This window comes from Leptodactylus fuscus, chromosome 11 (assembly GCF_031893055.1).
Source record: "Leptodactylus fuscus isolate aLepFus1 chromosome 11, aLepFus1.hap2, whole genome shotgun sequence".
In the NCBI taxonomy this organism is placed as follows: Eukaryota; Metazoa; Chordata; class Amphibia; order Anura; family Leptodactylidae; genus Leptodactylus; species Leptodactylus fuscus.
The window spans coordinates 22,757,923-22,830,011 of record NC_134275.1 but is presented as its reverse complement, the minus strand read 5'-3'; the positions used below and the strand labels follow the sequence as shown (position 1 = coordinate 22,830,011).

At 43.1% G+C, this 72,089-nt stretch overlaps 1 protein-coding gene across 1 annotated transcript; it reads left to right on the top strand.

The window, feature by feature from the left end:
- The first annotated feature begins 14,596 nt into the window (after positions 1–14,596).
- LOC142184484 (moesin) lies at positions 14,597–71,521 on the top strand. Its single transcript, XM_075259372.1, has 13 exons — positions 14,597–14,786; positions 47,757–47,840; positions 56,030–56,125; positions 57,931–58,205; positions 62,644–62,727; positions 63,268–63,414; positions 64,420–64,516; positions 65,570–65,733; positions 65,822–65,952; positions 67,133–67,293; positions 68,333–68,425; positions 69,397–69,630; positions 70,081–71,521. The coding sequence occupies exons 1-13, from the start codon at positions 14,775–14,777 to the stop codon at positions 70,243–70,245; spliced, it is 1,743 nt and encodes a 580-aa protein (XP_075115473.1). The 5' UTR covers positions 14,597–14,774; the 3' UTR covers positions 70,246–71,521.
- The last annotated feature ends 568 nt before the right edge of the window (positions 71,522–72,089 follow it).

Sequence of the window (72,089 nt, the reverse complement as noted above, 5' to 3'; positions counted from 1 at the left end):
CCCACAGAAATGGCACAGACGTGGCTCCTGTACAGGCAGAATGCAAAAAACTAGTAAGGAAAAGGTGAGCCACTATTTCAACCATTTCCCTGAGAATAAAATCTGAAAACACGGCTATACAAAAGCTAGCCACACAAACTGCAGAGTGAATATGGGATCTAGCACCTCATTGTTGATCTCCTCTAAGAAAGTATTTTTCAATCTAAGTAGTTTAGACTTAGTGTAAGATCAAGCAGTTAAAATGAAAAACTCACCAGGGGTTGGACCATTCTCATATTCTATTAAGTTTTCCTGTATAGAGGTCATTCCTTTCTCTGTAAGAAGCAACTATATACAGCCTCTACAATAAGTGTTTGTAAGCAGATAATCCTAAAACATATACTCATTATCCTCTCTATGTAAAGTTAAACTTGTTAAGTTTAGTATTTTATAGCATAGTAATAATATATCCTCATGGAGTGTTGATAGTATATTGTATTTTCATGATGAAGTTGCATGTACTTTATTATACCTATCACGTACAGACCATTCTAGCACGTGACACAGGTGCCTTTCTCGGGCTCAACTCACTCCACTCACTCAATCTTGTACTCATCCTTCAGTCAGACTGCAAATTAACTTGCTCCCCAAAACAGTCCACGCACCTCAAATACACACTGCCACCACCACTGATTTGACGGCTCAGCAGAAGCCGCACTAAAATATATAGGCGTCTCTACAACAGTCAGACCCAAGCACACCTCAAAACAGCTAATGGGTTCATAGCGCACACACAAAATAACCTTAAATTTAGAAATTTAATATCTACAGTACAAAGTTCAGTGCTATATATCCTATTAATATTATAAATGTGAAAGTTTGTGGGTTTGTGTGTTTGGATGTTTGCATGTTCGGATGTTTGTTCCTCAATCACGGAAAAACCGCTCCACCGATTTGGCTGAAATTTTCCACAAACATAGTCATTACACTCGATTAAACAATAGGCTACTTTTCGTCACAATAGCGCACATACGTTTGTGCCAGGACCCCCACAAAACCCAAACTCACACCACCATCTCTGCAAACTCACACACTTTGGACCATAGCAAGCCACAAAATTCATATTGCCCTCTACAGCCTCGCCCCTAACCCCAATCAAATATACATATACTTTACCACTTTGCCCCTCACCTTAACAATTCTCCAGGAGGCGCTCTATAACGCTCCGGAGCAGCCATGTTTGCCGACCCCCACCACTCTGACAATCCGCGACACCGCCCACCCATGTCAATACCCCTAGGCGGTCTAATAAATGCAAAAAAAAAAGTTTAAAAAAAGTAAAAAAAAATATTAAAAAAATAAATAAAAAGGATTAAAAATTCAAATCACCCCCCTTTCCCTAGAACACATACACTCACCGGCCACTTTATTAGGTACACCATGCTAGTAACGGGTTGGACCCCCTTTTGCCTTCAGAACTGCCTCAATTCTTCGTGGCATAGATTCAACAAGGTGCTGGAAGCATTCCTCAGAGATTTTGGTCCATATTGACATGATGGCATCACACAGTTGCCGCAGATTTGTCGGCTGCACATCCATGATGCGAATCTCCCGTTCCACCACATCCCAAAGATGCTCTATTGGATTGAGATCTGGTGACTGTGGAGGCCATTGGAGTACAGTGAACTCATTGTCATGTTCAAGAAACCAGTCTGAGATGATTCCAGCTTTATGACATGGCGCATTATCCTGCTGAAAGTAGCCATCAGATGTTGGGTACATTGTGGTCATAAAGGGATGGACATGGTCAGCAACAATACTCAGGTAGGCTTTGGCGTTGCAACGATGCTCAATTGGTACCAAGGGGCCCAAAGAGTGCCAAGAAAATATTCCCCACACCATGACACCACCACCACCAGCCTGAACCGTTGATACAAGGCAGGATGGATCCATGCTTTCATGTTGTTGACGCCAAATTCTGACCCTACCATCCGAATGTCGCAGCAGAAATCGAGACTCATCAGACCAGGCAACGTTTTTCCAATCTTCAATTGTCCAATTTCGATGAGCTTGTGCAAATTGTAGCCTCAGTTTCCTGTTCTTAGCTGAAAGGAGTGGCACCCGGTGTGGTCTTCTGCTGCTGTAGCCCATCTGCCTCAAAGTTCGATGTACTGTGCGTTCAGAGATGCTCTTCTGGCTACCTTGGTTGTAACGGGTGGCTATTTGAGTCACTGTTGCCTTTCTATCAGCTCAAACCAGTCTGGCCATTCTCCTCTGACCTCTGGCATCAACAACGCATTTCCACCCACAGAACTGCCGCTCACTGGATGTTTTTTCTTTTTCGGACCATTCTCTGTAAACCCTAGAGATGGTTGTGCGTGAAAATCCCAGTAGATCAGCAGTTTCTGAAATACTCAGACCAGCCCTTCTGGCACCAACAACCATGCCACGTTCAAAGGCACTCAAATCACGTTTCTTCCCCATACTGATGCTCGGTTTGAACTGCAGGAGATTGTCTTGACCATGTCTACATGCCTAAATGCACTGAGTTGCCGCCATGTGATTGGCTGATTAGAAATTAAGTGTTAACGAGCAGTTGGACAGGTGTACCTAATAAAGTGGCCGGTGAGTGTATAAACGTAGTTAAAAACTGAAACACATACATGTTAGGTATCCGCGCGTCCTAAATCGCCCGCTCTACAAAGTTATACAAATATTTTTCCTGTTCGGTAAACGCCGTAGCAGGAAAAATGGTCAAAAGTCCCAAACCGCCATTTTTTCACTGTTTTGATTCTGCTAAAAATTTGAATAAAAAGTGATCAAAGCAATAACATTTCCCGAAAATGGTAGAACTACAAAGTACACCCGTTCCCGCAAAAAAAGACGCCCTATACATCCCCGTACACGCATGTATAAAAAAGTTACGGCTGTCGGAATATGGCGACTTATCAAAAAATAATTTTTTAACACAGTTTAGAATTTTTTTTAAGGGGTCAAAATATAAATAAAACCATATAGATTTGGTATCCCCGGAATCGTAACGAAGCACAGAATACAGGGGACATGTCATTTTGGTTGCACAGTGAATGCCGTAAAACCAAAGCCCGTAAGAAAGTCGCAGAAATGCATTTTTTCTTCAAATTCACCCCATTCTGAATTTTTTCCCTGCTTCCCAGTACATTATATAGAATAAATAATGGAGGAATCATGAAGAAAAATTTGTCCCAGGAAAAATTAAGACCTCATATGGCTCTGGGAGCGGAGAAATAAAAAAGTTATGGGGTTTAGAAGGAGGGGAGTCAAAAATGAAAATCAAAAAATGCCATCGGCGGGAAAGGGTTAACTTCAAATACCTCTGTCCCAAAGTCACTATGTAAAGTTTCTCAGAACACCGTATATATAGCAGCTCAAATACAAAGTAACTTCAACACAAAAGTCTCACGTATTCTCTGAATTATAGAAAAAACAAGATACAAAGTTACATTTCATATCCCATACCTTATACACAGTACGAAAACCTTACCCGCGCCTGTATATACCCACTTCTACAATCACCGCAGACGAAGTCGCGGGTACCAGCTACTTCTATATATATATATAGAAAGATAACAAGTCATACAAAATGCAAACAGCCTTAAAATAATGGTCAAAAAATAGAATAATACTTGGTCTTTGGTTCCAGGAAGCTTGGAGGATCTTCTGATGAAATTGGACACACCCAGCCATGTTAGTTGATCTCCATAGATGTGTGTTGTTCTACAGTATCATAGTCTCTTATGGGTTGTGTTTAGCAATTCCTGCCAGGGTGCCCTCCCTCTTCCTACTCCCTGAGGTGAGAATCAAGAACTTATCGTGATCTGGGAAATAGGAAGTTCTTTCTTTGCTTTGTAGAGCTGTGTCTCTGCTGGGTTCTGGGTCACCATGCCTCTTTCCTCTCCTTGCTTGATCACGACGTCATAAAGAAATAAAAGACATCTATTTGTGCCAGTCCTATTCCTGTCCTATTTTGCGGCCCATACTTCCATGGAACTGCGGAAGCACTGCCCGTGCACAGGTGGCATATGGGGGACATCCCCGTGTCCCCCTGAGTGCAGCCCGTGTTTTTAATTCATGGCAGGCCGGATGCAGCATGGTCGTCTGCAACTGGCCGTACACCTTGATTCGGCTTTAGAAAACACTTAGGGGGCATTCACACGGAGTAACGCCGGGCGTGTATCACAGCCGTACACGCCGGCGTTACGGCAGACTGCCGAACACTTCCCATTCACTTCAATGGGAGCGCTCGTAACAGCAGCGTTTACGAGCACTCCCATTGAAGTGAATGGGAAGTGTTCGGCAGTCTGCTGTATCGCCGGTGTGTACGGCTGTGATACACGCCCGGCGTTACTCCGTGTGAATGCCCCCTTAAAGTGTAACAAAATGTTCAATTTTCTTACAAGTTTTGTACACATTTTGTCTCATTTCTGTTAAATCCTATATCTCTTTATTTCTTTCCCATGTTTCTGAATTGACATGTGTCCCCAGCTTCATACTGGGTATGGACTGGGTATGAAAAAAAATTAAAAAAATTTAAAAAAAGAGGGGAGGAGAGGTTCACTTCAAATTGTTATATCTCAGGTGTAATAAATTGTAGGAACTTGTTTTTTTTGTGTCATATGAAAGTGAATTTTCTACCTGTTTTATTTCCAGATATATCACTCATTGAAAGCACAGTAGGGATTGAGATATTTAGCTGAGAAATTGAAAAAAAAAATAAAGAATCAGAGAGTACAGAGAAACACCTTTAAGCCAGGGCCCCCCGGGCCAGAAACGTCTCGGGAAAAATCATGTTGTTTTACAGTAATTGCAAAAACGGGATTTCTGAGCTCTTATCAGTCAGTTTAATTGAATTTGGCTGATAAGGGCTGAGATAGGGAGTCTGTTACCTCTGTATGTAATGCAAACTAACTTAAATCCAGCTCTGCTACATCAGCTTCACACTGTGGTAATTCATTTACAACCAATCCCGTGCAAGTGAAACCCCACCCACCAATGTGCCGAGAAAAGCAGGAAGTGAAGAGAGCACAACAGCCTGCAGGTTAGTGAACAAGCGTCATGGGAATACCCCTTTAAGAAAAAGTCCACAGAGGAAAACTCTGTGAACTTTCTCTTAAAAGCGCTGCGGAAAGAACCGCAATGGGTTCACACAGCGGTTCTTCCCGCAGCGCTTTAGTGTTGCGGATACGGTCCGTGGAGCCTTAGCCTAAAGTGGTTTTTAGATGACCACTGTTCAGATATACTGACCAACCATCTAAAAAATAGCATTATAAGACCTATGTATGTACAGTTATGAATAGTTTTATTAGAGTAGGATACGTGCGATTTGTATTAACAGTGGTAAAAGTGACTCACACAGGCGCTTTTACAAGAAAAGGCATATTTTAGGTAAAGTTGCTTCATTCCAACAAACTTTGGGAGTAGCTTTTCATATTCTGCAGTGCCAGGATGAATCAATAAATTCTTTTTTCAGGCATGTCTGGAGTTGTGTGAACTAAGAAAGCACAGGCATAATATATACTGAAACCAACTGAGCTGCTTCACGAAGACAGTGAGTGCCTATGGCAAAACCTAGTCTTACGAGCTAAAATGTGCCTTCCCTATACTTTCACTGTATGAAGAGACAACAGCCCCATAATAAAGGGGTTGTCCAGGCAAAAATGGAAACCCATCTAATGTTTAAATCAGCCGGGGCAGTGACAAAAATTAAAAAAAAAAAACAATTCATACTCACCTTTCCACAGAGCTCCGGTGCCTCTCAGCACGGTCCGGTGGTGGAAGTCCTAGCCACACGTGACCACTGAGGTCATTCAGCAAGACAACAGGGCTAACTACTTACTACTGAGGGTTTTATGTCTAAAAACACGTAAAATAATTAAAAAGTAGCTGGAGATGAAAAACACATTTATTTTTTCCTGCTACATTTACTAACATAGTTTGTAAGACAGAAAAAAGACATACGGTATGTTCATCCTGTCCGGTTTACTATCCTGCAAGATTAATCCAGAAGAAGGTATATACTCTATCAGGTAGGATATAATTATATAGCATTAGATAAAAGAGAACAGGCCGACTATAATTATAGTTGAAAATCCCAACTGGCCTCTTTAGAGACTGGAACTAGTATCAGGTTTTCCTTCTAACTAGAGTTGATTCAAATACTAGATTTGAATAGTTTGGAATACCTCTGCTCCCATAGGAATGCATTGTAGCTGCCGCACACTAAGGGGTTAAGCGCTGGCCGGGGGCTGCTAACACTCATTCCTATGGAGCAAGGTATTCGAATCAACTCTACTTCTCGCCCGTCTTTCCTGCTAAACTGATTTTCACTTTGAGATCATTGCTGTATCTGTCTCGAGACGGATTGTAGGTTCCATACATTAGATCACACTTGTCTATAGAGGCTTATAGTAGAGAATATAGAGGTGTACAGGTGACTACTGAGCAGGAGCTTAAAGGGGTTGTCCAGTATATATACTGGGGGAATTGAAAAAAACAAACCCACAAAACATACACCTTTTCCCGGTGTCTTGCTGCGTCGGTGTTTTCTTCCGGCGGACATCCCCGTCGCATGTGACCATTGAGACAAATCAGCAGCCTCAGCGAAGGACACTAGTGACGTCCCATGTCCTTTCCTTTCCTAATCATTGGCCTAAGGAAAGGGACACAGGAAGACACAGTGCTGAGGGAACCAGATCATGCTGGGAGACACTGAAGCATCTGACGCTCGGTTCACATCTGCGCATGCCTTTCCATACGTGCTGCAAGCAGCGCTTTTCTCTCCACATTTTTCACCCCTTTTTGAGCGGAAACCGAACGAAAACCATGTGAAGTCCATTATAGTCTATGGGGTCCATGGGTTTCCTAAGGTAACCACTTTTTTATGCGGATTAGGATTCTGTTTGTGGCTAACCAAGTGGACCCCCGAACAGAAACCCATGCTCAGCCTTAGTTTAACAGATTTTTTTTTTTTTCCCCAGACCAACTGACCTCAGTGACTCTGTACAAATCCACCTGATAGTTGCCGTATTTTATCTCAGATCACAGACAGCACAGGGACGAGGAAATCAGTCTGAGAGGAAAACCTATAATATGCAGAATATTAGTAAAATACTGTCCAGAAATAGTGTTATCTTCATGTACACATGGTAGCTTAAAGGGGCTCTATCATTGGGAAAAGTCATTTTTAACTAAGCACATACATACATACCCTTTAGAAATGCTATTTCACACCTACCTTTTGTATGTAAATTGTCTCAGTGGTTTTTGAATGAGCCTGTTTTTATTCATATGCTAATTATCTTCCAGCCAGCAAAGGAAGTTCCCAGCAGCACTCGCCTCTGCTATTCTCTCCTATCTGTGTGTGTAAACAGGAAGCAGGAAGTCATCATCAGCAGCAGCCTGTGCTGTACATATATAGGATAGAATAGCAGAGGGTGCACGATGAGACTTCTGGGGTGCACCAAGAGGCTAATTAGCATATGAATAAGAACGGGCTCATTCAAAAACCACTGAGGCGATTTACATACAAAAGATATGTGTGGCATATACTTTCTGAAGGCTAAGGAAAATGTTTGTTCTCGTACCGGGTTAGCCAGTGGGTAGGAAATATTAAAAAAAAACAAAAAAAACTTGATAGTCTTCAGTAGTTGATAGCTTTTTAATGACTAAGTAAATTTACTTGAGAAAGAAGCCTAGAGTTCCAAAACGTTGTAATCTGTCATCATTATGAGTTAGCCATTAAAAAGGTATCAACTACTGAAGACTATCAAGTTTTTTTTTTGTTTTTTTTTTAGATTTCTAAAGACTATGCAAGCATGTGATTAGTTAAAAATGACTTTTCCCAATGATAGAGCCCCTTAAAAGAACAGGTACAGTTAATTTTAAAATAGGCAGCTAATGGCTGACGGCACAAACAGCATATGCTTTCATGTAGAGAAAACCCCACAAAAAAAATGATATATAGTAAAAAGAATTTCACTTAGTGGATCACAAATACGACCTAATGATTATTTTCCCAGTGTGTAGAGACTGGGACACTGGAATGAGAGCAGGAGCCGCAGATTTGTTGCCAAATTTAAACAATTGTGTAACACTTTCCTAACATTAAGGAACTTCAACTCCACCCCCAACATCTTTCTTCTCTTGTTCACTCTCACTGCCAGGATGTCCACAGACAGAGTAAGATACAGGGTCAGGATCTGCCTTCTTATCCTCTCTCTTCTCCAGCATCAAATCAGGCAACATTACTATCATTTCTTCTAATCCTTTGTACACAAAGATCCCCTTCATCTGGTTCATCAACTGCAAAGCAGAATGGAGTCACACTAGTAATGCTGCCTTGGGTGCTGTTATAAGATGAAAATGAGACGGATGACCTGCTTGGCACTAAGATCAGACCTGCTGACACATTTAGAGAAGTATTAAAGGAAAATTCAAACAAAGCCTATTGTAGAGCAGTATGTATAAAGAATGAATCAGAGATGAAGAGTTTGGTCACTCACCTGGCTGGATCAAGAGACACCACAACAAGCATCACCAACTCCAACTCTTTGCATCCTTCAATAGGTATTGCTCGATTGTAATTTTTTCTCTAGCCCTGCCATTCCTGGCCAATCAGGCTGTTAGTTTCAGCACCCAATATGCTGTCTGGTGTACGATCTCCGACCCTCTGCTGGATCTCAGGACCACCTAACAGTAGAGAGCCTATATGGCATACTGGGTGCTGAGTTTATCTTAAAGACTTAGGGCTTATTCACATATTCGTCTTTAATCTTCACGATCCCATTCATTTTTAACTGGCACTGCAGACATTCATTTTTTCCATGTTACATAGGTCGAATGAAAAAGAGGTATGACAGAGACAAGTCTATGGAGCAGTGAAAATCATGGACAGCACATAGATGACATGCGTGTACTGCCTATGTTACACGGACCCAAATACTTTGAAAAGGATAAAAAACAGGTCGATGCATTTTTGAATAAAAATGGATCAACATGGACATTAGACATATACAAAAGTGAAAGGATTCTATGCAGTCTGTGATCAACATGGAAAATACATGTGAATAAGTTCTTAGGCTTTCCTTCCACGATGGCATCACGTGTGTGATGGCAGAACTTAGGCTACGTCTTTCGGGTCTGCTAAAATAGCAGTTACCCACGGACACCATAGATTGTATTGGGTATAGCTGATAGCCTAGCCCAAAACATATGCAATCATATGGCTGTACTCTCATTTGCATTGAAACTGCCACAATAGCCCAAAAAATAAATAAAAATAAATAGCAATTAAAGCAAACAATAAAAAACTATGTCATACCACAAGTTGTAGCCCAGGCCTCAGCAACATAACACCATGTACCACCTACATGAAAATGACTATTACGCACATACACACCACTAGGTTTGCAGCAGAATGCTCCCCGATGACACCCAGGTGCATTCTGTTATGCATTCACATCTATGGGGCTTCAGATTAATTCTGTTCGGATCAGAACAAAATGAATCTGACGCCCCCATATAGTCAATGGGCAGTAAGTTTAACCTTTTCGCTGCCAAGGGTCTCCGGAAATTTTGCACCTCCAGTAGCCAGAGCAATTTTCACAGTTTTGAGATGGACAAATCAAACCTAAATTGCAACATTAAAAAAGCATCCAACCCCCCCATACCTATATATTTTCTTAAAGTAGACACCTGCAGCATTGTCAGAATGCCACTTGGTACTGTATACGAACAGGCACCTTCATGCAATTTTGATTTAAAGTGAATGTTTTATGAAAAAATGCAAAAAATGTATATTAGTTGTTAAAAGCGGAAACCAAACAAAAAATTAAATGCACCAAACCTCCTAAAAATAAGAGTTCAACATGTGCAGAGTTCATACATATCACTATGGCCTGCACCCACATGCATGTGTCTTCAGAAAATCGCTAGAACTGGAAGGAACAAAAATCTGCTTTGAAGCTGGAAATGTTAAAAAAGTATCATCCTATAAAATGTAGGGATTACACACCATGAAAAGTAAGTGAACCCCTAAACCCTATATATTTTTTGAAAGTAGACAACCTGAAGATTACAAATGTCTTAATGGGTCATCGATAGCCACATCCACCTTCATGCAACTTTGCGACCAACACAAATAATTTTTGGAAAAAATACGCTAAAACACATATTTGCACCTAAAACTCATGTTCAATCTCACATTCATATACAAAATACTTTTAAAATAATAGCTTATGGTGTATACAATGTGTAAATATACTATATCTACCGCAAACATCAACTACAACAAGAGCTCGGACTCCCAAAAACACGAATACAGAAGACAAGCAGGATTTTGCTGTTGTTCACTAATATGTTAAAAAGCTATACTGCACCTACCAAACTGTGACTGTGATACCAAAATCTAACTTTTTTCAGAGTACACAGCATACCGTATATAAAAACACAATTTAATAGTTTATATATACAACCACCTTCATTCAACTTTGCCGCAAACAGAGATTGCTAGCAAAAATTGCGCAAAAATTCAAATTTGCCACTAAAGTGCGGCTCAAGAAATCCCTTTCTACAAACATAATGTACTGTCCATAAAACTGCAATATGTGCGGAGTTCATACATACCACACATGGATATATTTACAGGGGCGGGTGTTAAAGAATCGCCAAAATCTCAGAAATGCGCCATCCCATTTTGTGCATGCAAATTAAATAGGACTTTACATAAAAATGTTATTTTCCATCCCCCTATAAAAAATTTAGCTATCTATACGTTCATCCCTAGTGATAATCGTTATTACTATTATTTTAGTGTGTAACAGACATCACTAGAGACGTATTTTACTGTAGAAAGCTCAGGTATAGACAGGACAGGGATTGGGTGAAATGTAAACTTTATTTGCGACTTTATGTATATGTTGTGTGTTTGGTGCGACTTTTTTTTGGGGGGGCTGTGACCTGGACAATGGTAAACATCTGGGTCACAGCGCTAATAAACTTCCTGGTTATGTTCAGGAGGTATAACATAAGAATACCCCACTAGAAAAGCTCAGGGGGGAATTACATTATAACTGTATGTGGACAATCAGAGACAAATGTATAGTATACGCTCTGATTGGCAGGAGAAGGGTTAATAGGGACAATAGAGTCCCTGCCACCCCCCTCCTGCTGTCACATACAAGTTATGCAGAGAGTCTGATCGTTTCTCTGTCTCTCTCTCTCTGCTGAACTGCTCCGTGTCCCTCTCCCTTTCCTGTTATAGATCGCAAATTGCTTGCTTAGACAGGAGGGGGGGACACTTTGGAGCTCTATATCTTTGGACTGCATCAACATATCTTGATGCTTTCAATTGCATTTTAAAGAGGAGAATATCATCTTTAAAATGATATCAAGAACTCGATGATTGGATATACAGTTTTGGAGCAATTAACTGTTGAAACGCTGTCGGGAATTGAGATCTGCAGTTGGATCTCAATGCCAAATAGTGTTTTCAACAGTGAATCGTTCCAAGACTGTAAGTAAAATCATCAAGTCCCTGGTATCATTTTAAAGATGAGAGTCTCTTCTTTAAAATGCATTTTAAAGCATCAAGATATGTAGATGCAGTCCAGAGATATGGGCATTAGTAGGGAGGACGTTGTAACTACGTCCTCCGCTACTGAAGTGCCACCTTGGGAGCACGTATAGCATACGTGCCTGGCAGCAAAAGGGTTAAAGGGGTTGATCAGGCAAATATGGACAACTCTTTTAAAGTTTAAATAAGCTAAGGGCAGTAAGAAAATAAAATAAATGCATACTTGCCTGTCCCCGTTGCTCCGATGTCGTCCTGCGCCTCCTAGTTCGTTTGCTCTCTCAGGTCTCTTCTGGTGTTGTGCTGAAGCTTCTGATTGGCCTTGGCGGTCATGTGACCAGCTTCAGCGCAACGCTGGAAGAGAACCGGGAGAGCAGACAAACTGGGAGACCGGGGACGACACCGGAGCAATGGGGACAGGTCAGTATGAATTTCTTTCCACTGCCCCCAGCAGATTTAAACTTTAAAAGTTTTGCCTGGACAATCCCTTTAAGATCAGGCCCCACATTGCAAGAAAGCTGTTTTTTTGTTACAATTTTTTTTTTCCTTAAAGGGGCTCTATCAGCAAAATTATGCTGATAGAGCCCCACGTATGCGTGAATAGCCTTTAAAAAGGCTATTCAGGCACCGCTAATCTTATTTTAAACCCCCGCTCGTTTTAAAATAAAACTATAAAAACATACCTTATATACTCGAGTATAAGCCGACCCGAATATAAGCCGAGACCCCTAATTTTACCACAAAAAAACTGGGAAAACTTATTGACTCGAGTATAAGCCGAGGGGGGGGGGGGGGGGTTGCAGATAAAAAGTCTGGTCATGTGCATTGCAGCTTAGCAACTCCATGGGGATCATAGTAATAGCAGTTATCCCCATCATGTCCCTCACATTAACCCCGTGTGCGTCACATAAGAGTTACTGATATGTGGTACATATGGAGGTAATAATTAGGAATCTTCATAATTAAAATGCTTCATTAGTACCCTCATGTGTCTCACATATTAGTAACCCTTATATGGGGCACACAGGGGTTAATATGAGGGACATGATGGGGTTAACTGTTATTAATGTGAGGCACATGGAGTTACTGAAACTAAATTAATAACCCCAAATGCCTGACATTAATAGCCAGAGTAACTAAAGGAAAGTCCCTGTGTGTCACGTTACTGTAGCTTCCTCTCCTCCATACAACAGACATCTTCCATAAGACACAATGAATCCCGGCCACTCATCTGCAGGGGATGCTAAATCCTAGTGAGCTAAAGGACCTCTGATGACATCATGACCATGTGATCGGACTCTGGTGTGGGCGGAGCTACTAAGATTTAGACTCAACCTTATCTGCAGATGTTACATACCAGTGGCTACAGGACCTTTGATGACATCACAGTCATGTGACCTCATGACAAGCGAATCACAGAGCAGTAGCACTAGAGGACCTCCCCCTTCCAGTTTTCTGTGCTCTGTGGACCTTGACTCGTGTATAAGCCGAGAGCTTTTTCAGCATGAAAAATGTGCTGAAAAAGTCGGCTTATACTCGAGTATATACGTAAATGTAAATGATACCTGAACGTATGCACTGGACGTCATCTTCGGTCCCTCCTTCCTCTTCCAGCGACGACCTCCTCTTCTGGATCTTCTGTTTTTGCAGCGAGTTGTGTTCAAATCCTGCACATATGCAGTAGCACTCCCTCCGGAGCGCTACTGCACACGCGCCGCCGCCATTTTTGTTGTAGTTCTAAGTATAATTAGAACTACACGAGCATGTGCTGAACGCTCGCGAACGTCTTCATATCCGTAAGAAAAGAAAATGAAGGTGGAGAAGAGCCAGAACAGGAGGACATTGCTGGAAGAAAGAAGAGGAAGGAGGGACCGAAGGTGACGTCGGATTGTGCACGACCACCCAGCATGCACGTTCAGGTATGATTTACATATATGTTCTTATAGTTTTATTTTAAAACGGGCGGGGGGTTTAAAATTTTAAAGCCTTTTTAAAGGCTATTCATGGAATGGCTACAAAAGGAATGGCAAATCTATAGGAAGATCTTAGGGTATGTTCACACGAGGAAACCTTTTCCGTCATGTGAACTCTCCGCAACTGGATACAGATGCAGTGCATTGGCATCCCATTCCTGATGAGGCCCGAATGAATGAGCCTAATCGGGAGTGAGTCTTGTGCCGCAGCTGTCTCAGCTGCGGAATCAGCGGGAAGAAGGGGGATGTCGCTTCTTTTTCCCGCTAGCGGAAAAAAAAGTAAGCGGCTCCCGTTCAAATGAATGGAAGCCTTTTTTGCAGGTGGATTTTGAGGTGGTTTCTGCCTCAAAATCCACCTGCAAAAAAACTCCATGCGAACTAGCCCTTATGCTTCTCCCATCGAATCAATCCTGGCTTTGACTGAAAAAAAACCCTCATTTTTGGTAACACTTTGCGCTGTTACAAGAAGGAAGAGCGGGAACAATATGGAGACGTTTTCTTTTTTTCTTTTACATTTTTCCAGAAAAAAAAAGAAAACAGATGCAAAAACAGAAACAACATACAACCAAAGGCCTATATAACAATTATCTGAATAATGTGAGTGAAAAAAATGTTAAAAGATGCTCAAAAAAATGTGACAATAATTCTGAAGGTAAAATGTCCCAGTCATGAAGTGGTTCAGGCTTCTTCATTGCCACTTCTGTGAGGAGCCAGTGACACTTCTTATGTGAGGACATGTTGGCTTCTCTCTATGCCTTGCACCATGTCTGAGGTGTCTTCAGAGTTTAGCACCAGTGACTGGTGTGTGAGGAGATGCTGGCAGTGTCGGCCAGTGTGAGGCGGCCTGTTACTGTCAGGAGCCCGCCATTATGACTGACTGCCCAGTGACATTAGCATTGTGTCTTTGTCTCCTCAGAGCTGCCCGGACGTCCCCCGGTAACGCGTTAGTATTCCACAAGGTTGCCCGCCTTTAGTGAGGGGCGGGGCCTGAGTAGACAGGGGGCGGGGTCAGAGCGCCCATGCTATGTGTCATGTCTTCATTTCCCTGGGTGTGGTTACACTAGAGACCTTACCGTTCCGTTAGCAGGAGAATCACATTGTTACCGCGGCATCCCGGCTCCCGGACCCCGCCATACCCTCCTCCTCCTCCCGCTGTATGGAGAGAAGCTGAAAGCTACAAGGGAAGAGTGCACAGAAGCCAACAAGCCGCCACCATGCCAAAAACTGTGAGTGCTGCCTCTGAGCCCAAAAGTTTACCCCCCCCCCATCCTACTGCTTGTGCTCAAACTCCAAGGAGGCTGCTAGAATGGAGAACTGTATACCCCTGTACTAGTGGGGTGTATATAGATGTATACCCCTGTACTAGTGGGGTGTATATAGATGTATACCCCTGTACTAGTGGGGTGTATATAGATGTATACCCCTGTACTAGTGGGGTGTATATAGATGTATACCCCTGTACTAGTGGGGTGTATATAGATGTATACCCCTGTACTAGTGGGGTGTATATAGATGTATACCCCTGTACTAGTGGGGTGTATATAGATGTATATCTCACTGTACTAGAGGGGTGTATATAGATGTATATCTCACTGTACTAGTGGGGTGTATATAGCATGTATATCTCACTGTACTAGTGGGGTGTATATAGCATGTATATCCCATCTCACTGTACTAGTGGGGTGTATATAGATGTATACCCCTGTACTAGTGGGGTGTATATAGCATGTATACCCCTGTACTAGTGGGGTGTATATAGCATGTATATCTCACTGTACTAGTGGGGTGTATATAGCATGTATATCTCACTGTACTAGTGGGGTGTATATAGCATGTATATCCCATCTCACTGTACTAGTGGGGTGTATATAGATGTATACCCCTGTACTAGTGGGGTGTATATAGATGTATATCTCACTGTACTAGAGGGGTGTATATAGATGTATACCCCTGTACTAGTGGGGTGTATATAGATGTATACCCCTGTACTAGTGGGGTGTATATAGATGTATATCTCACTGTACTAGAGGGGTGTATATAGATGTATATCTCACTGTACTAGTGGGGTGTATATAGCATGTATATCTCACTGTACTAGTGGGGTGTATATAGCATGTATATCCCATCTCACTGTACTAGTGGGGTGTATATAGATGTATACCCCTGTACTAGTGGGGTGTATATAGCATGTATACCCCTGTACTAGTGGGGTGTATATAGCATGTATATCTCACTGTACTAGTGGGGTGTATATAGCATGTATATCTCACTGTACTAGTGGGGTGTATATAGCATGTATATCTCACTGTACTAGTGGGGTGTATATAGCATGTATATCTCACTGTACTAGTGGGGTGTATATAGCATGTATATCTCACTGTACTAGTGGGGTGTATATAGCATGTATATCTCACTGTACTAGTGGGGTGTATATAGCATGTATATCTCACTGTACTAGTGGGGTGTATATAGCATATGCCATCTCACTACTAGTGGGGTGTATATAGCATGTATATGCCATCTCACTACTAGTGGGGTGTATATAGCATGTATATGTGCCATCTCACTGTACTGGTGGGGTGTATATAGCATGTATATCTCACTGTACTGGTGGGGTGTATATAGCATGTATATCTCACTGTACTGGTGGGGTGTATATAGCATGTATATCTCACTGTACTGGTGGGGTGTATATAGCATGTATATGTGCCATCTCACTGTACTGGTGGGGTGGTATATAGCATGTATATCTCACTGTACTGGTGGGGTGTATATAGCATGTATATCTCACTGTACTGGTGGGGTGTATATAGCATGTATATCTCACTGTACTGGTGGGGTGTATATAGCATGTATATGTGCCATCTCACTGTACTGGTGGGGTGGTATATAGCATGTATATCTCACTGTACTGGTGGGGTGATAGTATTGTTGGGCTGGCATATAGCATGTGTATGTGCCATCTGATGGTACTATTGAGGTGATATATAGCTTGTGCTATCTCAGTGTACTATATGGGTGGTATATAGCATATGTGTATGTGCTATCTCAGTGTACTGTACGGGTGGTATATAGCATATGTGTATGTGCTATCTCACTGTATTATATGGGTGGTATATAGCCGGTAGCTTGTGCTATCTCACTGTACTATATGGGTGTTATATATCTATATCTGCCCTATACAAATAATTCCATGTATATTGTGGATCACATAAGTATAGATGTATACAGCCCCTGGCTCAGTTATGTATCATCTAGCCCTCTATATGATGTCTGTGCATCCTACAGGCAGGTAAGTGTCCCGTACATGTGAGATCTATAGTTAGTGGAGTTGCTTGGCAGTTCTTGCAACTCCCATAGAAGTAAATGGGGCATGCTGGTACTTGTAGTTTTTGGTAGTTCCCTAGTCCTCCGTATATGAGCAGACTCTTACTCCGTATCCATCTGTATCTCTCTGCTCCTATAACTTGTGACATGGACACATTGTAACGTGAAGTGACCGGTTTCTTTCTGTTCAGTTCTTTGGTCTTGACTGATGGAGCTGAAGTTACATCAAAGAAATAAGATGTCTGCCCTGCCCCAGAACTGATCGCTGTGATATAGAGGCTGTAACCCTTGTGTAGTATTTCCGTTACAGTGTGTTCTGGGTGTGTGGTTTAGTAGCTTTGGCTGCAGTAATAGTAGAGTTATGTCATGTGGTTATTATACATGGCGGAGCGTTCTCTTATATTCGGGGGCAGGTGTCGCTAGCTGACGGTGCCATGGTGTGTGCTACAGGTTCCTTTCTATGCCACGAGTTAGGTCGGGTGTGGTGGGCACGGGCTGGGCCTTATTTTTGTAATGCGTTTCTGCGCCTTTTAGTATATGTTACCCCTTGAGCCATCCAAAAGATGTGTTGGTGTTCTTCTTTATTTAGGAGGGCACTTGGGTAAAGGCAGCCTTTCTTATACCCTTTCTTGGCTCCTGTATAGACATATAGGTGACATATTCTTTACTTGCTGCTGATCTATAGGTTACAACTCAATGTCAGGCTGTTGCTGGCTTTCCAAGGCTGTTACTTGGACACCTCACCAAACTTGGATCACAACAGCATAGTTCACATTGATGAATTTTGGGGTGTTATCAGTCGGGCTCGTTGGGGATGGTGGGAGTCAGGAGCGCACAAGATCACACGTTTGGGGTTTCTTCTATATGAAAGTCCGTTTTCATGTGGTTTATAGGGTGTGGTGGTGGTCTATATTCAGCTTGAGATTCTTCCCCTCTTTTCAAGAAGTTGAAGCAACTTCCCTAGGGTGTGTGTCTCGGGGTGTCTCCTTGCAGGAAGTGACCACGGTTAACCATTTGCTGTCCGTTAATGATCACCATTCTTCTTGTCCGAGCCTCCCACTTCATTCCAGTCCACGACTGAGATCATGAAAAGGTCAATAATTTAATTCGTTTTGCTTTTCACCAGATTCTCGGACTGTTATAACATTTTACGTTGTATTTACAGAAGGATGATTCGGTTTGCTCTTTCTTCTTGATAGTTCTTGGCCTTATTCAAGTGACAAAGATGGCATTTGTACACCCACCGATGTTCATGGACGTTCACTGAATAGATCCTTTCAGTAAGAACATCGACTGTTTCCGTGAAGTGAGAAATCCCACTCTTAACACAGAATTGCACTAAATCTGTGCTGTCAGTAGTTAGCCGCGAGGACCCGGACTAAGGGGATAGTCACACCAGGCAGATTTGTTGCAGAAACTTGCAAAAATCTATTCTATGCGTCTGAATGTGGTCATTTCTGCAACATGTATGTTACATGTTAAACTATTGGTACAGTCTGAGGGCAGGTTACATAGGAATACATATTGTGCATATATTGCTAGTTTTTCCAGTCCATATTAATGCAAACTCTCCAAAATAATGCAAACCTCAGCAACTTTTTTAGGTGTCATAATATGAGAGGTAAACTGTGTACTGGAGGGGGGGGGGACTTTTTGGACTGCTTTTTGCAGTAATATTTTATGGCTCATAGAAAACATCAATGTGACTACGATAATCTGCAATATTTTGTCCAAACCGTGTTGTGTACCAAAAAAAAATCACTAATGGGGATGATCTTATTGCATTCATTTGCCATAAAGTCGTGCTGAAATTTTGCTGCCATGTTGCAAAAACAGCATATGTTTTCTGCAGTTGTGGTAACTGCAGCAAAAACTCAGACCGCTTCAGGTAAATGTAGTTTTATATCTAGTAATACATTTTATTTATATAGCGCCAACATATTCCGCAGCGTTGTACAATTTGTAGGGTCCCAGTACAGACAAAGATATATTATGAAAGAAATGGTCAATTCTCATAGTGGGACTGAGGGCCCTGCTCACAAGAGCTTGCAATCTATGAGGTAGCGGGGGCGGCATTGGAGGTACAATATAGTAGATGGGAAATGGGGCACTCACATTGGAGGTAGCAGGGGCAACACCTGGCAGAAAGCTGCCTGCACGGAGCCTGTAAGGCCTGGCCCACATCTGTGTTCGGTATTCTGTTCGGGGAGTCTGCATTAAAAAGTGGTGAGCAATGAAAGCGCACGGACCCCATAGACTATAATGGGGTCCGTGTATTTTTCGCACGGTGTCTGCACGAATCATGCAGAGAGAAAAGTAGTGCTCCTCATGATTATTCTGGACATCGCATGGAAAACTCATGGACCACATTATAGCCTATGGGGTCCATGCGCTTTCATTGCTCACCACTTTTTAATGTGATCGGTATTCCGTTTAGGAAGGTCCCCAAGCGGAACACCGAATGCAGATGTGAACCAGGCCTAAGGCAGTGCCTGTTATGTGACATAACCTCCGATTTCTATAATGTTTTTCTAATTCATTGGAAGTGGAACTGTGAGAAGAGAACTCCTTTACACCTCTGTATACAGCACAGGCCTATAGCATTGTATACAGCCATAATACGGTTTATGAGGTTACTATCTTCTCATATCTATGTTCTCACTCCTGACATCCTGGACTCTGTTTTCTCAGGGTAGTAATGATAACTTTCTTACCTAGAGTTTTACTATTAACCGCTTCCCAGTCTGCAGTCAGCTTCACGCTGTACGGTCATGTACAAACTTGACAGGCTTAAAGCTTAATAGAACACTAGCCAAAAATGCTTACATTCAAGCTGAAACTTGGTTTGGCCTTTGCTCTAAGTGCAGTCACCCACAGCCTGGAGACTTACCCAAGACTGAGCAGAGACTCCTACCTAGGATAAAGTTCCATAGCAGACACTGGTAATGTTACAGAATTTTACAGGGTGTATAAGGGTGTGAATGTTCAATGCAATCCAACCCTAAAACTTACTCTCTTTCAAGTGGCAAATGTGCTTCTGTGTGACCATCACTTCCTGCTATAGAAAGAATTGTCTACCCAAATACATGCGGAACGGAAGGAAGTGTCAGAGTGTGCGGTGGGGGAAGTGACATGATCCTTCTGCTTCAGCACTTGAGGAGTTGAGAACTAAAACTTGAGAAACGAAAAAAAAAATGAGACATGCATCCTGTTTATGGTTCACTTACTGCAGGCAGCAATCGGATAAAACCTAAAGTTGGCCATTCATATTACTTGATTGTCGGCCAAACCTAGTGGTCTGGACCCTCTAATGTATATGGGGGAGGAACGCTACCCCAACAAAAGACTTTGGATTCATCTGCCCAGTTCCTTTGTTCTTTGGAAGATAAGCTACTGACAGATGTCTGGTACTGTCTTCTTTCAGAGGCGAAAATCTGTAATGGCACCCCTACCTTGTGCTGATATTTGGTATATGTGGTATATTTTAAAGGGGTTGTCTAGTGACTTTAATTTCTTACTTCCCCAAGGCTGGGGCAGTGGGCTGGTTCTGATTTAGTGGCTTGAGGTTGGAACCCCCGTGGCCAGCTTGAACAGATGTCTGGAGGATGTAAATTAAAGTCATCAGACAACCCCTTTAATTTTTCAAACCAAAATCTGAGTTTGGATCATAAGTTGACGGAATCCACATCAAAATCCAGCTCAAAAGAATGCCTCCCGTTGTATTCAATGGGTTCCTTTTTCCGCGAGCAGGAACAAACCAGTTTGTTCCCGCTCGCAGAAAAAAAAAGAAGCGACGTGCCCTTTCTTCAGGCAGATCAGCCACGGACGTCCGCCTCGCGACACTCCCTCCCGACCAGGCCCATTCATTTGTGCATAATCCGGAGCAGAATGCCACGACTGGATGCCGGTGCGCTGTATGTACTGCACCAGCATCCAGTCGCAGCTAGCCATTTTTTGGACCGGATTCTGAGGCGGTCTCAGTGTCTCAAAATCTGGTCCAAAAAACTCCCATGTGAACCCAGCCTAACAGTGATTGAGGACTATATCTATAAAAATATACAGATGTTACTCCTCTTATATTTATTTTTTTAAACCCACTCCTGGTTTTGGCTTCCAAGTATACAAGAACCTGAATGTGCAATGCATGCATACTGGTAGATAAGTTGCTGGCAGCGAGCACTGATTTTAGGGCCCCTTCACACGTCGTAAGCTCTCGGCTCATTCCGAGCCGTACACGCGAGCACTTCTAAACACTTCCCATTCACTTCAATGGGAGCGCGCGTAAATCCGGCTTTACGAGCGCTCCCATTGAAGTGAATGGGAAGTGTTTAGAAGCGCTCGCGTGTACGGCTCGGAATGAGCTGAGCGCTTGCGCCGTGTGAAGGGGCCCTTACATTTTTGCACGTCAGTTGGTTCATGTTTATGGACCTTTGACAACATTTACACTTTTAGGTTTTTGATGTTTTTTTTTTTTTTAAACCAGGAGTAGATTGAAACGCAGAATCTGTCCATTTTACGCACTCGCTTTATAATTTACACCAGGTTTTTAGCGTAAAAAATAGCTTCAGAGGACCTGCTAAAGAAGCACACAACACATGACACGGGCTGCAAAACGGAACGTGATAGGATCTACCTTGAATTTTGTCCCAGGTTCACAGCTTTTATGCTAGTTTGCACTGCGATAGCTGTGTGGGTGCTGTGGACATATATCTTCCCCATAGTATTTATTTTGGGTGGATATGGATGAGCTGTCTGATTGCTGGAGGGCTCTAACACGCAGCTCCACCACAAATCAGCAGCTCAAAAACTGCATGGGCGCCTTGGTGAGTTCTACTTCCCAGGCTAGTGACCTCACATTTATTTGTCACATGACCTCTTTGCAGCTCAGCCCCATTCAAGTGAGTGAGTCTGAGCTGCAATAGCAAACACCGCCCCTACATAATGTACGGTGGTATTCAGGGAAGAGTTGTGATCTCTTCAAACAGCTGATCTGTGGGAGTTCCAGGTTGCCAATATGGGAGTCTGAGAACAATCCTTTATTTTTATAAAGGCACAACCACAATATTCTGTCCAGTTACAGATCTTTCTGAATTACTCTGACGTCATTCATTCAGGCAGTGTTAAAGCTGTGGACCATGGCCAGTCTTACGAAAACGCAGACGACGTGCAAGGGAATGAATCACCGGGACAGAACATTCTTGTCTGGGATTTGCCCAGTGGCCTTTTAGGTTTCTCTGTAGTCTCATAAGCTCTTATTTTGTGTAAGCCGGGGGTTTCAGCAGTGACTCGTAAAGTGGTGGGTATGAGTAATCCTGTGTTCCTGCCACGCCTTATATTTCATTGCCTGTATCCGGCCCTCAGACAGCACTGTGTGAATGGTAGAAAACCGTTAAAGGTGCGGACCCCAGTGGAATGAAACTGATAGGCCTTAGCATAAGTATAAGAAGTAAGAGACGCACGTATGCCTTTACACCGGGCTGCATGCATGATGCTATAGATGCTCCTGTAATGTCAATGAAGGCATAAAACTTGGATTATAAAGATATTCCTACTGTATAATAAAAGCAAGCACATAGATACGCGTTCATATAGCACATAGATACACCTTCATATAGTTCATTATTAACAATTGAAGATGTGAAGGTTATTCCCTCAGAGTTTTTGCAGAATGTGTTATCATCTGTAAGACTACACAACTTTAAAAGAAAAATGACCGTAACCTATCTGTGATATTGTGCTCTGCTGACAGGCTCCCTTTACAGAGACATAGTACCCCTCCTGAGTCACTTCTACGGCCTAGCCAAGTACCCTACTTTCTAGGAACCCTGAACCACCTGTCTGCGGATGGGTCTTATTTCCCTTTGGAGAAGATATTCTAGTTTAGGCTGCATCCCAGGTCGCGACACTAGGTTTCTTGTAGATCAGGCTTTGACCTATAGGGAGCTATCTTCCAAAAAAATGGATTCCAGAAAAAGGAAACCTTCATCAAGTTTTCTCTTTTCCATCAAGGAGAACCTATTAGCATATTTGTAGCAAGACAAATAAGAAGTACTACTTTCCCAAGATTAGTGTTACCAGTTGAAAACTGAATTTAGGCTTCCAAAAACTAGGATGAAAAAATTAGCAGAGATTTAGGGAAGACCTCTTACATTTAAAAACTACCGTAAATGCCAAATATTATACAGTGCAGTTTACTATATGGAGCTATATATGGTGCAATATTTTGGTAAATTTGCAGTTTGGTGAGATACGTCACCATCTCCCAACTGTGTTTTATAAAGTCGCTTCTTTACAATGCTACTATATACCAGAAGTGTGGTATACAGTAATATTAATTGCAATCTCATTACATTTTTGTCAATTGGATATACCGTATATACTCGAGTATAAGCTGAATTTTAAGCACAGTTTAACACATATGTTAAACACATACACATTAGGTATATAGGGTATCTGCAGTGCTCCTGTACCGTCGGGAAGGGGTTAATAGGAGCACTGCAGATACTCTATATTCAGCCAGGCTGAGTTCCACGTGGGGGGGAAAAAAAAAACAGTCCTCAAGCTCAGGGAAGGGGCAGACAGACAACCAAAACACCCCCTCTCCTTCCCCAGCCCCCAGCAACTACTGCACCCAAAAACTCCGACCGTTTTAATTTTTGAAACTTGCCAGTAGCTGCTGCATTTCCCTCCCTAGGCTTATACTCGAGTCAATAAGTTTTCCCAGTTTTTTGTGGTAAAATTAGGGGCCTCGGCTTATACTCGAGTATATACAGTAATCAGGACTAGTTATTGGCCTCTGAAATGAGCAGAAATGTTTCCAGTCCCTGACGGCAAGCGGTGATATCAGAAATATTAGAATCGAAGCTATAAATATATTAGAGATTCTTCTGAATACACTGGCTCCGGGTAATCGGTTGATCACTGGGGTGGAGGGATCCTAGTGACAGAAAATAGCAGTGGTCAGTCATTGCTGGAGGAAGCTTTGGGCGGTCACAGCTCCTACACACACCGCTGCATAGGAAATGTTTTTCAATCACAAAGCATGCTAGTTTTCTGGAACAGGAGTTGCTTTTTTCCTTGCCGCTGTCCTCCCTTCTGGCTAGTAAAGGGGGTCCTGGATAGGGGTCCCCTTCTTTGATAGCACCATGCCTGCATATGTTACATGGAAAGTGATTTTTCTGATGGGATGAGCCTTTAATAATGCATTTTTCACAATGGGGGCGCTTTACCACCCAGGAGTTCCTTAGAAACCCAAAAGGGGGCTATGACACCCTGGTTGGGAAGATAAATGCAAGCCTTTACGCGACATTATCTGCGTCCTTTGGTAACGTTTTCTTTTCCCTCTCTTCAGGGGCGCCCTGAGTCTGTAAAGGTTGGGAATCACTGCTGTAATGTATTAGAACCATAAATCCTCATTTGCCACATACGGCGGTTGCCCTAAGGATTTCTTGGTATCTTCTAAATCTTTTTAGGCCATTTTTGTAAAAGTACGCCTAGTGTATGATTCTTGAGCTTTCACCAAAGCTCACCCAGTTAAGTTGTTGATGGCTTACCTATAAACCATATCCACCGTATAACCCTAACCCTTAAATGTGATGCAATGGCATTATTGCAGGTGCGAGACTACTTTGGGGCAAGTTCACAGCGGGTTAGCCCACTACATATCCCATACACACACTGCGTATAAAACCCACAGCACAAAGCGCCTTGCACTGCAGGATTGAACCCGCAGCATGTCCTGTCACTTATTGCTGCAGGGACAGCCAAGGCTTCCAACCTTAGCAATGCAAAGCTGGACCCAACTGCTGGGCCCCCTGCTGGATGTCTGCTTGTATGATCTTATCCTTGGGGGGCCTTCACACACAGCAGATTTAGTTGCAGAAATCTCTCCATCTGAAAGTCTGTTCCATTCATCTAGATGATTTTGTTGTAATGGCAAACACTTGGATTACTGTAAGATGAATGGAACTGATTTGCAACAAAATCTGCCGCGTGTGAAGAGACAACCTTCTAGGTGCTTTGTTCCCTGGTAGGTCTTGGGTGTCCTGGGTGTGAATTGCCTTGGCAATGTAAAATTAAAGATTAAAGTACTTAAAACTAACAGCGACAGAAACAATTCCTGACCTCACTATTACTTTGCTGCTGACAAAGCTTTGCTTCTTGCACTTTGGTTTTGAGGACAGGAAGTCCCACCCGAGCTCTCAAGACCTACTGACTTGCTGAACGCCAGATAAGTTTAATGCCGCTCAGATCTATTCGCTTCCACTTTCTTGAGAATCAGGAGGGTTGCTTATGGCGCTATACGTGGACTATATGGTGGAACATGAAGGCAGTCTATGGACTTGTATCTGCGATATATTGTGTGCAGGGTTGTATTCTCATATCAAGTCTCGATTGCAACATTTCCTGTTATGAAACTAGCACAGGCTCTATACCAAGTTCTGACCTGTCTTATAGGGGGTTGTCTGGGATGATATATTGTCTTATTAATATACTGTGAGTGGAACATTATCGTGTCCCAGCATTCCTGGCAGTGCTCACTAAATACAGAAAGTGCATGCAAAAAAATAACTATAATATCTTCTCTCTTGGTCCTATTTTGACTCCTATTACAATTAAAAATGAGAAATCTATATAGAAATGTGTGTGCTCCAGGTTCTCTGCTGTGTCCCCCCCCCCCCCCTCCTTTTCCTCTCCGAACTTGAGACTGCGGAATTGGCGGGTTCGGAAGTGAAGGATTGTTCCTACGTAAACCCACAAATGTTCGGCCAATGCAGCTGACTATTAGGGCTATTCACACGGGGCACGGTATGGCGTATTTTGATCCTGATTCCAAAATGCGCCCACCATGAATGTTGTGGCTTCAGACAGTCACGGCTTCCTGCTCCGGAGTAGGCCCAAATGAATGGGCCTAGCCTGGAGGGTGCTGCCGCGAGGCGGACGCCGGGGCTAAATCAGCCGCAAAATCCGCCTGAAGAAAGGGCAGCTCACTTCTTTTTTCCGTGAGTGGGAACGTACCGCTCATGGAAAAAGGAAGCGAACGGTCTACATAGACCCCTATTGTGAGGGGGTGGATTCGACGTCAGAATCCGCCCCCTCTTGCCCTGTGTGAACGAGCCCTTAAAGGGGATAGCCACTTTCAGACCAATATTGAGTCAAATGTTATTGTTTGTATAATAAAAAGTTGCACACCTGTGTCCATCACATGACCATGGACTGTAAATCACATGACCACAGTCAGAGTTTTATCTACTAGAAGTAACAATGAATGACGGCAAGCGGAGATCTAGAAAACCCTGAGGAATCGATACAGAAAGTATACTGGAAAAATTGTACAAGTTCTTATTTTAACATTTGTGTCTCAATTTTGCTCTGAAAGTGGACAACCCCTTTAAGTAAAGATTGGCAGTGTTGGATTATTGTCGGCTTTTATCGTTTGTCCATGGGCTTGACCTGTGAATCGGCAGGTCAGTCTGCCTGGTGATAATATGGGCCAGCCAGGGAAACAATAAGCCTGGTGAGAGCCCGCATTGTTCACTGTGCACTACTATGACCTTTACTACCTTGCTAGAATTCATTATGAGTCAGCGGAGTGGGGCTTTAAAGGGGGGTTTCCTGGCCAAAATATTGATAGCCTTCCTTAGGTCATTAATATTAGACTGGTGGGGGTCCAACACCTAGGACTCTTTGACTGTACAGTGTTTTGCACAAGGCCTGGACTGTCGGGTTATTTGTGGATATGTAAAGTAATATTCCTTACAACTGGGGGTAAGTGGCCTTAGACGGGGTGCTGTGTGATATGTCAGAATTACACCACCAGTAATACTTGGATGACAGTTCTAGTTTTATCTCCCTTTATCTTCTCGTGATCTCATTCTCCAGCTTTGACTCTCTGCCATCTTGACTTCTGGCACATTTGCTGTTCTTGTTTTCTCACCTTCATATTTACTTAGAAAAGCAGATAATGTGAGTAATATTTACTCGTGAATATAGTTCAGTCGGCAATTGTATATTTACATAACTGGTCTGGATCAAAGCGATTTGTCGCTGGCTCTTTGCCCAATGAAGAGTTATTTGCATAGGTCTCTCCTACTGTTACATGGGCAATACAGATACACTTTTTTACTTTTTTTTTTTTTTTTAAACAAATTGAGGGGCACCTTGGCATAACTAGTTGGGCGCTGTTGGTAGGTAGGGTTATGAAAGACTATGACGGACTTTGCAGTTTCTGGTGGAAACCACTGCACAGATGTGAGCAGAGTCTTAGGGGACATATTGCATTCAAAGTAAATCCCTGGCTCCACACCCTATATTCAGTAGTGCAGTACCCATACCTTGTTACTCATCTTAAGACATTTGGTCTCCTATTGGAGAATTTGCTAAGACGACTTGCTAAGGCTAGGAAGTATTACAGTAAAGTGTCTCTACTTATGTGTACGAAGCTGCAGACTGACCCATTATGTACTAAGGGCCCCCGTGTTATCACAGCTCTGTGAATGTATCCTGTAACTTTTGTTATATGTCCTGAGATCACTAAAGGAAATAATGGGTCTGTGGAAACCTGGGCGGCACACGGATATCATCCATATACTGTCATATCATCTGTCACGCGCACACGTGTTCATGTGCATGTATACTAAAGCTGAAAATGCTGATTAAATTAGTCCCTTCCGCAAATGTAAGGTTTGGACTTTTGGAATTGGCTGATCCTTTTGTTCTGGGGAGAGGCCTTTCTACCCCAGAGGTCTCTGGCAAGTGACTCTTGCCCCTTTCGCTTTTTTAGAACATATGCACACCCTGCATCTTTTAGAACACATTCATGCTTTTCTCAGGGGGTCAGGTGGGGCACTATAGATGTCTGTCCTATAATATTTAATGTATATGACCCACCTATTGCTTACAAGTCCTCCTGCGTTTCGCCTAGAAGATTGGTCTACTGAATACAAAACCGGCGCAGACCAACTTTTCAGATAAGTTTTGTGCTTCGTTTTCAGGCCAGGAAGGGAGGGGGCTGGGTTTAAAAATAGATCATCTTATCTGTTAAGTAGGTGGCAAAGAAGGTTTTAGCCATATCAGTACAGGCTATACAGAAATGTTGTCTTCTAGATGTTTGTTTGTTGGTTGGTTGGTCTTTTTTAGTGTGTGCTTTTTCTGACTTTTTTTTCTTTTTTCTCGAGTACAAATATTTTACAGTTGTGTCCACCATCTTGTCCATTCAATTTTTATAAACTTGATTTGAAAATATGCAAGATTCAGTCACAGGTTTGTTCAATGGCGTCCAAGTACGCAGGGGAGAAATATTCGCTCCCATATTCAGCTACCTTCATTATCATAAATACATTTATGTTTACACTGGGCTCATATGACAGATAATCTGGCATAACTAGAAGGCCTACCATATATAGTGTGTCCACACTGTGTATCCTATATGTTTATTGCCTGGATAGACCTGTACTTACACATTTACCTCTCACCACTGCCACCAAGTTTATGAATAGTCGCCCCTCCACTGATTCCAGCACGGTTGGAATTTTTTCTTTAACCCCTACTGTTCCTAAATAATCATTTCTGTTTTAACAGCACTGATTGCTCAGGAATGGAGGGGGGCAAAGTCAATGGAGTTAAAGGCTAAAAAGAACTAGAGTAGATGGAAATGTTGAAAGGTCTTCTTTATAGCAACAAGTACTGTACTTGCTATTGCTTTAAATGTGGGTCCCTACAATGTATAGGGCGTGTAGCTGGTGCACCTCACTGTTACCCTAACAAAAGTGCGAAGCCTCACATTGCTGGTAATGTAAAATGCAGCAGTTTTTTTGCAATGTGAATAGGATTCTGGCTAATGGGATTGCTGCATTTCTTATGTGGGGCTTTTACCTAAAGCTGAAGACTTACAATGTAGCAATCAATGGCTCTGGTGCTTCTACTCACTAAATGTTACCAGCTATGAGGGCAGCAGGTAATTACGGTATGGACGTGTTTACATTAGGAGTCATGATAGGCCTGTATGAACAGATGTGTCTTTAGTTTGCGATTGACGCTGTAGAAATTGGGAGTTAATCTGATTGTCCGGGGTAGAGCATTCCAGAGAAGTGGTGCAGCTCGGGAGAAGTCTTGTATACGAGCGTGGGAGGTTCTGATAATAGAGGATGTAAGTGTTAGGTCATTGAGTAAACGGAGAACATGGGTTGGGCGGTAGACAGAGATGAGGGAGGAAATGTAGGGAGGTTTGGTATTATGGAGAGCCTTGTGGATGAGGGTAAGTTTATATTGTATTCTGTAATGAATAGGCAGCCAATGTAGCGACCGGCACAGACCAGAGGCATCGCTGTAGCATCTAGCCTGATAGATGAGCCTGGCCGCTGCATTCAGAATAGATTGTAGAGAGAAGAGTTTAGTGAGGGGAAGACCGATTAGTAAGGAGTTACAGTAGACAAGGCGAGAGTGAATCAGAGCAACAATAAGTGTCTTTAATGTATCTCTGGTGAGGAAAGGTCTGAGTCAAACATAACCCCGAGGCAGCGGTCATACAGCCTAGGAGTTACTGTAAGGCCTGAGACTGCAATGGATATATCAGGGACAGATCTATTAGATAAGATAGGATAGTCCTTTAATAGTCCCACAGTGGGGAAATTTCAGTATGTTACAGCTGCATAGTAATACAGATACATGATAATACACAGTAAATATTACAGAAGTAGTAGACACACATATGCTGAGAAAGATATGCTAGGAGTCCATAGCAGCTTAGGAACAGAGAAGAAAGAAGGAGGACATTCATAATCATTACTTCTCTGTGCGGAGTGATCTTCGCTTGGTCTGATGTAGATTATACAGCCTGGTCGCGGTTGGAAGTAAGGACCTGCGATAGCTCCTTCTCACACTTGGGGTGAAGCAGACGGTTACTTACAGTGCTGCCAAGTCCCATCAGGGTCCCATACATGGGGTGGGATTTGTTCTCCCGCATGGAGGTCACCACAGACAGTATCCTTCTGTCACCCACCACCTGTACTGGGTCCAAGGGGCTCCCCAGGACAGAGCTGGCCCTCCTGATCAGCCTGTCAAGTCTATTTCTGTCCCTGGTTGATATACTGCTCCCCCAGCAGGCCACACCGAAAAAGATGGCTGAGGCAACCACAGAGTTGAAGAAGGCCCTAAGAAGTGTCCCCTGGACTCCGAAGGCCCTCAGCCTCCTGAGCAGGTAGAGTCTGCTGTGGCCCTTTCTGTGCAGCGCCTCCAGGTGATCAGCCCAGAAATGATGGAAACAGTAGTAGTTCAGTCTTAGAGAGATTTAGTTTCAGATAGAGTGAGGACATGATATTTGAGACAGCAGAGAGACAGTTGCTGGTGTTCTGTATTAGTGCAGGGGTGATGTCACGGGAAGATGTGTATAATTGGGTGTCATCAGCATAAAGATGGTACCGGAAGCCAAATCTGGTGATGGTTTGTCCAATGGGGGCTGTGTAGAGAGAAAAGAGCAGGGGATCTAGGACCGAGCCCTGAGGAACCCCAACAGCAAGGGAAAGAGGGGAGGAAACAGAGCCCGCAAATGATACACTGAAAGTGCGGTCTGAGAGATAAGAGGAGAACCAGGAGAGCGCCGTGTTATTGAGGCCGACTGAGCGGAGCATAGTGAGGAGGAGATGATGGTCAACAGTGTCAAATGCTGCAGAGAGGTCCAGAAGAATAAGAGAGAAGTCTCCATTAGATTTAGCCATTAGGATATCATTGGAGACTTTTGTGAGGGCTGTTTCAGCAGAGTGTGGAAACCACTATATCCATGTTTTGAGTGGTTGAGTTGAGTGTTTTGGTGGGTGTCTCTGGTGCTGCTGGTATCTCTGCTTTTGTTTACTAGGTTCAGTTTCCTGCTATCTAACGTCTTCATTAACCCTCCCACTTTACTCCCCCCTCCTTCCTCTCCCCCTTCCCTGTCTCTCTAACTATCCCAACCTTCCCTACCTACTCAGTCCAACCCTGACCCATATTATATACTTAACCCACCACACTTCTTCCAGAAAGATGGCCCCTCCTCCTTTACTGCTCCCGTACTCCTCCTCAGCATCGAATAGACACCTCCTACTTCGCATGCGTGTAAGCGTAGTAGAGGTGAATTATAGGTGGCGGTATGCACAGTGGAGAAGAGTACAGACAGCAGAAGAAGGAGCCGTCTGCTAGAAGAAGCCATGGATAAGTATGAGTGGATTGGATTGTGGGCGGAGGGGGAGTAGTAGTTACTATCCGTTTCCGGAAATGTGGAAACAGATCGTCACTGGATAATCAGAAAATGTCCCTGGAGCGGTCACATGACAACCCCAGGGATATGGGTAACTATACACTTTCTATAATTGATGTTATTTAGAAAGTAGGAGGGGGGGGGGGTGTTTAGAGTATTGCAGGGATTTTAAGTTATCTTGGACAACCCCTTTAAATACTGGTGTGACAGAACCTGAACCTGTGGTATTGTGTTTCTTACCTGGAAACTGAAAACAATATGAATTTTTTTTTTTTAGACTATTTGTTATTCTTATGTCTTTATTACTTCAGCAGCATAAAATAATGCTCTGCTATGAATAGCTGAGGAATTGGATTAGTAGGGATCAGATAAGAGTTAGTACTTCAACCTTTTATGGACAAAGACTAATTCTAGAATTGGATTTGTTTTATTTACCACTTATAATTTCTTGGCTTAAAATTTCATTTATTTTAGTCTTTGTAAAAGTATAACGTCTCCTTTCTTTGACGAAAATGTAGGTTCTATGTGTTTGTATTCATGGGACTTTCAGAAAAATTTGACACATGGCAGCATCTTTAAAGCAAAAAAATAAAATAAATCTGTGTGTGTTATATACCGTATGTATATATGTGTGTGTGTGTGTATATGTATGTGTATGTATTGTATCATGGCTGGTCAGGTAATGGAGGGGGTGTACATCTCGCCCAGACTACTCAGGTGCGTGACATGAGAAAACTCCAGAAGGAATGTTTGTTCTCAGCAGATAACTTTCGTCTGCTGAGCAGTTTGGTAAATGCTCAGTATTGGGCTGGATTTTTAAGATAAGATAAGATAATCCTTTAATAGTCCCACATTGGGGAAATTTTAGGAATGGTAGGTTGGTAGTGGGTCCTGTCATTCCACCCCCCTCCAGTCCACACTTTGGAGATGTTCTGGCAGCGACTCAGCTGCAGAGAGTCTCCTCGTCAAGGAGGATTAAGAAGCCAGCTCCAGCAGCAGACTGGGGGCAGAGCTTGGATGGAGAGCTGACAGAGAGGCCATATTTTTGGAGCTGTGTCCTGAATGATTCTACTGGTTTTTGATTTCTGCTATTCTAGGTGAGGTAACCTATTCTATGTTTAGTCAGAGCCTAGCCGGGCAGGTATTTATTTTGTATTGTTTCCTTTTTGAGTGAAAATAAAACTCTACCTTTGTTTTGGACTAAAGAAACTGGACTCCACCTGGCAGCCACCCCAGACCCTGACAGTATATATAAATATATATTGCTATACTTAAGAGCGATCAGATACTGATGTGCTACGCTGTGGATAGGTCATCATTATCCATTACTCTTGGGTCTTGGACCTTACCATTGAACTGGCCATACACGTTAGATTAAACTGCCATGATATGGCTGCCTGGTCGGTGTTAGGATTTTCTGTATGAATCCTCCCACCATCAGCTTCACCTAACTACCCGAGCTACAATGTACCTTAACAGTTTTGAGAAATGACAAATGGAAAAAAAGAATTATAATTATTTGCAGACTTTGGGCCCGTTCACACGGAGTAAACCTGCGTGTATTTTGGCAAAATACACGTGTTAAAATAAGACTTCCATTGACTTCAATGACATATATTTTTTTTTACACGTGTAAAAAAAACACATCAAAATACATGCGTAAAATGTCATTGACTTCAATGGTAGTTTATTTTTACACATGTATTTTGCCAAAATACACGCGTGTTTACTCCGTGTGAACGGACCCTTTCCTGGTGGCCTCGGGCAGCTTAGTGGAGGCTCCTGCTCCCTTGGCTTTCTAGGGTAGCAAAGGAATGTGTGTACTTACCTGGTGGCCAGTAATAATGGAGGGGTTGGTATCAGTTTACTTAGTAACCATACAGGAGAGCTCTGCTCAATCCTTAAAGGGGTTGTCTTTGTTTCATTACATTGCATTAGATATATATCAGCCGAACCTGCCAGTTTCCATGGGACTGTCCAACCACCCGGTATAAAAGGGTCTTCCAACTCCTCAAAGGCAGTAAAAGATCAAGCATTTGGGATTTTAACATGCCTGATCCTTTTGCTCTTGCGGAGAGTTTTCTGCCAGTCTCTTTACCCCCTCCCACCATTGAATAGACCTGCACACTTGGCTGAGCGGTGCATGCATGTATATTGTGTGGTAGAGAAAAGCAGCTGTTTAATTGAATGAGCATTCACTCTTGGGTTGGTCTTACACGACCGTAGTTTAAGACCGTAAATGGTCCGCAATTGTGGGTGTTAAATTGCGGACCCACTGTTTTCTATGCAGCCTCTTACACCACTGTAGATTTTCTCCATGGCGTGGCGTGCCGTAACCGTGGTCCGGACAGTATATCGCCTGCCCGTAATGGCTGTGTTTTTATGGCACGGACTGTCCCATACAAGTCTATGGGTGCGTGCAGTTATGCGGATATACACTGAACATACATCAGTGTATATCCGCAATTGTGGATGTCAACGTGTGTTTTGTTTTTTGAGGATCCGCATAATACTGATACACATGAAACATTGCGGTTTGGCACGGATGTCTGCAGAATGAGTTTTTAGAGGGAAATTTGTGTTGCGGACTGCAAAAACCACTACGGTCATGTAAGACCAACCTTAGGTGGTCATTCACAGCAGAAAAAGGAAACCACTGAAGTCAATGGGAGGCTTTCTTTTTCAGCGCTGAATCTGACGCAGGTTCCACACCAAATTCAGCGCCATTTTCCTCCCGTGCGAACACACCCTAAAGGGTCAAATCAGACCCTTTGCACTAGCTTCCCAACTTTGTGAATGCTTGTCTTCATTTTGTGAGTATATGTCGTCTGGGATATTCATGTACAGGACCCTACCCTGAGTATTTGTGGCTGGTATGCTGTCCATGCTTGATCTGTTTCTCACATATGTGGAGGAAAAACTTGACATCTGAACGAATACAATCGTGATAGATCCATTCTGGGCCCATCAGACTTTTTGATGGCAAGAATACGTCCCCATTTTTGCTTTCAAAATACCTGAAACTTTGATGGAAAGCCCCGTGGACTACCTGAGTGATAGTGTGAACAGAGCTCTAGAAAGGAGTTTGGGCTGAATTGCTTGTTTTTGTGTTTTTCTCCAGTATTTTCTACTACTCCATAAAGGCTTGTGACTATTTTAGATCCCCGATCAGTCAATATCGTAGTAAAATGACGAGGTAGAAAATAAAGCAAAGTAAAAGTGGTCTGAAGCGTTTAGCTCTGTCTTTTGGAGCGGCTCCAGCCTCCGTAGGAAATGGATGACTAAAGTCTTCCGTCGGCCTACGTCAGCTGCCGAGGCCTTTCCTGCCTTGGTTGTGCCTCTGCGATCCTTATTTGGCAGTCTGTTGCTCTCACACTGGCGGCGGCTTGTTTTATGTCTATGGGCCGGAGGAGCTCGGCTTTGTGATCCTCTCTGCTCATGCTCACTACAAGCCCTGGGCTGCTTGTGTGGGAAAAAATGCTTCAGAGATGGGGGTTTATTTTAAACTCCTCAAAGATGTCCGTAGAAGGCTGCAAGAAAACAATGTCAGAGTTTCCTGTGAAGTCTTAATGTAAAGTTGTAAGTTCTAGTTTGAAGGTTTGTGTAGGAGACTGTCAGGATTGAGGGTTCTTTGTACTTTGAATTGTATTTATTAATCGAACCCTCTGTGGACATGGTAGTTGTGTATTTAAGACTCTAGATTTATCGTAAGATTAGAGCGTGTATACTCGTAGGAAGGTGCTGTGACTAAACTATAGATTTCAGTGGGAAGGCTCCCTGCACTCTCTTAGCCGGAGCGGCTTTTGACTTGAAGGGACTGATTGTATTCCTGCCAAAACTGGAATCTAGAAACTCCCCCACGTTGGAGCTAATATACACTCGCAACTTTCCTTGCAACGTCCTAATGAGCCCTTTGTTTGCTGACTAGCAAATGGCTTTCTGCCTCTTCTCCAGGTCATTACGTTATCGCACACTCCCGGCATTTAGCTTTCTCCGGGGTATTGGTTATTCCTTAAAGACTCTTTCACTTACATTTTCTATAAGTGACTTTTCCTATTCTCTGACAATAAGTAACTTGTAAATTAGGCATTGGTAGAAGTCAGCTCATTTGCTTGTGAGATTTGGGAGGGGGGGGTGTTTAGTGCACTGGAATCCATAATGCCTGCCCTTGTAAATATTCATCGTTTTCCCTCGAAGGAATGGTAATCCCTTCAGCTGTGCAGCCTCAATCCATTATATACAGCTCTTGAAGGCCAAGCATGAAATTACTGTGCGATGTGTTCCCTTCCCACAAAGCTTAAAACAAAATTGAATAAAAAATTTGCTTTGCCGCAGCCGTGAAGTAGCGTTTGTAAGAATTCACCTTTTTTAGTGAGCTATTTGTACTGAAAACTGGACTTTAATTTCATACATAACTTCTGACTGTCCAAGCAACCACGCTGGGTGTGAAATGTATCAAACCTTGGACTCCAGAATTCTGGCGGGAAAAAAAAATCACAAAGCACCAAAGAATTGGCTAAACTTGTGTTTGTGTTTTTAAAAGTGGGTCGAAAGTGGGCATGGGTAGCCTGTCTAGTTTCTTGTACTCCAGATTTATCAAAGGGATTCTACCATTAAACAACTTTTTTTTTTTTTCTAGGTAACATTTCGGAATAGCCTTTAGAAAGGCTATTTGTCTCCTACCTTTGGAAGTGCTCTCCGCCGCGCCGTTCATTTGAAATAACGGTTTGTACCGGTATGCTAATTAGTTCTCTCACAGCGATGGGGGCATCCCCCAGCGCAGGAGATGCGAAGGGGACGTCCCCATTGCTGCTCGAAAACCAACTCCAGCGCCGCCTCTGTCTTCTTCTGCATCCTCCCTTCCTTCTTCGGCTGAACGTCGGACACCTGCGCAGTACGCTCTGTTCAGCGAGAGCGTACTGCGCAGGCGTCCAACGTCCAGCCGAAGAAGGAAGGGAGGATGCAGAAGAAGACAGGCAGCGCTGGAGTCGGTTTTTGAGCAGCAATGGGGACGCCCCCATTGCTGCGAGAGAACTAATTAGCATACCGGTACAAACTAGTATTTCGAACGAACAGCGCGGCGATCACCACTTCCAAAGGTAGGAGACGAATAGCCTTTCTAAAGGCTATTCCGACGTGCTACCTAGAAAAAAAAAGTTGTTTAATGGTAGAATCCCTTTAACATCAACTTTTTAAAAAGTTGCAAAAATTGTTGCAAACACACTCCGGTCAGTCGTTGGCGTAAAAAGCACTTTTATTCTTTATTCAGATGAGGATCTTGGAGTGCTTCTGCATTGTCACGAAACGTGCCCGTCCTGTATGCAGCTTGTGCCTCTGTGCGGCGTGATTTTGATCTTTTTTTTTTTTTTTTTTTTTGTTGTTGTTTTTTTTTTCCCTCCGCATCCCTGGGGCTCTGAAACATAAGAAAGGTATTGTTTTATTCTACTAACTGCATCTACAGCACTATGGGAGTGGTTTAAAGTAGTGACAGACCCCTTGTAACAAAAGTAGCAATGGGAAGAGAGCAACCCACTTTTCCTTTGGCTTGGTGACAATTTAGCACCAGGCATCTGTCTATTAGATAGTAGCTTCCATATTGTAAATGGTGCTGAATGTCTGTTTAGTGCGCAAATTCTGTACTGGGACCACTGATCTATAACCAAGTATCTGTTGCTTGTGTTCTGCTTGCTGGTCTTGTCTGGAATGGCTCACGCAGAATGAAAAGGCCTTTGTGCAGACAATTTGGGATTGAGCAGAGTATCTTTGTCATGCATCTTTGGAAAGGCGGTGGAAAGCTCTGTCTGTCCTTTCAGAGAGCGAGAAGGTTTGCAGATGAGGACATTAGAAGAACCGGGCGCATACATGAGACAATCCAGCTTTCCCTCAGGAGAGAGAGGGTCTGTCTTTCCAATGCATTATGGTTAATAACATAAAATACATTATAATAATAAACAATGCTGCTGAAATAATCAGAACTGCAGTGTAAACTGAGAAATATGCATTCATCCACTTCAGTACATCCATAATGGAGAAAACTATAATATATATATAATTTTTTTTTAAAATACAGCAGCGCTGTGTGTGTATATATATATATATATGTGTGTGTGTGTGTATATATATATATATATATATATATATATATATATATATATATATATATATATATATATGGTCTTACCAGTCTCTGCATTAAAGACTTCTCACCAGCTCCACCACTTCGTTTTTGGCATTTGTTAATAGGCGCCGCTCCACTGACTCCAAATGTGGAATAGCAAATAATAGCTCTGTAATGTCAGAAGGGCGGTGTCAGGCAGAGCTCCAATCAGACGCAGCCAGTACCAGGGATCGGAATCTCACTCTTTGCCTTCTCCAGCCTGACCCCGCCCTCATGACCATAAATAGCACATCAGGCACCAAAACTAACAGCATTGATTGCAGGTTGAGGAATACAGAAGACATTCCAACTGTGTCCAGGATCAGTGGAGCAGCAACTGTTAATTGAGGTAATCAGCTGGACTTGTTGGAGGTAGAGAGAGGTTCTCCTTAAAGGGGTTGTCCAGGCAAAAATGGACAACCCTTTTAAAGTTTAAATCAGTTGGGAGTAATGAGAAAAAACCCAATACTCTTCTGTCCCCGTTGTCATCTGCTCCCGCGGCGTCTTCCGGAGTTGTGCTGAAGCCGCTGATTGGCCTCACTGTTCACGTGACCACTGAGGCCAATCCACAAAGGATCTGAATGTCACTACGTCTGACATTATGGGTCCTCTGCCTGAAGTTACTGATTGGCCTCAGCGGTCACGCAATCGCTGAGGGAAATCAGTGGCTCCAGCACAACGCCAGGAGGTGCGGATGACACCAGGCCAACAAGGACAGGTGAGGTGTGTTTTTGGTTTTTTTTGTTTGTTTGTTTTTTTTTTTTATTGCCCCCAACCTATTTAAGCTTTAAAAGTTTATCCTGGACAGCCCATTTCAGTGATCCTATCCATACGCAAAAAAGTCCGGACATGTACAGATCAGTTTACAGTGAAGTCTATGGGCAGGGGAGGAAAAAGCGGGAAACACAAGACAGAGAGGGACATGATTATACAGTTCTGTTGTAATAGAAATGAGTCCTTACATGCTGTGGACAGAATCATTTTTCTGATATTCCAACTCTGTTGTAAGATAAAACTGTCACTCAATAGTGTAGAGGGGTCTTCTGTCTCTGATTCCAGGTTCTGTCCTTTTCTATCCCCTCCAATTCATAGACTTCTATTGCCAGCTGCCTAACGCTAAACACACATCTGACCTAGATCAAATAAGTAATAAAATATATTACAAAACATACTGTTGTTCTGTGAAATAAAATTCGTTTTGGTATACTTTAAATCAAAATCCCATTGAAATCCATAAGCTATTTCAATAAATAAGCTTCAGGCCTATGCCGTTTACAGATGTGTCCTCCCTTGTATTATTTCTAATTTGGATAAGAATTCCAATAGCTTATAAAATTAATAAAAGATATCACAACGTGCTTGCAAAACTTTTTGCAAGGCTGCAACTCTTAATGCAACCACTAGGAGGCCTCATGAGGCATGTACGATAGATCTCTCCTGACAGAATATCCCAAAGTCATTGGTATTTTGAAAAGCTGATCATCCTTCTCTGTTTGTCCAGCCAAGTGGAAAGGTAAGAAGGACACACTGTGGTGTGCACAGTATTGTATGGCCGGGTCCTCAGATATTAGAAGCAGGAGGTAGTACTGTGCAAGTTTTCAGTTTCTCCATGTTAACAAGATGTTGTAGTGGAAATTTGCAGAACTTTCCACTGTATAACAATAAAGCTATAGTTTTTTTTTTTTACAGCCGCTGTGTAATATATAAATGAACAAATAACTGTATTGACTTTTATTATTGGGTCCATGTTGTCACGTCATTGCTAACAGACATATAAACTGCAATTTCATCCCGAACTGGGAGTTGCAGTCATTAGGATTTCCATTGTTCTAATAGGGATGTATTGTAAAAGGAAGCAGTGTAAACACGGTCACACCTAGGTAGATCCCATACTGAGAGGACAAAAATAATCTACATTTCCAGAACTCCATTTCCTCCAGACTTGATGTAAGCTAATAGTTTGGATGTATGATGAAATGACTAGGACTGAAATGTACTTGTGATTTCATTGTTAATGTCTGTTGACTTAAAGGGGTGTTCTAATTCATTTTTACAAAGATGTGTCTAATCTTGGCAGTTTTCAGCATTTTCTTCCCTCTTTGTGTTTTTGAGATTAGTCATTTACTTGCCTATTTTTTAGGATAATGGCCCACATTTGCTAGTAGTTGGACTGTGAACTTCGATTAGGTGGTCTGAAGATGCGCCAGATTTATCACAGTGGTAGATGCTGCTCTTACATTTACATCCCCTATTCAGTGGCTTACATTATGCCAAAATTTTGCTGCAGTTGTGGGACACCATGTTTCAATTTAACCCATGTGCTCTTTCCTCCTGTATGGGTGGCCATGAACCTCAATGGTTAGAAAAAAATCACAAACCGCCTTATGTAGATCTAGATCTTATGTAGATCTACAGCCAGTTACCAAAGTTGGCCTATCATCACTTGGGGACCCCCGAATGGAAACCTACACACATTAAAAAGCGGCTACCTGGCAAACCCGCGGACCCTGTAGACTATAAGGTGGTTTCTGTGGTTTCCGCACAACCACCACACAAAGTCCTGCAAGCACCAATGTTCTCTCCGCATGTTTCATGTGGAAAACAAATGGAAACCACACGGACTCCATTATAGTCTATGGGGTCTGTGTGGTTTCCTCCGGTAAACGCTTTTTACTGCGTATAAATTTCCATTCAGGAGCTCCCCAAACGGAAACCCGAATGCTGATGTGAATGGGGCCTAAGTATGTGGATATTTTATAAAACTACTTAAATGACTTGTATAAGATAGTGTCCCTTATACAGTATGTGCTGGCCAGATGGCGGTGCTATCGTGGTAAGGATGGTGTGTTATTCTGCTTGTATAACACCATAGGAATAGTGATTACAAAAGCAAAACTGAGAACTTGACCATTTGATCCATGTGAATATTTCTAGGTTCCCCTTTATTTAGGGTTTCTGACTTCTTTCACTTCCACCTCCTTCCCAATCTATTAGTAATGTCAGCACATGTTGACATTTCCTGTGCACACATCCCGTCCTCACCAGAGTTACCAGTTTTAGGATCTTTTCATAATGGTGAACAATCCATATGGTGATCCTGGGTCTTGCTATACCTGCTGACAGTATGATCATCCGTCTCCAAAGGTCATTGATTATAGGTTGTCTTCTGTAAAGATGGCTGCCCACTGATCAGCTAGGATTGCCAAGAAAGCTGCATGCCGCTGATGCAACGGAGGTCCGGTGTCGTATACCAGCCATTCAGATGAATGGTAGACCATGGATAGATGGACATGCAGGGTCTGCAGAGAGAACTTCTAAGACAATTGGAAAGGTGTTGGATTTATGTGGTGAAGGTTGTTTTGTAATATTGGGGATATTGACCTGATTTTTCTGATGCCATTTGATGCATTATTAGTAGCCTTTACTTGGGCCGTCAGTGTACTTAACAATTTGTCAGGTGTCTGGTACTGACCGCGTTAGAGTCCAGTCTCCTGCCATTTCTCCTAGTCTGTACAGGGTATCATCTGGTGATAAGAGTTGCATTGGAATAGTCTACACCAAAGTGTACAATAAACGAGTATTGGAAAACCTCTCTCTCCCACAATTCAGTGCTAAAGATGGCTGTTTAGTCGTGCCATGAGCCATGATAGGCCAGGGAGATGTGGCCACCACCAGGACATATTCCACCAAGTCACACCTATTGTACAGCTGTACCAGCGCCATGTTGTGTTACTTTTGCAATGTACTGCCCAACTTTACTGGATAGCAAAATGGTCATCCCTTTCTTAATGAATGTGACTTGTAAGTGCTCTTGTCACCCACACTTGACTCTTCCGCCCCTTCCTCTGCTAATATGCAACTTGATGGGAAACTCAATTCTGGGAGGATGTGGTTTTCCTGTGAAAACCTGACAACGCTGTTCTTTAGTATGGCCCATCACTACTCTCAAGTATATATAATAATTAATATAGCACCAGCATATTCCACTGCACTGTACAATTTGTAGGGTTCAATTACAGACAAAAAGATACAATACTAAGAAATAGTCATTTCACACAATGGGACTGAGGGCCCTGCTCACAAGAGCTTACAATCTATGAGGTAGAGGGGGTGACACAAGAGGTAGCAGGGGCGGCATCAGAGGTAGCATTGCTTATACAATGGTCAGACAATTTTGTAATACAAGTTAACATGCAGATTGTGCCTGGACATATAACGTTAGTCTCAAACAGCATCATATCCTGTGGGATAATGGGTGAGCGGGAACAGATGAGGATTTGTTTTAGGGATTCTAATTTCGGTACAGAAGGGTTTACTTTAGGAGTTGTGATACGCCTGTCTGAAAAGATGTGTCTTTAGTTTGCGGTTGAAGCTGTAGAAATTGAGTTAATCTGATTGTCCGGGGTAGAGCATTCCAGAGAAGTGGTGCAGCTCGGGAGAAGTCTTGTATACGAGCGTGGGAGGTTCTGATAATAGAGGCTGTGTTTTCTCCATTATAGCAGTTGTATACTGTAACATGTTTGTGTAGTTGTGGCTATTAATGCTGAGTGAGCACCACAATGTACCCCGCTCTAGTGGTGTAAGGCTACATGTACATGTGCAGGTCTGTGATAAAACATAATGAACGGCATGATACCTGCACCACCTGTCCCCTCCACAGATCCGTTCATTTTTGCAGGGAACGTGAGCTGTGAAACAAAGAGGAATAGAACATGTACTGAGTTTTTCCCCCAGGCTCACATGGGCCTATGAGGAATTAATGGGTGAATATGCTAGCCATTAAAAATATGGGTAGCACCCTGACAAAGCAAACTTCTTTGTGAATGGAGCCTAAACTTGTTTCTTAGTAGTCACAGAAGATTTTCAGGACACCTTTCAGTACTGACGTTTTCATGACCTCATAGATTTCCCCTTTGGTTAGATTCCCAGTATGTGTTGTATTAGGGGTTGTATTCTAGGTGGTTTTCTTTTTGCTTATGGCAGACTTTTACCCCATTTAACCCTACATGCCTTTCCCATAGTTAATAATCATCGCTTAGTCTGACAGATATACTAGGGCTTCATGCAGACTTGCTTTAAAATTCCCATTGGGGGGTTTGTATCCCAGGTTAAAGGGCAGTAAACGATTGCGGTTGTGCAGTGTGGTTTCCTTGAAGTATGAAAGGGACCTTTCCTTTCCTTGGGAGGAGGCTTGGTTTAATTAAACATGTAATCCCTTGAAAAATTGCAAGCCCTTTCATGTGACCTAGAAGTTGCCTATGGCCAGAGGAGAATAACACAGAAACCTGCGGATCCCGAGCTGCCTCAATGTCTGTAAGTAAATGAGAATGATAGATGAAACTCTTGTCATATTCTAGTTGTAATGGGGGGTCCGCTGCGTCCTCTAGATGTGTATTGGCTGGGTTGTCTTCTCTTCACTAGACACATATGGTTTTTATATCACTTTCCCTGTGTGTGCAATATTTCTGTGCTGTGTTCTGACATTGCTAACTTACAGTATTCTTAATTCTTGCAATATAGACATTAAAGAGGGAGTCCCAGCCCTGCAGATATAGGTTTAGGGTCACCACTGTTTTCCCTTTGTGACTCGATGCCTCTGTTGCTGATATCACTTGTTGAAACAGGGTTATAACAGACTCCCACTCAAATGGATTTTTAGGACTTGGTGTATCCATACACAGTACTGTACACGTCATAGGAGCCGTTGTTGGTATCACAGCTCAGTCCCGTTCACTTGAATTGGACAGAGCTGCTGCTGTACCATATGACTGAACGTGACATCATCATCACAGAAAAGGGGCCACAGCATTCAGGTATGCCGCAGTCTTTTCAAACAGCTGATCGGCGAGGGTCTTTGGTGACAGACCCCACCATTGCTGCCCTATCTTTTAGGAACTGAGTGTGAAAAACCAATATAATGCTGTAGTCTATTGTAGATATACAAACACTATATTCTATACATTCAGATTTTGGCGCCATGACAGGTTAGAATTGGCATCACAAATTAGACCTGGTATTGATCCTGAGTTTGCACTTGTTGTATAACCCTGAGATGTCCATCATGCCCCGGAGGGGACAGCGTGACTAGGCTGAATCTGCTCCCCACCCACCAAGGCTGGGTTAACCTACATAGGACTTCTTATGTTGTCAGACATTTATAACTTCGCTTTACTGCAACAGAAAGATTACCGAGGGGGTAACAATGAAAGGGAATGACTTGATCCTGCACAAGATGGGGTCAGTTTATGGTGAAGAACCACCTGACGGGTTCTCTTTAAGAGCTAAAAATCTCCCAGCACACCACCTTCTGTGATGACTTGCATTCTGGGTTGCGTTCTCCTTGCACCAGACCTTGTCAAGTAATCTGATTCTGGAAAAACTGACTATCCCGCCACATAATATGCGCTCCGGTCAGTCAGGGCTGCGTCTGATGACAAGCTTGTTTTAGGTTTCCAGTGGCAACCAGCAAAATTTCCAGTGCAGCTGTAGGATATGAGACTGCAGCTCAGGATTACTATCTATAGGTATAGCTTATGGGAGGGGTCTCCCCCATCAAGTCCACTGGGTTTGGTGGAGCATGCAGGACTCCTTTATGATTGGGCTGAGTCCTGAGATGTTACTCTACGGTCACCACCAAATTGTGCCAATTGTTGCAACTGTTTTAAGAAGTCTTACTTGATAAATGTGCTAGACAGGCTAAGTTGGGGCTCGTTCACACGGGGCAAGAGGGGGTGAATTCTGACACCGAATCCGCCCCCTCACAATGGAGGTCTGTAGACCGCTAGATTACTTTTCTCCATCAGCGGTATGTTTCCGCTCACAGAAAAAAAGAAGCGAGCTGCCCTTTCTGCAGGCGGACTCCGCGCTTGATTCAGCCCCGGCGTCCGCCTCTCGGCAGCTCCCTCTGGGCGAGGCCCATTCATTTGAGCCTACTCCGGAGCGGGAAGCAGCGACTGTCGGAAGCCGAAACAGTTGTGGCAGGCGCATCAGGACCAAAATATGCGGTCCTGTGCCAGAATTCTAGTAGTGCATCTATAGCGATCATACATCAGCTTTTGTCAGAGAAAGCCAGACTAGACCCTCTATAGGGCCTGATGTATTTTACACTCAGTATAACTGGGGCTTCTGTTGGGGTCTCGCTCAATCCCAGTCCAGGGCTGTTTAACCCCTGCAGCTCTTTCATTTGTCCTGGTCAGGTGTGTTAATATACAAGACTGGGTGACAACCATTGGGGTCCATAGGGGTGTAGTCATTATTTCATGTCACCTTTTGGAAATTCGGCATCTGTGGAGACCTCATTGTATTCTTGAAATTAAAGTGAAATTCCAATGTCGCCATGGAGAGCGGATTCTCTGCATTCTTAACAAACGCCTAGAATAATCTGCATTTATATACTCAAGAGTTAACTGATGTTTGGCACGGCTGCTGAGTGGTGACTCCACATTGAAGAGGCCTCAGGAATGTACTTGCTGATAGCTGTACCAGGCCTCTACCAGACTCCTGGCTACAGGTGGAGGAGGGGATGAGGACGGTTACCCCACTGACATTCCTACGTTAGAAACCTCTAGGTGGCCGTTGTTCTGCATGTCGGATAGTTGTCGCTGTCTTGTGGTGATAACACTTTATTGTGTAACATACCGTATATACTCGAGTAGAAGTCGATCCGAATATAAGCAGAGACCCCTAATTTTACCACCAAAAACTGGGAAAACTTATTGACTCGAGTATAAGCCGAGGGGGGGGGGGGATCCACCATTGCAGACAGTCTGGTCATGTGCATTACAGCTTAGTAACTCCATGGGAATCATAGCAGTTAACCCCATCATGTCCCTCACACTAACCCCCTGTGTGCCTCACATAAGAGTTACTGATATATGGGACATATGGAGGTAATAATTAGGTATCTTCATAATTAAGGTCCTTCATTAGTCCCCTCATGTGTCTCACATATTAGTAACCCTTATATGGGGCACACAGGGGTTAATATGAGGGACATGATGGGGTTAGCTGTTATTAATGTGAGGCACATGGAGTTACTGAAACTAAATGAATAACCCCAAATGCCTGACATTACTAGGCAGAGTAACTAAAGGAAGGTCCCTGTGTGTGTCACGTTACTGCAGCTTCCTCTCCTCCATACAACAGATATCTTCTATAAGACACAATGAATCCCGGCCACTCATCTGCAGGGGAGATGCTAAATCCTAGTGCGCTAAAGGACCTCTGATGATGTCATGACCATGTGATCGGACTCTGGTGTGGGCGGAGCTACTAGGATTTAGACCAGGGGTCTCAAACTCAACTCAGCATGTGGGCCGCAGAGCAAGATCCCAGCCAGTCGGCGGGCCGCACCGCGGCAAATTTAGCTCCACCCACTTTTATGTTGACTCCGCCCATTCATTTTTCATGTGCCCCCACACTGTATAATCCTCCTACAGTCACCCGTAAACATGTCCCCTCCATCTTTCCCCCAGTTTCATATACACCCTTCATCTGCCCCCAGATTCATGTCCCCCCATCTCTGCCCCCAGATTCATGTCCCCCCATCTCTGCCCCCAGATTCATGTCCCCCCATCTCTGCCCCCAGTTTCATGTCCCTCCATTTCTGCCCCAGTGTCATGCCGTTCTCCCCCCTCCATTCGTCTGCCCCCAGTGTCATGAGCCCCTTCATTCCACCTCAATGTTTAAAGAGGACCTTCCACCATTTTGCCCACAGGCAGTTTTATATACTGCCGGAAAGCTGACAGTGCGCTGAGTTCAGCACACTGTCGGCTTTCCCGATGTGGGCCCAGTGTGAAGAGCTTATGGTCCGGTACCGTAGCTCTTCTATGGTCAGAAGGGTGTTTCTGACAGTTAGCCAGAGACGTCCTTCTTCACAGCACAGCCAATCGCGCTGTGCTGTGAGAGCCGGGAGGAACTCCCCCCTCCCTCCCTGATAATGCTCGTCTATGGACGAGTACTGCGAGCAGAGGGAGGGGGCGTTCCTCCCGGCTCTCACAGCACAGCGTGATTGGCTGTGCTGTGAAGAAGGACGTATCTGACTGAGTGTCAGAGACGCTCTTCTGACCATAGAAGAGCTACGGTACCGGACCATAAGCTCTTCACACCGGGCACAGATCGGGAAAGCCGACAGTGCGCTGAACTCAGCACACTGTCAGCTTTCCGGCAGTATATAAAACTGCCTGTGGGCAAAATGGTGAAACGTCTGGATTCAACTTGGATCCGGCGTTCCTAGGCTTGTGCGGGCCGCACAAAATTGGTCGGGGGGCCGCATGCGGCCCGCGGGCCGCGAGTTTGAGGCCCCTGATTTAGACTCAACCTTATCTGCAGATGTTACACACCAGTGGCTACAGGACCTTTGATGACATCACAGTCACGTGACCTCATGACAAGCCAATCACAGAGCAGTAGCACTAAAGGACCTCCCCCTTCCAGGTCCTTCCAGTTTTCTGTGCTCCGTGGACCCTGACTCGTGTATAAGCCGAGGAGAGCATGAAAAATGTGCTGAAAAAGTGGCTTATACTCGAGTATATACGATATATTAAACTTTTTTTTTTTCCTTTACCTTAAACCATTTAATGGTGTTATAGGGTAAAATGTAACGACAGATAAATGTGAATGTTGTACAGTTATCCTTCAGTGGTTTCTAGGGGTGCTTGTGTAGTGCCATTTATATGCGGCAGCCTTCATAGTTCATGGGGTTGAATGAACATTGTTCAAGCTCCTTCAAGCTGCCACCATAGCGCTGTAGGCCCTGTGACATGATTACATATCATACCTTCATTATGTTTCACAGTCCCGTGGATGCCAAGAAAGACATTCTTCTATATGCAGATTAGGTGCTTGGAGCACAGGGGGCGTTCACACAGCTCCCTGAGCACAGCTTTCTCTGTTGAAAACACACCCCTGTATGTTTTGTTCCACCCCAGCTGCTGGGAAATGAAGTCCCACTGCTGCAACATCCTCATCTGGTCGGTGAAGTCTCACGCATGTGTAGTCTGCACCACGAATCTCACAATGCAATGCTGCATGCTCATATATGCCAAACACTACAAGTGCATACTATGCGTGTGCGAGATTTAACCAGACTGGTGATGACTTTGCAGCAGTGGGACTATCATTTCCCGGTGGCCATGGGGGTGGTACAAAGCATACAGGGGCATGTTGTAAATAGATTGACAATGCTGTTGCTTCCAGCCATTGCTTTGGAGCGGCGATAGTCATCTGCCCATGACAAAAGACCCTTCTACTACCATTTTACACTATTCATGTTTAAAGTTCATGAAGCAGAAGTTGTGGGAGCATGTATTGGTTCATAGCATCAAGAATATCGCAGTCTACTGTCTACAGCATACTAGTTACCCTTCACCTTTGAACCTTCATTATTTCATGATATGCATGCACATAAAGCATAATAGCAGAAAGGAACTGGAAGAAGCATTGCATGTTCTATTTAATTATGGCTTTTTTCCCCCCCTTTAGATCAGTGTACGAGTGACCACAATGGATGCGGAGCTGGAGTTTGCCATCCAGCCGAACACAACCGGAAAACAGCTCTTTGACCAGGTGAGCAGCCCCAGTGATCATTACCACTGAACATAGGATATTTGTAACCATGAAGAATAAGATGTGTGTCAAAAATAGTGCACAATAATACGTGAGCGATCAAGTGCTGCAGCCTTGTCATAATGATTGTGCCCCCAAGTCTGTATTTTTTATCTGTAGGCCTCCTTATTAGACTAATAGGAACGGAAGTGACGCCATGTCACCCCTACACACACACACACTTGGTTTGTCCTCCTTGCAATACTCTAACTAGAATGGGGTAGAGTCAAAGTTTAGTCCAGTGATGTCCTGTAGGCTGAAGCTCCAGATACAGCAATCTGGCCAGTTATCATGGTGGTCGATGGACAAGATGTTTACTATGCATGTCTTTGTACGATCCTACAATCTGCATCTAACAATACAGATAGTTATTTCAATACTAACCAGTTATAAACCTGGAGATTCACACTAATGTAGTGCAAACCATATAGGCCTCCTAGTTTCTGTAATGTTAGAGTCATTATATATATATATATATATATATATATATATATATATATATATATATATATATGTATATATATATGTGTGTGTGTATATATATATATATATATATGTATATATAAGCAAAAGTATTAGGACGCCTATACATTACACCTATAGGAGCTTTCATGACCTCTCATTCTAAATCTATAGACGTTAATATGGAGTAGACCCTCAAATTGTAGCTAAAAATTTTCTATTTTTCTGGGAAGGCTTTCTGCAAGATTTTGGAGTAGCTGTAGGAATTTTTGGACATTCATCGATAAGCGCATTTCTGAAGTCAGAAACTAACTTTGGACCTGGCTCTCAATCTCTGTTCTAGTTTATCCCTCAGGTGTTTGATGGGGTTGAGGTCAGCGGTCTTTGTGGGACCAGTTTTTCCACACTAAACGCAAACCCAACCATGCTTCTGTGGACCTTTCTTTGTATACTGGGGTACGGTCTTACCGAAACAGCAAAGGACCTAACCCAAACTGTTTCCCTAAACCTGAAAGCATATTGTTTCAAATATCTTGAAATTGTAAAACATAGACATTTGCCTTCAGTATGGAGGGAAGGGGGGTTAGGCCAACTTCTGAAAAACAGCGCCATAGCATTCTCCCTGCTTCACAAAACCGTGCAGTTGGCACAATGCGGTCAGGCAGGTAATGTTCTCCCGGCCGTCACCACACCCAGAGCCATATATAAATATCTGATCAGCAGAGGGCTGTGCTCTATGTAGTGACTAGAGATGAGCGAGTACTGTTCGGATCAGCCAATCTGAACAGCACGCTCGCATAGAAATGAATGGACGTAGCCGGCACGCAGGGGGTTAAGCGGCCGGCCGCCGTCAAAGCGGAAGTACCAGGTGCATCCATTCATTTCTATGGAGTGTGCTGTTCGGATCGGCTGATCCGAACAGTACTCGCTCATCTCTAGTAGTGACCGGGTGCTCTCACTACAGCTCGGCTCCCATTGACTCCAGTCACCTGCTACCAGTACTGTAAGTGAGGAACTAAATGCAATAAATTTATACTAGCCAACAATAACCTTAAAACCACAGACAGCAATAATAAATAACATAGGTGCCATTGTCTTAAGGTAACCAGTCGAGGGGTGGAGTATATTGGGCAGCAAGAAAACAGTCAGTTCTTGAAGTTGATGTTTGGAAGTCAGAAAAATGGGCTAGGATAAGCAATTGCAAGATGACAATTTGTGAGCCTCTCCAAAATGCCTTTTGCAGGGGATGTTACTTATACTGATATTATGAAAGTGGTCAAGACATACATTGGACTGCTTAGCTGCCAGCTGGTCAGGGTGCACATATACTGATATATATCCATTGTAGTATCTCTCAGTGGTATGAGTGTGGCACACTATGGCCTGGTTCACATCTGTGTTTGGTGTTCCGTTTGTGAGTCCGCTTGGGGATCCCCCGAATGAAATACCGAATGTGTTAAAAAGCGGTTAGTTAAGTAAGCACACAGACCCCATACACTGTAATGGGGTCTGTGTGGTTTCCGCTTGGTGTCTGCACAAATCATGCGGAGAGAAAAGTTCTGCTTGTAGTACTTTTCTCTCCACGTGATTCATGCGAACACAGCTAAGAAACCACATGGACCCCATAGACTATAATGATGATTTGTGTTATTCTGCACGAACCACTTTTTAATGTGTATAGGTCCCGTTCGGGGGGGGCAGACTCCATGAACGGAATACCAAACGCAGATGTGAACCAGGCCTACGAGAAGAGGAAAGTGGATGGAGGCAGTGTTCTTGAGGAGAAACTTGGGTCCTGGCATTGTCCCATTGTATGAACTGACTATTGCCCTGTATTGTATCTTTTTATCTGTACTATTTGTGTGTTGACAAGCCTTGCCCATCACAGACAATGTTTAGTTTGTTGACTGGTTAGGTAAGTATTCATACATTTCTAGGAGAAGTAACAGAGGAATGACACAAGACAGCGTGGCTTAAAAGGATTCTCCAGAATTTTTCTCATCGGGAACAGAGCTATTAACTAAAAAGGATCTGTCCGGACAGTTAAAGGGAGCGTTCACACTACCGTCGGTGTCCGACAGCTAGTGTCCGCTGCTAGTGTCCGTGCAAAATCTTGTGCGGACACTAGCTGTGTCCGTGACATTTTGCATTGATTTAAATAGACATCGGGTGCGTTCTTTTACAGTCCGTGCCTGACCTTAACTGTCTGTTCCCAAAGATGTCCGAATTTTCAAGCGGACAGCAAAACCCGACATGTAGGTTTTTGCTGTACACTTGAAAAGTCGGACATCTTTGGGAACTGACAGTTAAGGACACCCACGGACAGTAAAAGAGCGCACCCGATCTCCATTTAAATCAATGCAAAATGTCACGGACACAGCTAGTGTCCGCTGCTAGTGTCCGCACAAGATTTTGCACGGACAGTAGCAGCGGACACTAGCTGTCGGACACCGACGGTAGTGTGAACGCTCCCTAGCAAATTTGTTTTTAAGATCGACATGTAACTACTATTACTACTCAGACTCCTTCATTCTTTATCAGAAGTACTTGACTGTTTCTTCTAGTATTTGATCCCAGACACCATAGCAATTGAGTCATATCTGTATATGTGTAGCTTGGTTGTGCCGGACAATGTTTCATTGATCTCTGGATAATAGGTCCGCGGCACACACAGTCATTCATCCGCTTCCTATGGATTTGGACATAGTTTCTGGATTATAGAAAATGTGAAATATGTGCTCTATACTGTAACAGCCATTTATCACAACCTTTTTCTAGGAATTGACAGTTTGTGCTAGATTTCAGCCCAAACAGAAGCAGATAATGCGGCTGAAGAGTTTGGGGCTTGGTTGCGGGAAGCAGCTGCTGTTGGAGAGCTCTGTCACGGCTGTAACGTCTCCAGTTCTAGATAGATGTGCCGTCTGTTTTATAGGACGGGCAGGGGAAAGGATTGGGCGTTGCCTCCTGGCAGACGAGATGAAGAATGGGACTTATTAACTGTTCCCTTAGCAGGAATTCTGACTGCCAAATTCCCCTTGTACTGGTTAGTCTGGGTGGGGTTTTAAGGGTTTCTAATTCTGTCTGTCTGGCTGCTCTAGATTAGACCTCCTACTGGCCGCCTCCTTCTTAAAATAGATGTCATTGCGCCCTTTCTGAAATTGCAGAATAATGGTCACTTCTTCCAAACATAAATCTTTATGAGATTCTAAATGTCAGCATAATATCATCTTCTAAAAATTCTGCAAAACTACAAGTTACTCTTGATGTTCCTCTCCTCCCATCCTCCTCATACAAACAGTCCAGGAAGCTGAGGTATAGCTGTCCTGCCAAAATAGGGGCCTTTTTCCATCTTGCGGAGTCAGTTTTATTGTTCATTTCACGGTTGACTAGAAAGCTGAGACACGAGACGTTGTGGAGCTGTCAGCAGTACAGACTATGGAGAGAGCCATTCTGGAGCACCGTGTGTCGTGCTGTTCCTCTCTTATTCCTCCTGTATATTTGAATATATTCACAATTGGGTGTTGCCTTTCCCCCTGTCATAGAGGTGGGTCCCTACATAGATTGGACAGGGTGAGAGTACATAGGGGCACACCCACAAAAGGTAACTCCGCATTGTAAATTATTTTTATGTATTTTTAATTCTATAAGGAGTAGCAGAGCTAGGAGAAAAGATTAATGTTATATGGTTGGCATTTTTTTGAAAGTTTTAATGTATTAAAGGGTTCGGCCAGGATTTTATTTATTAATATTATTATTTATTATTATTATTTTTTTTAAGAGGACTTTTCATCAGATCGGGCACAGGCAGTTCTATATACTGCTGGAAAGCTGACAATGCGCTGAATTTAGCGCACTGTCGGCTTTCCCGATCTGTGCCCTGGGTTAAGCGGCTATCGGTCCTGATACTGTAGCGCTTTACAGTCAGTCATGGACGCCCTTCTCCACAGCAGCGCCTATCGCTCTGTACAGTGTGAGCGGGGAGGAACGCCCCCTCCCCTCCTGATAATACTCATCTATGGACGAGCACTGTGAGAAGAGGGAGGGGGCGTGATAAGCGCTGCTGTGGAGAAGGATGTTCCTGAATGACTTGAGGGGGGGGGGGGGGTTGTTCTGTTTTTTTTGTTCTGTTTTTTTCTAAACTAAAAGGTTGCAAACCAAGGTCAGTAGTGAAAGATATGGGAGGGACAGAAACCAAGACATACGGGGATAACAGAGAAAAGGAAGAAGACAAAATACAGTAAAATAACGCATCAAAATGTCATTTCAATACTATAGTAAGAGTGATTTAGGCAGGTTGGTGATAAAATCAGACCGCAGCAAAGTAGTGATCCTGAGCAATCCACACCGCCATAAATCTGTCTTTATGCCATGTATAGTGACCATCAGATGTTCATAGAACCCATGTCCTTACAGAGGACCTTTCATCAGGTTGGGTACAGGCAGTTCTATATACTGCTTTCCCGATATGTGCCCCGGGTAAAGCGCTATCGGTCCCGGTACCGTAACTCTTTACAGTCGGAAGGGCGTTCCTGACAGTCTGCCAGGAACGTCCCTCTGCCCAGCAGTGCCTATCTCGCTGTACAGTGTGAGCGGGGAGGAATGCCCCCTCCCTCTGCTCACAGTGCTCGTCCATAGACGAGTATTATCAGGAGGGGAGGGGGCGTTCCTCCCCGCTCACATTGTACAGCGTGATAGGTGCTGCTGTGGAGAAGGACGTTCCTGACTGACTGTCAGGAACACCCTTCCGACTGTAAAGAGCTACGGTACCGGGACCGATAGCACGTTACCCGGGGCACAGATTGGGAAAGCCGATAGTGTGCTGAATTCAGCGCACTGTCGGCTTTCCAGCAGTATATAGAACTGCCTGTGCCCAATCTGATGAAAGGTCCTCTTTAAACCTTGGAATAAAGGTCTATACCAGACAGCAGGACCACCTTCCAATAAGGCTCTTCCCAGCTGTCTAAAATATGGAGGAGCAGCTTGGCAGCCATTTTTCACATGGTCTTAGGAGGGAGGATAAATAGATGGATTTCCATTGTTAGGGGGAGATCTCATAGGATTTCAGAGTAGGCAGACCTCTTTCACAAACTGAACAGGGGGCAAGACCATAAGGGCTCAAAAGGTGCTACAGATAAGGGAGCCTGGATGTGTAGGAGCGAACCGCAGATTCTGCACCTCTATCCAGCATTTGTAAGCCCACAGTGTAGGCCAGGAGACCAAATGTCGTAAATGAGTGGCGTGATAATGTAGTGTAATAGCTTGGAAGGCCAGACCTCCAAGTCCAGTTGGCGCAACCAGGAAAATGTGATGTTTCTTGTAGTGCCAGAGAAAATTCAGTAAGTGTGATTATACTCTCTGGAGCACATGAGTGCTGCAACCCATAAGTATTCACACCAGTCACAGGGGAGCCTTGACCCCTGCTGCACAGTCCTGAGGGCACCGATTGGCTGCAGCGGTCGCATGCTGACGCTTGTTAACAAAAACTAGGGGGCTACTAATAGTTTAATGTTACCCTGTATAATGACAGTACTTTATATCTACAGGTCTGTATTGCTTTTGACCATTATTGAACACATGAGCATAGCACTAACCTCCATCTCCTCCACTGTGTGTGTATATAGGCTTATGCACCTAACCTGCATGCAAGACGGATTGGGCTCTGTGCTCATGAATACAGCCAGACTCGTACTGTTAGAGCGATGTATTCTTTCAATTCGTCTAGTATAATATGCTGCACTTATTTTGTTATGAAAGGGGAGAGACTTAAACTTACCTTGCTGTGTCTGGCGGATTATGTATCATGGACTTGTGCTATGCTGACCGAGGGAGGGGGTGAAGCAAGGGGCCCATCACGTAACTCAAGGGTTTGAAACCAAACTGGTACCCCAATTCCATGAGGAAGAGTCCGTCAGATGCAGCACGGTAAGTTTAGGTCCCCAGACAACTCCTTTAAGCTCTGCCAGCCTTCTTTCATGTCCTGTGAATGGTTACATATACATAAACATTGTTCTACAAGAAAAGGTTTTGTTTCTAACCTGCCGCTGGTTTCAAGGGAATTGTGCCGGCGGTGAAAGCCGCTGGCAGTTTGCAACAGTTGTTTCTTTGTATATAGGCTGAAGTTTCACGTATGTATGTGGTGTGAGCACAAAGCCCTCATTCACACACAGTGGAAGTTGTGTAGTCAGTTGGGCATGCTGGGAATTTTCAGATCCGTAACATACTGTATATGGTGCTTATTCCTTACAGGTTCTTGCCTTAGAAGGGTAACTTTTTTTTATATCTTTAATTTAGCCTTTTTCTTTTTTTTATGGGAAATTTTATAAGTCCTTGTCCATTTAAAAAAAAAAAAAAAATTAAAGAAAAAAGTGTCCAAATCCATGTTATTCTTCGGCCATCCATATAGGCTTGTCAGCTTGGTGTTCTAACTAGACTCTTAGTAAATGTGTGTCTATGAAAAGAACATGTAGTCTAATACTGTAATACTTGTTAGGTCTCATGCACATGACTGTGTGCATTGTTAGGATGCTGGCCATGTTTTTCACAGTTCGCACACTGACCCATACATTTCTATGGCCCCATACACACCACCACGGTCCCACGAGCCATAAGCAAGACTCAGGAGAGGTCCTATTGCTGTCTGTTTTGTGGCCAGTGCCCACTGACTTCGGTGTATGGGGCTGTGGAGGTAGGGTTAGCACACAAAAGTCATCCATGTGCTGTCCATGCTGTTTAATCGCGTCCGCGACATGCAAATTTATGGCACAGCCTAAAGATAAATATCTAAATTTTTATATATTTTTTTTCTAGTAGCTTCTTTCTGTATCTAGCTTAAAGGGCTTATCCACTTTCTAATATTGATGGATAGGCCATCAATGTTAGGTCTGTGGGTGTCCTACACCCAGGACCCCCACATATGTTCTCTGAGACAGTGTGACTTCCAGTAATGTTCACACACCAGGAGCCACAATCCTCACTGTCCATACAAACCGTAGCATTGGCTTTACGCAGATCTGCCCCATTGAAATAAATTGGACACTTTTGCCGTGCCTAGTTGTCATACCCCCCACAAACCTACCCCAACCAGACAAACTTCCCACCAATATGGTCTAGCTCAGTCTACTGTGTGCGGCCACTTTACAATAACTCAGGTTCCGTTTGTGAGTACGGTAAGTTGGTCGCTGTGGGTTTGGCTTAACAAAGCTCCTGGCTATGGATGGCCTTCCTCCTAAATGTAGAAGCTTGGTACGCTGACAGCAGACTCTGATAGCGCTGATAATCTTATATTGTCTTTCTTTCCATTACATGTGTTGTGTCTTATGAGTAACTGAGCGACTGCCAGATGATTCACATCCTCAAGCCATAGCATGTGGTTTTGCATATTGCTCAGTCCCTGCAGTGTATTTATTACTGTTAATCTTTGCTGATGGCTGAGGCTGACTTTCTAATATAGTGATAATGTTATGGCATAGAGGTTTGTAATGTAGCCAATAACTTTGTTTCTGTACAACCCACTTAATTTAGGTTAACGCACCCACTCCGATCCTTTATACAGCATCATGGTAACATACAACCCTTTTAGATACTTTGTATATAAAAAATACTTTGCTTATACAATACAAATGACAGAGTTATATACTACAATACCAAACCCGGATTCGACTCATACAGATCTTTCTTCTTTTCCTCAGGTTGTGAAAACAATTGGACTTCGAGAAGTCTGGTTCTTTGGACTTCAGTACCTAGACACAAAAGGCTTCTCAACCTGGCTAAAGCTCAACAAAAAGGTAACATTTTGGTGATGCGGAAACTTTGAACGTCCCCTTTCTTAAATCTTGGGAAGAATATAGAATTGTTTTTAAATTTCCATGGAAACTGTTATAAATGGCACGCATGCCATTCGGTTACTGAAAGTAAACATGACGAAAGATCGCTTCCATCATGCTTACATTAGTGCAATGAGAACAGACATAGAATCAGTCTGTCCATTCTCTGCAACCGTTTAATGTCCGTTGCTGTCATCCTATGACGGAAGACAGCAACAGACATTAACAATGGAAGTGTGAACCCAGTTTTTTTGTTTTTTTCTTCCAGCAATTGTTTGAGAAAGCTGCTATTGACTGTGATTCCACTTCAGGCTGTGGAATGGGGACACCCCTTGTTATACCTCCCTCTATCATTCACACGATCAGTAACCTAAAGGGGTTGTCCGATGGTAGAAAATGCTTTTCACGAATCATGCGGACATGAAAGTAGATCACAAAGTACTTTTCTGTCCGCATGTTCCGTGCGGAGATTGCATGGTGAGCACATGGACCCCATTATATAGTCTATGGGGTCCTTGTGCTTTCACTGCACACCACTTACCAATGCGTTTGGTATTCCATTCGGGGGTCCCCATGCGGACTCCCCCGAACAGCTTACCGGTGCAGATGTGAACCAGGCCTTAGTAACAAAGGAGTGAACAGTAAATTAGCTAGAAGGGAAACCTAGTGAAAGTTGTCTGAAAAATTAGTGACTATTTAATGTGCTCTCTATGGTGGCGGTGTTAGTTGAATATGTTTGGGGAGGTGGTAGACTCCCCCCTTTTTTTGTACACAAAATAACCATAGTAACAAGCAAAAAAGAAAAGGGAAATAATTAAAGGGATTCTACCATTAAAAAACAATTTTTTCTAGGTAACACGGCGGAATAGCCTTTAGAAAGGCTATTCATTTCCTACCTTTGGAAGTGATCTCCGCCGCGTCGTTCGTTGAAAATACCAGTTTGTACCGGTATGATAATTAGTTCTCTCCCAGCGATGGGGGCAGGTCCCAGCGCAGGAGATGTGATGGGGGCATCCCCATTGCTGCTCGAAAACAGACTCCAGCGCCGCCTCTGTCTTCTTCTGCATCCTCCCCTTCCTTCTTCGGCTTGACGTCGGACGCCTGCGCAGTACGCTCTGTTCGGCGAACTTCACCGAACGTATTGCGCATGCGCTAAATTGCGGTGTCGGCACTGTGTCCACGGGTATGCGCAGTACGTTTGGTGCAGTTCGCCAAACAGAGCGTACTGCGCAGGCGTCCGACATCAAGCCGAAGAAGGAAGTGGCGGATGCAGAAGAAGATAGAGGCGGCGCTGGAGTCTGTTTTCGAGCAGCAATGAGGACTCCCCCATCGCATCTCCTGCGCTGGGGGACGCCCCTATCGCTGCTAGAGAACTAATTAGCATACCGGTACAAACCGGTATTTTGAACGAACGGCGCGGCGGCGATCACTTCCAAAGGTAGGAGACGAATAGCCTTTGTAAAGGCTATTCCAACGTGTTACCTAGAAAAAAAAAAAGTTTTTTAATGGTAGAATCCCTTTAATTAGTACAATAATATAATGAACATGTAGACCTTATGGAAATGGAGAACAGTAGTATAATCCAGAACAAAATACTTAGAACTCAAATACAAAAATGGTTGACTCCCTCTAAAATATTTTACATCTGCAAAATTATCAAGCTGTTTCTTGTGTTGGACAACACCTTCTATCAAAGATGAACTGAGAGTTTCTCCAGTATATTGGTTCTGGAGTTGTATTAGTAATTGACCATCTTTCTTTCTTAGGTCACCGCTCAGGATGTACGAAAAGATAGTCCACTGCTTTTCAAGTTTCGTGCCAAATTCTATCCAGAAGATGTTTCTGAGGAATTAATCCAAGACATCACCCAGCGACTCTTCTTTCTCCAAGTGAAGGAAGGCATTCTCAATGATGACATTTACTGTCCACCAGAAACAGCGGTGCTGCTGGCTTCCTATGCCGTGCAGGCCAAATATGGGGACTATAACAAGGATGTCCAAAAGCCAGGCTATTTGTCACAAGACAAGCTTCTTCCTCAGAGGTATGAATACACAGAATATTGGCTATATTGTAGATTTTCTATATACAGTACAGACCAAAACTTTGGACACACTTTCTCATTCAAAGAGTTTTCTGTATTTTCATGACTATGAAAGTTGTAGATTCGCACTGAAGGCATCAAAGCTATGAATTAACACATGTGGAATTATATACTTAACAAAAAAAGTGTGAAACAACTGAAACTATGTCTTATATTCTAGGTTCTTCAAAGTAGCCACCTTTTGCTTTGATTACTGCTTTGCACACTCTTGGCATTCTCTTGAAGAGGTAGTCACCGGAAATGGTCTTCCAACAGTCTTGAAGGAGATCCCAGAGATACTTAGCACTTGTTCGCTCTTTTGCTTTCACTCTGCGGTCCAGGTCACCCCAAACCATCTCGATTGGTTTCAGGTCTCGTGACTGTGGAGGGCAGGTCATCTGGCGTAGCACCCCATCACTCTCCTTCTTGGTCACATAGCCCTTACACAGCCTGGAAGTGTGTTTGGGGTCATTGTCCTGTAGAAAAATAAATGATGGTCCAACTAAACGCAAACCGGATGGAATAGCATGCCGCTGCAAGATGCTGTGGTAGCCATGCTGGTTCAGTATGCCTTCAATTTTGAATAAATCCCCAACAGTGTCACCAGCAGAGCACCATCACACCTCCTCCTCCATGCTTCACGGTGGGAACCAGGCATGTAGAGTCCATCCGCTCACCTTTTCTGCGTCACACAAAGACACGGTGGTTGGAACCAAAGATCACAAATTTGGACTCATCAGATGAAAGCACAGATTTCCACTGGTCTATTGTCCATTCCTTGTGTTCTTTAGCCCAAACAAGTCTCTTCTGCTTGTTGCCGGTCCTTAGCAGTGGTTTTCTAGCAGCTATTTTACCATGAAGGCCGGCTGCTGCACAAAGTCTCCTCTTACCAGTTGTTGTAGAGATGTGTCTGCTGCTAGAACTCTGTGTGGCATTGACCTGGTCTCTAATCTGAGCTGCTGTTAACCTGCGATTTCTGAGGCTGGTGACTCGGATGAACTTCTCCTCCGCAGCAGAGGTGACTCTTGGTCTTCCTTTCCTGGGGCGGTCCTCATGTGAGCCAGTTTCTTTGTAGCGCTTGATGGTTTTTGCAACTGCACTTGGGGACACTTTCAAAGTTTTCCCAATTTTTCAGACCGATTGACCTTCATTTCTTAAAGTAATGATGGCAACTCATTTTTCTTTACGCTGCTTTTTTCTTGCCATAATACAAATTTTAACAGTCAGTAGGACTATCAGCTGTGTATCCACCTGACTTCTGCACAACACAACTGATAGTCCCAACCCCACTTATAAGGCAAGAAATCCCACTTATTAAACCTGACAGGGCACACCTGTGAAGTGAAAACCATTTCAGGTGACTACCTCTTGAAGCTCATCAAGGGAATGCCAAGAGTGTGCAAAGCAGGAATCAAAGCAAAAGGAGGCTACTTTGAAGAACCGAGAATATAAGACATATTTTCAGTTGTTTCACACTTTTTTGTTAAGTATATAATTCTACATGTGTTAATTCATTGTTTTGATGCCTTCAGTGTGAATCTACAATTTTCATAGTCATGAAAATACAGAAAACTCTTTGAATGAGAAGGTGCGTCCAAACTTTTGATCTGTACTGTATAACCAAATTCAGGCTGTCAACAATGACTTGGCTCACTACAGAGTCTTCATAAGTCAGGCTTATTATTGTAGAATGAGATGAGACCTGTTGTGAAAGTCGGTGAGAATAAATTTTCACTGTATGTCTAGCATACCCTTAAGACATGGCAGGAAGTGTGATTCATAAGATTGTGTACTGTGACCCTACTAGAATGTGGGGGCACAAGAGCAAAACGCTTTAAAGCTGGGGCCCCATGGGATGTAAATCGCGGTGTTTTACAGTCAGGTCAAAGTGGATGGGATTCTGGCAAATCTGCGGAACGGTTTTGGAAATCACAGCATGTCAATTATACCTACGGAAACGCCAACTGTTTCCCCATAGGTATATTTGTAACAGAAAGTCCGCAGAGGAAAACTCTCCACTTTCTGTCTAAAGCGTTGCAGGAAGAGCCGGGATTTGTTGCCGCCGCCGGTTTTCCCACAGTGCTTTTTTTGCTGCGGGACGTCCTATGGGTCCTTAGCCTAAGGGTGCGTTAACACAATGTAAAATGGAGCGTGGTCTGACACGTCTACGCGTGTCAGCAGTTTGTGCGCTCGTAACTCCATTGAAATCAATAGGATCTTTTTGAGTGCGCAAACTGCTGACACGCGTAGACGTGCTAGATCACGCTCCACTTTACATCGCGTGAACGCACCCTAAGGGTCCATTCACACGGAGTAACGCAAGGCGTTTTTTGTGCTTATTTTTACGTACGTAAAAAGACGTTTCCATTGAGTTCTATAGTAAAATTTGCCTGTATTTTTACGTCTGTAAAATAACGGACGTAAAAATACAGGTGTATTTTACTATAGAACTCAATGGAAACGTCTTTTTACGGATGTAAAAATAAGCACAAAAAACGCCTCGCGTTACTCCGTGTGACTGGACCCTAAGGGTGCATGCACACTACGTAACGCCGGGCGTGTATGAGAGCCGTACACGGCGGCGTTACAGCAGGGCTGCCAAACACTTCCCATTCACTTCAATGGGAGCGCTCGTAAACGCCGCTGTTACAAGCGCTCCCATTGAAGTGAATGGGAAGTGTTCGGCAGTCTGCTGTAATGCCGGCGTGTACGGCTCTCATACACGCCCGGCGTTACTCAGTGTGCATGCACCCTACGACTGTTTTTCCCTGTAGCATTTGAGATGAGGAGAAGGCAGTATACCCAGGAGACCTGATCTGTATGGGAAACCTTCCATAAGGAATGGATCAGTTTAGGATTATTTTACTGCCTTGTGTTGGGACTTTGTCTTTGGTCTACAGGATACCTCCTGATTGATCCTTCAGGCCTCAGTTTTAGGCCTGCCCTTCCCATAATGAGCCATTGTAGTAAAGCATAACACTTTGCAGTCTTGTGACTCTTTATGTGCAGTAACAGTTGAAGCAGCGCAATGTTATACAGAGACGTCTTCTGTGTGATGTATTCAGAATCAAGAAATATCTGATAGGTTAAAGCCCGAGCTGCCCCATTTTGGTGGCTTTCAAAGTGTGAAGACCTATCATTTAAAGTTTATGGAGGAGCCATACTGCTTGACCTGTTCTTTCTATAAAACTCATAGACTTTCTCTAATAGACTCTCAGACTATGTTGCGGTCTTCTAATGTGTCTATGTTTAAGATGGAAATTCCATTTCGACTGCTTATACATCACATTGTCCAAGGGCTGCCAAATATTCTCCCATCTTATCCGTGTTGTTATGTACTTGTACAGCACGCACTGTATATTACCTGCCTGTGCTGTTATCCTGACAGTCGCACAAAGTCTGCTGTAAGATTCAATACTGTTGTGAATACCCTTCTCCACTAGGGGGAGCCAATGTCCTGTGTAGTAATACAGTACTTTGCAGGACTGTAGAGAGACTGTCTGCGCTCATATACTTAGTTTCAAGTCAGCATGATGAATGATTGAAAAAGTCAGGGTGAAGGTTGCTGCAAATGTTTAATGCATTAAGAGTCGTTGTGAAGGGGTTGTTTGGGGATAGACATAGACATTCTTGCTCTAGAACGATTCCAGAGAAGGTTTGGGACTTTGCAGGTAGGTTAGCGGGGCATTGGTGACTTTTCTGCACTATGAGCCTTTAGATTGACTTTGTCTTTCACCAATGTTTGTAATGGTGACTACATGACTAAGTTTTTATACCCGTGTGGCAATGGGTCTGAATGAGACCTCTGAATTCAATGAGTAAGCGCTGGGGCCCAAAACTTTTGTCCATATAGTGAAGACAAGTAATTGTATTTGTGGATGGATATCGATCTGTCTATACATCTATCTGTCTATGTATAGATCTATCTCTCTATAGATCTGTTGTCTATTATTTCTATTTTACAGATGCCGAACCTGTAGTTTCCGTCATTGGAACATGTCCTGATGCAGTAATTCAACTTGTCAGATGTCATTGTCTGTTGTTGACCATTACATCTGAGCAATTCAGCAACTCCATCTATGCCCCCTCCTCCCATGGGTTGCTGAGCCATGGTGGTCAGGAGCCCACGAAGGCCTGCCATCTTTGAAGCATGTGTATTGTTTGCAACATCAAACAATGGCATATTGAAGTTCCCTAGGGGGACCTAAAAAGAGTGACGGTAAAGTTTAAAAGAAAAAGAAGTTAAAATCCTGCTTGTTTCCCATTTTACATGAAAATGGTTAGCTAATTTTTGTTTTTTTAAACCACCTCCAAATGTATCTGAACAGTATCTGAAATTGAGAAAATGAATTCTGCAGTTCAATGAAATATCTAACCATGTTCTGCTTTCTCTATGTAGAGTTCTGGAACAACACAAGCTATCTAAAGACCAGTGGGAGGACAGAATCCACGTGTGGCATGAAGAACACAGGGGCATGCTAAGGTAAGACATGGCAGCCAGGATTGTCAGATGTCAGGAAGATTGTAAATCCTCTCATTGGGTTGGATCTTTCCTCAATGTCATGCACCTCACAGCTTTAGGGTGCGTTCACACGATGTAACGTGCCGTGGCACGTATACGGCGTATGAGAGTTTGCGCGCCGTATACGCTCCCATTGATTTCAATGGGAGTTCGGATCGTATACTGCAAAATAACGCGACGTATACGATCCGAACTCCCATTGAAATCAATGGGAGCGTATACGGCGCGCAAACTCTCACACGCCGTATACGTGCCGCATCACATCGTGTGAATGCACCCTTAGGCTGTGCAATACATCTTTATTATGGGTGCAACATTCATCCCCCCACAATTCTACGGAGCCAACACTATATCAGGATAGAGATCCCTGGCACTATTAGTTTTAGTAGACTCGGAGGAAGTCTGGAGCTTGTGCTTTATCCCACATGTTGGAATTGTGATATCTGATACAGTCTTTAATTTTTGTTGCCCATTTTAATAAAGGTGCGTTATTTCTTTCAGAGAGGATGCCATTCTAGAGTACCTGAAGATCGCCCAAGATCTGGAGATGTATGGAGTTAACTACTTTAGTATTAAGAATAAGAAGGGCTCTGAGCTTTGGCTTGGCGTGGACGCATTGGGGCTGAATATTTACGAGCAAAATGACAGGTAAAGTATTATGAAGACAAAATCTTGTAGGTAAAGGGGACGTGTCACTGCTCCTCACTCATCTGATAGATGTGGGTCCTAGAGGTCCCACCGAGGACTGAAACTCCCCCTGTGTTGAGATTACTTGTACAGATGAACACAGACTAATAGGGGAGTGCAGAGTTGTTTTGCACACTTATTGGATTGGCAGCCCTAGTTTACCACCAACAGAGTGCCTGTAATTCTATTACACATTTTGGTAGAATGTACCAGACCAAAAACGTTCAGTTTTGGTGACGTCCTCAGCAACTGCAGGTCATATATGTCCTCTTACATGTAATAGTTATAAAAGTGGTACATTTTTGTGTGTTTGCATAATACGCTTTGAATGTTTTCCAAAAAAATACCGTTGAATAAGATGTAACTTGACAGTTTGCCCAGCAGGGGGCATAATGGTACAGTGACCTTTTCCAGATCATTGTGTCATGAGGGTTTGTATCCTCAGGATATTTTAAGAGGGGGGGGGGGTTGATTTGTTTTTAATCTAGATCATTGAAGTTTTTATCTTTCTCTGTACATGAAATTTTTAGAATTAATGGGTCTGATTATTTTGTTAGCCCATTCACATTTACAGACAAGAATACCATAATACTGTCTCCATTTCCCACCAAAGATTCCTAAATAAACTGGTCACGTGTATATGTTTACTACCATATTGTGCGAGCGATAAGCCACTGCCTGACACCTCCATGCAGGGTCAGGTCATATCAGGCCATCTTTATAGGTCCATAACTTACAGAGAAGATAAGCGGTATACTAAATGTTGCTGAGACTACATGCACATGAATATATGCACCACCTGTGCTTGGTTGAATTCATTTCCAGCAGTGGGCATGAGCCGCAGAACCACTAGGAATGCAAAATTCACCATGAAAAACTATTTTCTGCAGTATATTGAGTTTTCTTTACAGCACCTTGGTTAAAAGATGCAAATCAATAACTAAGTGCATGTCTTATCTCTTTCAGATTGACGCCTAAGATTGGGTTTCCCTGGAGTGAGATCAGAAACATCTCCTTCAATGACAAGAAATTTGTTATCAAACCTATTGATAAGAAAGCTCCAGTGAGTATCTCAGTTTCGGCGTGTACTTATTATGGGAGAGATAGATCTCCTGCATTGGCAGAGGAAGCAACTGATTTCTGAGCAGATACATGCAGCCTTGGCCAGGCCACGTGCCTGCGCTGAAATCTAGGCTAGATTGTAGCGGATGTATATTTCACCAGTATATATATATGTATGTATACTACTGCAATGCAATACTGACTTCTGTCAGAAACAAAGTGTGCAAAAAAAAAATTACAAAAATTCAGCACGCCTTGTCAGGGTCTTTCACGGCACGCGGTTCCTCGATAGCACAAGTAACACAATACAGTGCATTAAAAAGGAAAGTCCTTCAGCTTTATTTCAGTTCGGACTAAAAATACATACATGTTGGTGTTAATAGATTGTAGTGCGCCTACGCGTTTCAGTACGATCTGTCCTCATTAATAGCACATGGTGGTCTGTCTGAAATGCAAAGCTTTCCTCTACTGACTTACTGTATCTGAATTGGACTAAAGCTGATGGACTTTTCTTTCTGTAGCCCTGGATTATATACTTCATGCTTTGCGTTCGGACTGCTATGTATTCTGCACCTCACACCAATCTTCTAACTAATACTTGCAGGAAAGACAACTATACTCTGATCACAGTACCTCTTGTGTCGCACCTTCTCTTATACTATAGCACTTTCAGCCATGTGTCTGACTTTACTCTTATGCAGTCACTAGTTGTCTCCCAGCTAAACGCTGTTCCACCTTCTTTAAGTTGAAGACCCAATTACTGAGTGAAGGCTCTTGTCGCAGAATTCCACTGCCTTCTGAGGGAGCACTCCGCATACACTCCATTCGGCATATATAAAATTGGCAGAGTTGACCTCACTTGTCCATGTGTCATTTTTGTGTCTCTTATGCTAGATTCCCAATAGCACGAGCTCTGTTGTTCTGGTCTGTTGAGAGACAGAGTTGGCGGACCCCATTGACTGTAATGGTGTCAGTTTTTGAACTGAAAGTGCCAGTATTCAGCAAACTCAGTGCTGGTTGAGGTGTACTTTACTTGCATATTCTTATATTCCAGGACTTTGTATTCTATGCTCCCCGATTACGGATCAACAAGCGAATCTTGGCACTCTGCATGGGCAACCATGAACTGTACATGCGTCGCAGGAAGCCAGACACCATTGAAGTGCAGCAGATGAAAGCTCAAGCAAGAGAAGAGAAACACCAGAAGCAGATGGAGAGGTATCGCTGATATTCCCGCCTTACCAATTCTTTCATTTATTTTGCCTTTCTCTCGAGATTTTTATTGATTCCAATTTCTACCCCTCAGAGCCCTCCTGGAGAATGAGAAGAAGAAGAGAGAACTGGCTGAGAAAGAGAAGGAGAAGATTGAGCGTGAAAAGGAGGAACTGATGGAACGGCTGAAGCAGATAGAAGAGCAGACTAGAAAGGCACAGGAAGGTTAGATTGATATTGTCCATATCCCTATCACTATTGATTCTTTTCGATTTGTAGGAACACTAGACCTGCAAATTACAGGATTATTCCTATCTCTGCATATCAGTACCAAGATTGGGAATAACTGCTCACAAGTCACATCCCCTATGGAGGTCGTACTGGAACAGTTAGGCAGTACTAGACTGTGCAGATATGGAAATAGTGTAGCTCAGCTGTGCTCTGCTCATCTTGTTCTTCCCATTCACCTTTATGGGAAGGCAGGGAACCACATAGAAGCAGCACTACTCGACTGGTCCCATACTTCTCGCTCTAGGGGTCCGGACAGGGAGCAGTTATTTTGATCTAACCATTGATTTGCTGGAGTGGGAATAAACCTTTCAACGATAAAAGTAAACTGTAGGAAAACTTGCCCACTGTGTTTGCCAGTCATCCATAGTCAGGGTTATAGTACTTCCCGAATCACCTGGTGTTGTTACCTGACTATGTTTTGTGACAAAGCTGCCACAGTATGTCACATACTGTTCAGGTTATTCCTTGGTTGCAGGGGTCACATGCCATTAGTGTGATGCCACTTATGTAGCCCTGTCAAAAACTCCAGTATTGGGGAGGGCAGTGTGGGTTCCAGGAGGGAATTACCTCTGTTATTTTCTTAACTCCTACCCAGTGTGTGGCTGGTTTTCCAATTAAGATGTGTAGCCCTATTAAGAGTTCACATAATTTTTTTTTTTTGATAATTAGTGTACCATTAAGTGAGCATTTTAGTAGGAACAAGGTATCCCCTATCCGCTGACTATCACAACTACATTGATCACAAGGACAGAGGTCCCGAACCCTTTTTAAATAGAGGGATGGTCAACCATGCTTCATTGCCAGTTACAAAAACTGTGAGAGACAGCAAAGTTCAATGCACAGCAATCTTTGTATGTCCTATAGATTTGAATGAAGTGGTAGTGTACATACTTAACCACCACTCATTTCTATAGGGTGACCCAAATCTCCCCCCCCCCCCTTTTTCATGATCTGTGCAGGTGTAAGTGGCCAGATCCCAATTGAACTGGCAGTTATTTCCTATCCAGTGACTGGAAGATAATTTATTACCATAGTATCCCTTACAATAGATTTTTAGTCTTTTAAATGTTTCTATGGTCTGTAATCTTCATCGTCAATTCTTGTTCCCTCACAGAATTAGAAGAACAGACCCGAAAAGCCTTGGAACTGGAGGATGAACGTAGAAGGTCACAGGAAGAGGCTGAGAGACTTGCAAAGGAGCGCAAGGCTGCTGAGGAAGCCAAGGAGGCCTTATTGAAACAATCACAGGACCAAATGAAAAACCAGGAGCAGTTGGTGAGTGACTAGAATAGGGGCTGCTATTCAGTAGGAAAGATCTTCCCGAAATTCGCTAGTGGCTCACCAATTACCGTGCACACTTTTTCTTTATACTTTCTAGCCAGTTTCCTGGCTGTTTCTCCTTTTTTGCATAAAGCAGACCTTGCTCTAGTGCCATATTTTGGAAGGCTACTCACTATAGGTCATTGCTTGGTTTTCCTGAATCCTAGTGGTATGATCTGGGATTAAAGCTAAGCAAGAATGTCTACTCCAAAAATAAGAGGAACCCATTATTAGCTGTTTCAGGACTAAATCCAGTGGGTCAGAAGAGGTACTAATCTACTTAGAGACTATTACCTTTTTTGGTGCAAGACCCTGAAAAGAGACTTGGTTCCCCTTCTGACCCACATCTATGACTTCACACAAGATGCGGGGCAATAGCCCTGAAATGGCTGTCTGCAGATGGGTTTCTCTTCCCTCTGGAGGAGATGCTCTGGCTTGGCTTTAATCCCAGATGATGTTACTGGGTTTTAGGAAAACCAGGCATTGATCTATAGGCAGCTACCATCCAAAAGGTAGCGCTAGAGAAAGTTCTTCTTTTTCTACCAAAAAGGACATATTTGCATATTGTTTTCCTAGAATCCTTATCAGAGCATGTACATCTTATAAGACACTGCACACCACAAGGCATCCTAAAAAACCAATAGTCCTCTTAGGGGTATATAGTAGGCTTCTGTTTGGAATACACACCAGCCAGTGGAATAATATAAATCCTTACAACATGTGACAACATTATGCAAATATACATCAAATTAAAAATATATATATATATTCAAAAGTTTCAGCTAATCACTGCGGTCACTAGTATGGCCATGTTGTTGGTCGTAGTGTAGGCTTCATTATTGGCTTGTACTACATTTGTGGCCATCTATAGGCAGCCATCACAGAAGGATCTATATTAGGTGTATTTTACACTATAGGCATTGATTTTTAAGGCAAATATACATAAATATACAAAAAGCTATAAGATGTAATATATTATCTCTTTGCTTTCTAGTCTGCAGAGCTGGCTGACCTGACAAGTAAAATCAGCCAACTGGAACTTGCCCGTCAGAAGAAGGAAAGTGAAGCCGAAGAATGGCAGTATAAGGTAACAAACCATTGCACATTTTAGAACATTTAATTGGTGACTACATTTGGTGATTTGCCTGGCATGGAGCAGGGGGTGTAGAAAGGGGGTTATTGTTTTTATAATAAACTAAGCTATGACCTGTAAGCTCTCTATAGAGAGTGGTGTCTGCTGCAGACCATGTAATCTGATGGCGGAACAATGATATGACACTGACTGGTACAATATACTACCAACTATACTGGTGTATTCACATCAGATTAAAGGGTTTCTGGGATCAAGTGGGTGTCTGACTCTCTGCACCCCTTCTGTTCAGCTGCAGCTATCAATATCCTGATACTGGAAAACCTCTTAGTGTTGTTCAGATTCCTTTTTTAATCCCTGAAGAGTCTTAGAACAAAATCTGCACAGTCAAGTTTCCACTAGGCTGGGAATCCAGCTAGAAGTTTCTTGGGTCCTTGGTGTTACTGAGCTTTTGACCCACACATGAGCCATACAAGCAATCAGTAGTCTCAATGGAGACTCTGGATCCTTGGCCAAACAGAGAAGTGTACTGTCATTTAATACTTATCCACCTATGTATTTTGAGTGAGGATTACGTCTACTTGTGGCGACTGTATGTGGGAATGATTCTGCACAGTCCGTCTGATAATTCCAGGTGTAACATGCACTAAGCAGTCACTTGGCTTGTTCTGTTGTACAAAAATTGCAATTTGACACTTTTAGACACAGTGATATCTTGTATGAAACCCATTCATAGTGAATACTAACAGACTCAGAAACCATTTTTAGTATATATTACTTGTAATATCTAATAGTCACTCGCCAACATGGAAATCCTGTTGGAGTGATATAGAAGTAGCCTCAAAAGCCTTTCATTATTTCACCTGTTTGGTTTTGAGTCTTAATATATGGGATAGTAATGCTTTGTGGGAAGTTTCAGGTGAGAAGAGTGTAGTGTTTGCACATATTAATAATCGACTTTTCTGCAGGCCAAGGCGGTGCAAGACGATTTAGAGAAGACCAAGGAGGAGCTGAAGAATGTGATGTCCACTCCTCACGTACAGGAGCCTGTACACGCAGAGAATGAGCATGACGATGAGCAGGATGAGAATGGCGCAGAAGCCAGCGCCGAACTGAAAGCAGAAGCGACCATTAAGGACCGGAGTGAAGAAGACAGGACTACAGAGGCAGAGAAGAACGAAAGGGTCCAAAAGCACCTTCAGGTAAATGTTTTATTAGATGCAGCGCTCTATTAAGGCCCTGTTACACTGAGCGGTTATTGCCGCTCCTAGAAATGATCTCACTCAGTAAATGGAACGGGGCAAATCTACAAGCAACCCCCTGACAAAGGGCTTGTCTGATAAATGACTACATTGTGTAACGTAAACCACGTCTGGTTGTTGACATTGTCCCTGAGCAACATCCGCCCCTGATCAATGTCTCTTGGCTGACCTATGTAAAGTGGCCTGAAGTCACGGTAATGTGTCTGACTACAAAAATATGAGCAGTGAGTCAGAACTTCTAAAATAATAAAACTTGCATGGTATGAATGGGTTTGATGGAATCCCATTCACCCTCGTGTAACTTATTGCAGCCAACGTGTAAAGTACAGTATCTGAACAATGTCTTCATCTAGATATGGTTGCTGTAATTTTTTTCTCTCGTCCTTGCAGCTTTTGAGCTCCGAGCTAGAACACGCCAGAGATGACACCAAGAAGACTGCCAATGATATTCTGCATGCTGAAAATAAGCGTTGTGGAAGAGACAAGTACAAGACACTTCGCCAGATCCGCCAAGGCAACACCAAGCAGCGTATAGATGAATTTGAGTCTATGTAACGCCCATATATAATACTCCTCTCCATTTCACACATTGGTCTCCTTCCTTTCATGGCTCAGCTGGAACCGCTGTACCACTTTACGAGTCAGGGTGTGAGTGCAGTACAATCATAGGCCTGTAGTATTTCACATCTTCCTCTTGTACAGGAAGAGTTCCAAGGATACTAAGCAGTCGGCCATTTTTCTGGCATTTTTTTTGAAGTATATTGCCCCCCCCCCCCAAGTGTCTCTTTCTAACAAGCTTCTGCCATAGTTAACAATGGAGCTTTGTGTGCCTATTATATTTTCAGTTTAAGACCAAATTTTAAACCTGCTGTTGTCATTCTCTTGCACTGGTTCCATGGAGCGGTGCGGTCCCATCACTTGGTATAGACTGCAGTACATTCCATTGTTCTTCCTGCAATTGTATATTAGAGATTAGAACAAGTTGAGACAAACCTCTAGCCCTCCTGGGATCATTTCTAGCTATTTATTGTGGAAAATCAATAACTAATCTATTAAGTAGTTACATAGAGAATTGTTACATATTGAGAATGGGGAAGGACATCTGCCTTAGGTATTCAATTACCAATTGTGCCTCATATAGTGTGTAATATCTATTACACACTGGACTTATATCCACCCTGTGTTGCCAAGGTATAAACCACGTCTTTGCTTCATTTTTGCAGAACACCATAAACCTGTGTGATTTACAGTAGGGATCATCTAACATTGCCGTTCCTTGCTGCTGGATAGTCTTTGCTTAGATACGTTTTTTATTTTTTACCTTGGTAGTTACTGTTCCATGCTGGCATCCCCATTCCCCCCCTACCAGTATTATATATTCGTTTTTTTCTGATATTATAAGTATTTTTCTAGCTATGCACAGTTTAGTCAATCTCAGAACAAGGCAAGCAACCTCCTGGGAACAAAATGCAAGTGTATACTGTATTATACGAAGAGAAGTTACGTAACGCTCACCGAGCTCTCAGTATTATGACAGACTTCTAGGGTTTTTATTTGACAGATATTTGCTTGTTAACCCTGTCATTCGTGGCTGTATGGGAATTTACCCATGAGAAGTGTTAATATTATTTTCTAAACTATAGTCTATTGCTGTAATTTATATTGATGGGGTTTATAACAGCATATAGGAACATTTTTCTAGTCCCTTTCTTTACTAAACCAGTGCAGATTCCAGGTCTCAAATCTGTTTTGTAATTTTGGTTCTGTTTTCCACTTTGTGATCTGTACTTGTTCTGTTCTTCCAGTGCCAATAAAGAATAGTTAATTTGAATCTAATCGGACTCGGCGTGTTATTACTGGAATTATTCAGGTGGACAGATAGGATGTATAGTAAGTGGTAATTCTAACCTGTGAGTTCCCCAATATGACACTGTCATTTAAAGAGTTAGCCTTATGGCAGATCGACTCACAAAATGTGCGCTATGAACCTCAGGTTGATGGGTTTATATGCAGTAGGCAGGCAGTAATGGTTGTGATGTCAGGGCTGTATAGCAGTGGCCATGGTCACCTATGTCATTGTGACTTTACAATATATACTGCCACATTATATCCTAGAAAATAAGGTCACTGAAGGAGTTGGTCACAGTTTAACAATAAGCACACCATCATGAACACAGCTTTAATGGAGTACTAAACCCAGAATCCAAACAAATAAAAAAATAAATGCATACGTAATTCTCTATATGACATCTCACACCTTTTTTTTTGTTTTTGCTGCTCTTTTCTCTTCTATCTCCAAGGGATTCAATCATTAAAAGGCTATTCTTCTACTACCTTTAGATCTCTTCTCCGCACCGCCGTTTGGTAGAAATCCCAGTTTTCTTTGGTATGCAAATGAA

Coding starts and splice junctions, on each gene's coding strand:
- LOC142184484 (XM_075259372.1), top strand. Junction 47,841..56,029: donor GAAAACAGCTCTTTGACCAG/GTGAGCAGCCCC, acceptor TCTTTTCCTCAG/GTTGTGAAAACAATTGGACT. Junction 68,426..69,396: donor CCGAAGAATGGCAGTATAAG/GTAACAAACCAT, acceptor ACTTTTCTGCAG/GCCAAGGCGGTGCAAGACGA.